This window comes from Saccostrea cucullata, unplaced genomic scaffold (genome assembly GCF_032062105.1).
Source record: "Saccostrea cucullata isolate Sc308-1 unplaced genomic scaffold, CSIRO_AGI_Scuc_v1 ctg5430, whole genome shotgun sequence".
Classification (NCBI taxonomy): domain Eukaryota; kingdom Metazoa; phylum Mollusca; class Bivalvia; order Ostreida; family Ostreidae; genus Saccostrea; species Saccostrea cuccullata.
In genome coordinates, this window is record NW_026933290.1 from 1 (window position 1) to 55685 (window position 55685).

General features: G+C 33.5%; 2 protein-coding genes, 1 long non-coding RNA gene and 2 pseudogenes across 3 annotated transcripts; 3 read left to right on the plus strand and 2 right to left on the minus strand.

Annotated features, from left to right (window-relative positions):
• Window positions 1–1151: 1151 nt before the first annotated feature.
• Window positions 1152–6354, minus strand: LOC134237926 (uncharacterized; annotated as a pseudogene).
• A 4705-nt stretch (window positions 6355–11059) lies between these two features.
• LOC134237928 (olfactomedin-like protein 2A) lies at window positions 11060–24396 on the plus strand. Its single transcript, XM_062720069.1, has 11 exons — window positions 11060–11371; window positions 14235–14292; window positions 14419–14454; window positions 14674–14734; window positions 20701–20717; window positions 21339–21365; window positions 21634–21651; window positions 22037–22354; window positions 23044–23106; window positions 23221–23355; window positions 23458–24396. Exons 1-11 carry the CDS (start codon window positions 11060–11062, stop codon window positions 24210–24212), a joined length of 1800 nt encoding a protein of 599 aa, XP_062576053.1. The 3' UTR covers window positions 24213–24396.
• Window positions 15942–16945, plus strand: LOC134237927 (uncharacterized). The gene is made up of 3 exons (XR_009985899.1): window positions 15942–16045; window positions 16253–16270; window positions 16917–16945. It is a non-coding gene; the product is annotated as an uncharacterized LOC134237927 (long non-coding RNA).
• A 3847-nt stretch (window positions 24397–28243) lies between the features above and the next one.
• On the plus strand, window positions 28244–32793 carry LOC134237924 (methionine synthase reductase-like). Its single transcript, XM_062720067.1, has 2 exons — window positions 28244–28247; window positions 30632–32793. The coding sequence occupies exons 1-2, from the start codon at window positions 28244–28246 to the stop codon at window positions 32791–32793; spliced, it is 2166 nt and encodes a 721-aa protein (XP_062576051.1).
• Window positions 32794–52830: 20037 nt separating this feature from the next.
• On the minus strand, window positions 52831–54759 carry LOC134237925 (histone H4 transcription factor-like; annotated as a pseudogene).
• Between the last annotated feature and the right edge of the window lie 926 nt (window positions 54760–55685).

A 55685-nucleotide genomic window follows, 5' to 3' on the forward strand; every position in this document is an offset into this window, starting at 1 on the left:
TGCTATTAAAGTGAACAACATAATAAATTGACAAAAACCTTGAAGTGAATTTAAATGGCTTTAAAATGTATGGTGAACTAAATGGATACATGTATAACTAATTAAGGTTATAACCAAGGTACATCATCCGTCCTTGACACTTTATTATATGCAAATTAATAAAATACATTTTTTTTTTCATTTGTTTGTTTATTTTTTACACAGGCTTATTCATATACAGTGAATCATTCAGCTTGAACTAGTCTTCTTTAAAAAAAAACTGCAAAGTTAATACACATATATAAAGATAAGAATAATGTCATACTTACAAAAAATATTATAAAAAGGTAAAGTATATATTAATATATAGGTACAAGAACATAAAAAATGTAGAAATAGTATCAAATAAAATATTAAAGTTCATGTGTTTATTTTAAATTACACAAATACATAAAAAAAATCAATCAAACACCTCTGTCCCATGTATTTTATTGTATGATTTTCTGTCTTATTACAAAATTTTACAGAAAATATCTCTGACAGTGAAGCCATGTTTCCGTTTTACCAGTTTTATGATCAGGCTAATTACAGCTACGAGTCTTTCATCCAAATCAGGTAAAAACTCTCAGCATTCAGTAACAAAATTACTTCAGTAACAAAATTACAACCCAAATACACGTTTCTATGGCTATACAGAGTATGTAGAAGTCAAGTAATATTTTTCTTTGAGTATCATGGAAGATATTGGTATAACATGTAAAGGAAAAGAATAATGAGGATAGGGCTTATAAAGGCAAAGCCTGCTGTCCAATCCTATTATGTTTATTCATAATAAAATATTGTTTTAAAAAATAAGATCAATGATATAATATTTCTGAAAAACAAGCACAAATTATTTTGAGAGGTTAGAAATAACGCTTTATGTTTTGGATCCCGAGGCTACATGTTCTGTATAAATTTCCATAAAACGTTTTATTTTGACAGACAAGATTGGGACAGGTTTATTGTACCGGAGAACACACCCGGGGGAACTCGGATCCCCACCCACTTTGTGACTCCTACAGATCCTTCATCAGAAAAATGGGCCAGTGTTGTAAAGGACACATGACATCCTGTATATGTCTTAATGTAAAGGCCAACTTCTTATAAGTCACTTGAAAATATTAAATTTATACATTGAAACTATCCCTGTTGTAAAGTATTTCATACTGAGTTAAAAACATTCACAAGGATGAGCAACAGAGTGCACAATAGACTTAATTCAGTTTTGTGGAAATGCAGTTTGACTGTTGATGAGGATGTAGAAGGAGAAAAGAAAGAAATCTGTCGGCTAAAATTATAAGTCTCCATTACTTTTGAGAATTTAATTTCCACTTCCATGTATTTACCTGAGGATTTCTCATGAAACACAACATCAATGGAGCCTAATTCATACCCAATGACCTGATAGGTCTCATCTCGCAATCTCAGTTTGAAATTAATTTTTTTCTTGACAAAATCGTAAAGCGTTCCTTTGATTATATTCCCCCATTGTAAACCCAAAGACCCATTTTTTTCTGTAACCTTAACCTCCCCAAATAAAGAATGACCAAAGGTGCCCAGAAATTCCTCTGAATCTCCTACATATTTCTCCTTTACGTTCTGTGTTGGTAGCTGGATTGGATAGGAGCGCCGCCAGGGTTCAGGGTAGGAGCAGATGGTGGATTTGTTTAGCCATGGAGTGTGACTTTGAAGGATGTCCTTGAGGTAGTAGGCGAGGGGATAGAGGTCCCTCTCTAGGGACACAGGATACAGTCCATTCTGTGTCACTGCTATCCCTATCTGTTTGTTTGGGTCTGTTACCACCACTGTGGAGTAGGAGAACATGGATCCACCATGGAAGAAATCCACGTTAGCTGAAACAATGGATTAAATGAAAAATTTTCATGAAAGATTTCACAATTCATTGTATAACAAGTTCAGCTGATATTGATGTTAGGAATTTTAAATGTTGCAGAATTACATGCCACTCTTCATTCTGAAAGAATTCTTTAAAAACTTTTGATATAGAAAATAAAACTTTAATGAGAGCAAAAACATCAAGTACTACAATAATAAACGCTAAATTTATATATATATATATATATATATATATTTCAGTTTTGATTTTGATGTGGAATTCTTAAAAAATGAATTCGGACCACCGCGAGCCATGTTCGATCCGGGTTCTTTTCAATTATTTAGTTTACAACAGTGATATCAAAATTTTAATTTAATAAAGAAGAAAACACTTGTAGACTTCAACTCGACATTCAGATATATCGACAATGTATTGACAATGGTAATTTCCATTCTTATTTCGACATATCCTGGGGAGCTTCAGATAATCACATAGTCTGACATATCTGTTTCATATTTGGATATTTTACTTGAAAAAGACGTTAATGCTAATGAAACATACGGAGATGACAAACAGTATTCAAGATCAAAAGTCCATAAAACAATACAAAAACAGGAGGAGTTAGCATCCTCTGCCGACCGGTTACACCCGCCGTGTGCTCTTTGTCATGACTGGGAAATTACGGGAAAATCCGTCGTCAATTCAGTGTATGAATAATGGACTTACAATTAGTATGAGAAACGTCAGTCGGCATTTGACTCAATGATAAATTGTATTTGCTGACAAGGTCATTGTATCGACCATAGAACTTACGAAATGATGACTTGAAACAAGACTGCTGATATTCTTGTTTCATCAGCTTGTTTGTAATTAATTAACGTCGTTTTACAAATTGTTCATACGTAGAGCATGCTCTTGCGTATCGAATCAACTGAGATATGTATTTTCCGTATGCAGGTGATGAATGTATATTGCTGCATAAGTAAGGGAAGTTGACGATTGAAAAGTTAAAGTCGTCACGTTTATTATATAGAGCTCGGTTGTTAGATTACAATTAACGTCTTTTTCAAGTAAAATACCCAAGTATGAAACAGATGTGTCTGACTCTGTGGTATCTAATGCTCACCAGGATATATCGTATCGAAACAAGAATGGAAATTACCATTGTTAATTGATAAAACGTCGTCGATATATCTAAATACCTTGTAATCAAAAACAACATAGATATTGTCAATCAGAAACTAAGCATATTTTTGTCTAACAACCATGCTTTATGATAAACGTGATGACTTGCTATTCAATCGTAAACTCCCCTCTACGTATGAACAATTTCTTAGACGCAAATTATTAACAGACAAATTGCTGAAACGAGAATATTGCCATTTTAAAGTCACTTTTTCGTAAGTTCTATGGTCAAAACGCTGACCTTGTCAGCAATTGAAATTTATCCTTAAGTCAAATGCTGACTTACGTTTTTCATGTTGTTAGGCAATTATTTTCACACTGATTTATCGACAGACTTTTCCGTTATTGCCAGATCATGACAACGAGCCAGGGTGTAACCGGTTGGCAGGGGATGCTCACTCCTCCATGGCGTCTGATCCCACCTCAAATTTTTGGAGATCCGTATTTCCTTTGCTTTAATTTTGCATTTTTCAGTTGGATTTTTTGAACTTGAATACTGCTCATTTTATGTTTCATTAATGAAAAAAAGAATGCCCTAATTATGGAGAAAAGTATCACATATACGGTACCGTGTATAAAAGAAAATGGTGAAGAAGCAATTTTTACCTCTGTAGAAGCGACCAAACCAACCCATTCCATACCAAGAGGTGTAGGACGGCTCAGGGAAGGTCTCATACAGACCAAAAGCATATTGAGTTAGAATGTCCAGTGCCTGTTTTGGTAAAACCATGTCGAGAAAAACCATGCTGTCCACGATTGTCTTCTTAGACATTGTTTTTCCTTTGCTATTTAGGAAAAACAGCCATTTGTTGAAATCTGTCGGTGACATACATATCCCTCCTGCCGGGGAAAAGGAACCTAACCTTAAAATGATAATAAAATGTTTCATTAACTTAGAAGTTCCTAAATTCCCCCTCAAAAAGTCTAATCTGTAATGACCCTTTTGAACTGAGACTGAGAGCCAAGTACATTGCACACGTAAACTTTCCCCAGCACGTGATTACCTGTAAAATTTTGTATCGCTCATCTGGACAGATCTGTTGATGATCTGATGTGGCTTACTGGTGGTGTTCAGGGTAAAATCTAGGTCGTCCACTAACACTGCTGAGTCCATTCCTAGAGGATCCAGTATCATCTCCTTCAGTAACTCAAAGTAAGGCTTCTTCCCTATCGCTTCGGCTGCCAGCCCCGCCAGACTGTACATTAAGTTATTGTAACTAAACTGACCACGAAATACTCCTTTCTTTGGGATAAGGTGCAGTTGTCTACAAGAATTTTTAGAATGACTTGGTATTGTACATAATGCTGGAAATATGAGATGACTTAATTACTGCATACTACAAATGTGAACTTTTCATCAAAACAATGACTCGTAGACTCGAAGTACTGAAGTTATATGTAAGACATTAAATCATTATTGAGAAGCTTTTATTGAGTACTAGCTGACATTGTATTCGTAAATGTTATAATGCTGGATAAAATTAAGAAATGGTTGCGAAAATCTTTTTAGATTTCAACAAAACCGACAATGGAATCCTTTTATCCGTCAATTAATCTGACATCCGTTTGCAAGCCACAAAAGCTTTACTAACATAAATATTTAGATTTCAGGAATTGCCTTCACCTGAGAAGTAGATTTCTGTTACTCTCCGAATAAATTTGCGCCATCAACAATGCGTCAGCTGAGGCAACACCGGATCGATGTGACAAAATGTCTGCTAGTGTGACCTGTGAACTTATCACGGGGTCAGAAGTCAAACCAAAGTAATCACCAAATATTTCCCGTAAAGTTGTCATCCAGGATAAACTGAAATTATGAAAGTATTTTTCATCAAAAAAACTTAATACTTTACAAACAATGTCCTAGTACATTTTATAATGAAATGAAATAACGTATTAATCAGTCACCAGAACATGTACTTTTTTAAAAAATGGATATAAATTAAAATAGTATCAGTTAATCTATTTTGAAGCAATTTTATACATCGAGGGTTGTCCCAGAAAAACGAGAACCTTTTAAATATCTTTTGTTTCAGTTGGACCATTTATTTAGAAATTGGCATACATAAAGTCTACTCACCTTCCTCCCCGACTCTTGTCACGTGTTATGAGGGCAGCTAGCAGAGCACTTGTGAACGCCTTAGTCGTAGAACCAATACACGTGACTGTGTCTTCGATCATAGGGGTGCCTTCCTCCGCGTCCGCCATCCCATAACCTTTGGCCAGGGACTTCTCCCCTTTGGTTATACTCAACCCCAGACCTGTAAACCGGTACGTAATTTAAACAGAGAGTCATTTTGTGTCCTCTTCATAAAGAGAGCTTTAATTCTAGATTTAACTTAGTTGAAGGATTGCAGCTTGCTGTTCCAAAAATGAGATGAACGAGCAGAGAGCAATACACCTTGGAACTCGCTGAATATATCATATATATTACACACAAAGAGAACTCTCTTTTACTGTCTTTATGTTATTACTAAATGTGTGTTCTTATGGTATTCATTTACCACTTTCACAAGAAATCATTCCAAGCCGTCTTAGAGTCCTTACCTTTTACATTTTGGGAAGATCAATGAACTTGTACATTATCAAACAAGTGACTAAAGATTTTGATTCATACAATCGCTAAACTAATGAAGATTTATCAAATTTTGCAAAGATTTTCAGCAAATCACATTTGATAACACATTGAGCTCAAACCGACACTTAATGAGTTTTGCTAGATGTCTATGTATATACAGCTGTAGTTCTTGTCTTGATTAGGTTTTTTATTCAAAAAGTAAAAAAAAAAAATTTCTTCCGAACCTGAAAGTATGCATTCTAATTGCACATTTGTTCCATGCCTTGATCCTAAATTCGTATTACTTTTTAATTACTTTTTTTTTTTTACATCGATCCTTTTCATGTTTTGATCATTACACTTAATAAATTAGAGAATGTGCTGATAAAAATGAATTGTTTTATTTTTGTGATCTTGTTTTATTTATATTATCATTGAATAAATACTCTTGTTCCAAATGTCGTTTATTCATATAAGATGTCAAAGTAAATACAGAATTGTTTTTTTTCCAGCCAGAATGTCTAACATCTTTTTGCCAAGAATCGTATGACCTACCTGGAATTCGCTTGCAGTTCATTAATTCCTTTATCATCTCATCTACGGCTGATTGCTCATATTCTGTGTAAAACTTCACACCTAACTAAATACCTAGTTCCAAGAGTTGCAAGGTAAATCATAATAAGCACATTAAACCTGTTATAATCCATTATTGTTCTTGATATTTTCCTCCCTCTTTGCTCTTACTCACTGAGTATTTTTGGAGCGGCCGCTTCCGAACGTCTATTACACTAAGTGTATAGCATCCTTCATCAGTTTCCTGAGATTGAATGCTTTAAATCTTAATGTCAGTTTGTGTTTCTGTTCTTCTTAACAGATTAAAGATTATATAAAACTGTACTTTATTGTTGACTAATTTTAATAATGTACTTTTAACCAGTTGCAATGAGGGACTATCCGCACATATTCTTTTATAGTCTCGTAAAATAACCAGACAGTAAACATAAAATGTTAAACGTTAATAAGGCAGGTGCATTCAATTTTTATGCTTTATTTAAATAGCTAGGTCAATTTGAACATTTTTATTTGTCTCTCTTTTGTTATTTCTTGACCATAAAGCATGTCTCTATTTGACATCCCAGTTCAGGTTTCCCTCTTTACATTTTTTTTTCATTTAAATTTCGTATTGAAAGTTAAGACTAGTGAAGGACTTTGTGACATCTATTTTTCGTATTTAAACGAACTGAACAGTTTCATTATGGTTTTTATCCTTTTTTACATTTATATCTAGGTGATGACACATTTTTTTCTGCCAATAAAAAGTAATTATTTGATCTGTAACATGTTATGGATGTATTTAATGTTATTAGGGTTCCACTCCTAAAAATACAAATCAGGAGTGGATCAAACACGGACCTCTAAAAGCTCAGAGGTGGGATCAGGTGCCATATAGGAGTGAGCATCCTCTGCCAAACTGGTCACACTTACCATGTGCTCCTTGTGTTGATCGGGAGAAACGGAATGGGAAAACAATGCAGTGTAAATAATAGACTAGCAATTAATAATTTTTAAAAATCCAGTCAGCATCTGACTCAATGGAGAGGCGTTTTTAGCTTCGTGGTCATAGTATCGACCACAAAGCTTGCGAAATGATGTCCTCAAACGAGACTGTTGATACAATATTTTTTTAAAGTTATTTACTGCATAGTGTATTAAAGAATTTAACACAAATAATACTTGAAGAATAAAAGATTCGCTTAGTTTTGTCTGATCGAATCCAGCAAATATCAAGAGGGTTTGACAATCCTCGTTTGCGAGGTTAATTATAATAAATTATGGTAATGACTACATTATAAAAACTACTTGCGAAATTAATTTTTATTTCTTATTTAAATATTGAACTTACTTCGTATAGTTGACGTGTAAAAATTTGAGTAAAATAAATTGATAACCCTGTTGCACAACTATGATAGGTTTTTGTTTAACAGTTTCATCTGTCGAAAATCGAAATACTTGTCATAAATAACTAAAATGAATAAAGAAACATGTATTTTTAAAATGATATTTACTCTCTTATTCATGTACAATACAAATCTTTAAATAATCTGCATTTCCTACATAAAACAATTGCAAAACAATTTTGAAAGAAATTGTAAAGAAACCAAAAATAATATATTCCACGCTTACAGGCGTCGTTTTAAATAGAATCAGAAAACGGTGTGCCTTTATCACCTGCTTTAATTAAATTTGTGCAGAACTAACATGGACGTCTTTAAAACAAAATTATGATGTTTACAAGTATGGAAAGAGAAAAATAAATAAAAACAACGAAGAGTACAGGGAGCATTTGTGATTGCGTAAGAAGAAGGCACTCAGGCAGCTGTTAAAAGCAGAGGATCTGTAAATTGCGTTGAACAATGCACCTGTAAAATTCTTCAATTCTTGATATCTTTGGCACCTTAGATCGCTATTTCGTAAAAAAAAATGTCATTCGTTTGTTCTTGCAGTCTAGCTACCTCAGACTTACTAGAACCTTAGAAAGCTCCTTATAGTCTGATGTTAACAAATGAACACATTTTATGCACTGTTTATTTTCAAACACAACTTATGGATCATGTAGAATTTGAAATGAAATTATGCCTCAATTAAGAAAGATTTATAAAATTTTCTTTTAAAAAACATATATTTTTTGGAATATTGCAGTTATTCTAATTCTCTATTATTAGAAATTGACATTATTTGTAGATACTTAAAGCATCTACTTTGTTTCAAGTGTGTGTAAATTTAAGTCATAGTTTACATTTTGTTTTTCCTTTTAATCCCAAATTACAAATAATTCACTATATTGGCTATACAGTGTCAAAATCCAGTACAATGCTTTCAGAGGGAATTTCATGCCTACTCTCCATTTTAAACTGATTCAGTCATTTCCAATTCCTTTCATCAATTTACTTTATAGCAAAGCCCCCGCACGATATATCCCGGGGAGCTTGAAATAAAATAAATGACAGAGTCTTTTTTACTAGAAAAGGACGTTCATGGTTATCGCACAACAACGCTTTATTATGATTTTAATTTGACTTTAACTTTTCAATCATCAACTTCCCTTACTTATGCAGCAATATATCTTTGTCATCTGCATACAGTGTTTATAATTCTCGATTGATTCGATACGGAAGAGCATGCTCTACATAAGAACAATTTCAAAAACGAGGTTTATTGTCAAACAAGTTGGCGAAGCAAAAGTATCAGCAGTTTGTTTAAAGTCGTCAATTCATAAGTACTATGGTCGATACAATGACCTTGCCAGCTAATACAATTAATCATTGAGCCAAATGATGACTGACATCTTTCATTCTCATAGTAAAGCCATTATTTACATAAAATAGAGATTTTTTTGGCATTGAAAATTGTGATTTACCTTTTTTTTTTTGTTGGTTAAGCCCCCCCCCCCACTTTCAATTTGCTTTCGACGCCCATGATTACTGTGTATACAATTTATTTCCATCACAATGATAGCTTACTCCTTGTTCATGTATTGTCTACTGCACGTGTTTTAAGTTGGATGCTTTGATGGGAAACGTACATGTAAATGACTGTTACGTCATAATGTGCATTGTAAATACTAAGTAATGGTATTGTTAATATGACTGTTATGTGATATCATAAATACTTCGTAATGATATTGTTATTTTTATAAAATAAATGCCAAGTCATACAATTTTTTTTATATATAATTTATACACACATATTTGGAACATGCCTATTTAAAAAAAATGTCATGAGAAATACATGTACGCGAGTATATGTTTACTTTTGGAGATAGAAAAGCTATTGAGATAGACATTTAAATTTATACAGTTGTAATTTTACGACAAAATTCCTTTACTATCTAAGTAAAGAGTCTATTCTTTATCGTGTACAAATCTGTAAAGTGTCAGAATATCAAAATTTTAGAAATCTAACATTTGGCAATTAATTCTCAAAGTACACTAAGTTAGAAAATGTTATTTATTTCATGTTTCAGAACTTCTATATAAAAAACCCTCATGATAGAATGAATTTTATTCCATTAATATACAATACATAATCACTTTCTTGTATAATAATATGTATATATATACAAAATGCTAAAAAGGCAAAAGGAGCACAGGCACTTGTTTCGTATACGGGGCACTCCTTGCAATTATTTTTACCTCTGTGGTAAAAATAAGTAGGGTACCCCGTATACGAAACAAGTGCCTGTGGAAATAACGTCATTACGACGTTAAAAAGCATATAGCTCTAACGTCATGATGTAGCATTCATTTAAAAAACAATACCAACTTTAAACGACTATAAAAAGAAAACTAAAATAGATATTGTCATAAAATGAATTGTTTTATAATCTGCTAATCTTTACACATTATTATGGAAAGTTTTATACATTTTGGTAACAGGGCGTACTTTGGTACTTCGTGGCTTTTGTTCTTTATCATTAAGTCAAATGCTAAATGACTTTTTTTCATATTGATTGCTAGCCCATTATTTACACACTGAGTTGTCCATGGATTTTCCCGTTATTTCCAGATATCATGATGGAGCACACAGCGGATGTGACCGGTCGGCAGGGGATGTTCACTCCTCCTTGGTACCTGATCCCACCTCTGATGTTTTAGAGGTCCGTGTTTGCTCTGCTCCTATTTTGTATTGTTTACTGGACTTTTAAGCTCGAATACTGTTCGTTATCTCCACATATTTCACAGTATACTAAAGATTTTTCATTTTGAGGTAATACATGTATTCTAATACATTGTACAAAATAATTATGCATCAAACAGTTAGAATTAAAAATTTTGTTTTTCATTAAAATTCAATAAATGTTTTTTTTAATAACTTTCAATAAGGAACAATTTCCGACATATGTACATTTTATAGTCTGCTGGCATGGATTTGAAAACATTTCGTATTTAAAGATATAAGTGGAATGAAACATATCAAAGATTTTCACACCTTTTGACCCCCCCCCCCCCCCTGAATTCTTGGCTGTTATAAATCATAATAATGCGGTAATTTTTCATAAATTTTACATTTATTCGTGGTTATACACATATGACGACAAGACTGAGCAACCTTCACTCGGGTTCTCTTCATTGCTAGTTGTGGAATGGTGTTTAAGTACATTGGATTATTAGGCTTTATCGGTAGATCTACCTCAATCGTATACAAAAACAGGGGGTGCTCATTATACAGAAAATCAAAGATTTTACGGCGTTAGAGGGGGAGTCGGAATGATTAAAATCGCTTGATCCACAAGATATACTTTGCCCTTTTAACGAGCACTTTTTGGAAATATCATGCAATTGCATCTAGACAGACAATAGTTTATCTAAACCTATTAGAGAAATCCTGTTGAATGATTACGACTAACCTATTGCAATATATTTTGTTCTTCGTTTATTCTTTATAATTGCACCGTCTGTATGAATGGAACATCTTTTGCCATGGTTCGTGAGATGGAGACACATAGGGCGCTCTTTCATCTAAGAATTATATACATTCTATTGTTTGTTTTGTCCGCCACCAGCATTGCAGCACTTTGGATTTCGTTGGAGGCTTATACCGAACTAAAACGGTTGAATGAGGCCAGATGGTCGAACTTTCCCTTCAGCCATGGCGGAAATAACAGCGAGGATGAGACCCAGAGATCCAAAAGGAACAACCTGGAGCCACCGGAAATGTACCAAGACGTCACCTTCTCCGGGCTGTCCTCATCCTACGACTTCTACTCCTCGGTGAGTACAATCATTTTTCTTGTTGCGTTTGTTAACTTGAGTAACATTTGTATATTTAAAATATCGTATAAGTAGAATTTTTAGCGAGGATTTAATTTTGGCATTATTAGCGAGGGTCATGAGATCGCTTAAATTGAATACCGCTTAAAATCAATTGCATTTTATTTGTAATAGCTGCTTAAGTAAGCATTTTAAAAGCGCTAGGTTTAACTGTCGCTAAAAATAAATTCCCAATTTTTAAGAAGAAATCGCTAAATAAGCTTCTCGCTAAAATTTCTACTTATACGGTACATGTATGATACTATAGCAATAGTTTGAATCCATTGCCTTTTAATGCATATTGAGACTGCGTAGTTTACAATTACTGATTTGCATTACCAGAATTAAGATGTAGGTGCTATTTTTTTTTTAATATAAAAAGGGTCGCTTTATAAAGAGCAAAAAATTAGATAAATGAAGGATATAGAGATAATGAACAGTATTCAATTTAAAGTCCATAAAACAATACAAATTAGGAGCAGAGCAAACACGGACCCTCGAAACATCAGAAGTGGGATCAGGTGCCATGAAGGAGTGATGAATTGGTCATAATAAAAGAATAAGCTCCTTGGCGTGTGTTGAGAATTACTTATTTTCACTTGATTTCGTTGTTTTCGTGTTCGTGAAAAAAACCCTGTATCAGTTAACCCTGTTTAGAATGTCACATGTATTGATGTCTGCATATTTTTTAATAAATCATATTTGACTATTCTTAACCTGATATAATATTAGTTTGCTTTATCATTTTTATATGATATAATACCGATCCAATTTGAAATGGACATTATAAAATATTGGAATAATATAATGATATGATAATTTAGTGCTATACCTTTATATCATTGTACGATAAAATATTTTTTTTCACATATTTCTCACAGTCTATTGGTAGCAGTGGTATCTTGTTCTGTCCTCCACAATTTTAATTTTCTTTGAGGGATCTTTATACAAATTCGCTATGATGTTAGATATCGACTATTTTTAAAATTTTATCACAGGGTTAATCATTCTGTAAGAATGGATATGGGGTGAACAAAGTGTGCAGAAAGACTATAATTTCATATTTATAAGAATCATATTCATTTTGTTAATTAAGCATTTACAGTAAAATTTTTATGGTAAATTTTATAAAATTATGATAAACAAAACTTCGAGAGAAAAAAATAAATCAGTTATTTAAAAAATAGAGTGGTATTCGTGGGGTTTGAACTATAATGATAACTCCTGTTGAATACATTCAAATTTGGGTCGTGATATAACCTTTGATTAAACAAATATTTTCGGATGAAATGTGAATGTTGTGTATTAAAAGTGTATTTAAAGATATATTTGGTCTTTGCTCCTTGATTTATTAATTAAAAAATGTGCATTTTTGTGAGAACTTTGAAGATAAATTTTGAATGGAAAGACGACCTACTCGAGTTATCGAAAAATCGTGTTATACCATGAGAAAATGATCTTTTTGCCTTTTTGTGTATATACTATTTCATATGCAAATAATTTTAATTTTGGTGAGATTTTTGCAAGTTGTGAAAATTTTACCTAAAGTAGGCTTTAATGTTAGTTGATAAAACAAATTTTTTATAAGTAAGATTTAATTTAGGTTTAAAACGTATTTCTCTTTTGGCAAACGCTACACATGCTTAATTTATACAAAACTAAGACACAACTGTTTTTAAATATTTAATCATGATAATATATAAACTCGAAATTATCAGCAGTCCTCTTTGTTCATGTGGAAAGTATGAAGAGAGATCAATGTTGATCATTATTATTTCTTTTGCTTGTAGAAATTATGCAAATGATAGAAACAATCTTTTCAAACACGAACAAGTTATTATGGGGTGATAAAGATTTGCGTGTATTAACTAATAAAAATATTTTTGATGCTGTCCATAAATTTATTGATGAAAAATGCAGATTTTAAATTGATTTCAATTGTTATTCACTTATATCACTTGAAAATATTATATTTTAATATTTTAATTGCATGACATATTGTTTTATATAGGGAGAGGACGAGGTACGAACCATGTTTCTAATCCTTTTGATTCATTTAATAAAATATGTTTAAAAAACAATATAATTTTTATCATAATTGTCGCACTATAGGCCTTCTGAACGCCCTGTAGCTGCTCACTTATATATGTTCTTTTTAATAATCAATTAAACATCCATTGTTCCGTGATCCAACATCGAATTGCACGAGATAAACAAAGGCATCTAAGATATTGGAACTAGAAAACCTGAATCAACAATACCTTGCTTAAACGTGTTGTATCAAAAAACTTCTCTTGATAAGATTTTTTACTGGAAAAATATTCCAAGTGTTATAATAACTGGAGAAAGCATCTATCAAGGGCAATGTCTGATAAGCAAGCGCTCACAGATCTCTTCCATAAACAAAATGGAGGCTCAAGGTGATCTGGCTTTGCACATCAAAATTATATACTTACTTATTGCTGGAAATACGTGCCTTACTGGTATTCTGTTTGTTACAAGCAGAAATAGTTGTTTTCACGATGACCAGACGATAAATATTTACTCAAGGTACGAAGATAAATTACGCGGGAAATCTAACCGTCTGCGGCGTAATAGTATGTTCATAGTCGATAATGTGGTGAGTAAAAAGAAATAATGTAAGAGTATGACTTTATCTTGTTTGGAATATGGTCTGATGAATTAAGCAAATTTAACGTGTTTAATGAGTTTAGCAATTTTGAAAAACTATTAATATCGGTTTTCCTGTCATCATAGAAGGCTATGATAATTATAAAACTGGTAAAATTTGTTGAATTCTAAAATGTTTTTCATTTTTTTTTAGACCATTGACTACAGATTTTGCAGGAAAGTAATCTCGGACTGTGATCTTAGAACTCCGGGTAAGAAAGTTCATTAAATACAGATACTTCTCTCGCTTTGTCGGTTTAATAGCACTCATAGAGTGTAATAAAGGGTCCTTTTAAACATCTAATTTTAGTATCTTAGTATCTTTTTCTTCATTTCAGTTATTCCTGGACCTCCTGGATCTAAAGGGGAAAAGGGTAATTTTCCCAAATAATTTGATAAACACCAATTACTGCTAGTATATATTCAAGCATGAAGTAATAAAAATACATGGAGAAAGTTAACTTTAAAATATCGAGATCGACATAAATAAAGAATAATATAATTTAAACACTTGAATAATATTATCCATCAAATATTATACATCTCTGAAAAATACGTAATATCACCATAAAAGCTTATTACTTCTTTGTCAGGAGAGCCAGGGATCGATGGTAAAGGAGTAAAAGGGTGTAAGGGAGAAAAAGGGGAGAAAGGGTGAGTATAATTTTATTGTGTGCAGTGTTTGGGATGCATTGGTGCATTCAAAAATACTAACATATATTCCCTACGATGTCATGTAGCGGATATTTGGAATGATTCAAGTAAGGTTTATATCTTCTGCGTGTATCTAAAAGGATATTTGATAATTTTGATTTCTTAATTAATATTATGACTTTAAAGAAATTAAAAATTTAAGACTATACATGTATATTTTTAACTATATTCAATTTTTACTCTCTCTCTCTCTCTCTCTCTCTCTCTCTCTCTCTCTCTCTCTCTCTCTCTCTCTCTCTCTCTCTCTCTCTCTGAAAAGATCACCTAAAACATGTAAAAACAAATTAAAAACATTGTCATGGGTAAAAATGTATCTACCATTATCGGGCAAACGCCATGATTGTGAAACCATAAAAATCTGTAGACAATTCAGTGTGTAATTTTAAACATGATCTATATATTTACCAACTGGCATATAAAACTAAGTCAGCTTCCCCGCTTATTGATAATGGACTCAATGATAAATTGTATTTGCTGACAGGATCATTGTATCGACCAAAGAATGTGCAAAATGATGACTTTAAGCGAGACAGTAGAGATCTTTGATTATTCAAATTGTTTGCATGTCAATAGCTTGCCTCGTTTGAGAAAATTGACGTACATTGTACGTTAGAGCAAACCCATGTGTATTGAATCAGTTGGGCTCATATGCAATTGATAAGGGTATAAATGTATTGCTACACAAGTATGGGAAGTTTACTATAGAAAAATTGAAAGTTGTCAAGTTTATCATTAAGTTTCGTTGTTATATTACCATTAAGGTCTTTATCTACTAAAATATCTGAACACTAAACAGATGTATCTTTACCTTGGATATAAACAGTCGACATACTCGACAGTCCTGAATGGATATGAAATAATTTTTATGGATAACGCGTCTTCAATATATCTAGATTGAGAATTCGAATTGAAAGCCACAGAAATTGTTTTATTCTTATGTGTGTTTGTTTGAATAGTTGTTATTTAAAAGTCCATTCCTTCACGTGATTATAATTAAAAGTTAACTTTTTAGGTATACCAGGATTGCCTGGTAAGTATATATCTTATTCGAATTTTATAACATGAATTATTCAACCTGTCTTAAAAGCAAGCATATCATTCGATATATATGTATCTCCACCATGTATAAAGTTGTAACACAACCGAAAAAAAATGTTTGAGGTTTAAAAGTATCTGAAATTCTAAACCAATACAGTAAGAAGTTACTCAGATGTGCCTTTGTCGTGTTTGTAGGTAAAAGAGGAGACAACGGTAAGAACACTGTATTCTTCAGTAAATATTTCCTTCATATCTCGATATTTCCACTAAAAAGATCTACATAAGTTATATATTGAAATGAGTTAGAAAGATTTATTAAGGTGTATAATGAACTTACCAAATATTCATTTTGTTCGAGAAAGTTTTTTTTTTAAAAAACTAGTATAATTTCTTTCATGTATGGAACGTGATTCTTTTCAGGTATACTAGGAGAAAAAGGTAAACCACCTCCACTTTTTATAATCTGTTATATATTCTGCTATAAATACATGTTTTAATGGACAGTGATCTACCTCAAAAAATCTTTAAACCATAGAAGCTTACTTCATTAACAACATATTTTACCAATTTTATATACATGTATTACCATATGTAGTTTAATTAAAAGTAACCACGAAGAAGTATTCAAACTAAACTTTTTTTTATTCAATCATAAGTTTTCTATTTCTATTCCTTGACGTCTTTTTATGGTGCATTTTCTAGCTATAATATCCCAGCACAAATATCGTTATGGTTAGCGTTTTTGTTATCGTTTTTTTCGTCAAATGGTGCTCTGCATCACAAGCCTCGTGCGATGGATATTTTCTAGGTATTTTTTTTTCACCATCAATGCTGTTATGATAATTTATTACAAATTTCATTCCATCACTTGATATTCTAAAACCATTTCTTCTTTTTTTATTTCATAAATGTTTTGCTTTGGCTATTTTCTTCCTATTTTATTCACTATTGTCATTTTTAACTATAACTGAATTTCTCAGTTATAAAGCCTTGCATCAACAAATTTATGCCATGACAAGGATTGTAAGAGTTGTTTTCCAAGTTATTGTATTTCGTCACAAATATTGCTATTTCTAATTTGCAGGTGAACCAGGGCTATCAGGTTTACCAGGTGAGCTTTATTTATTCGTTTTTAAGGTTAAACAAAAACAGTCGAATTATATTTGCTTGCTATTTAGCCTAACTACAAGTCAGTGTGTGTATTTTGCCAATGAAAAATGTATTTATTTAAACATACCTTACATAAGATCAAAATAATTTCAAAATAATAATAAAATGTATCACATACTCATTCCTTTTTGGTGAAGTAATATAAGATATATTTCAGGTCTAAAGGAGATAGAGGTAAGATTTTGCAGTCTTTTTCTATATGACGAAATAAACAATAAGTGAATAAATAGTACAAAAAATGGTATAGTAAATAAATTATTGTAGGCCTAAAAGAAAAGATGGCAAAAGTGTGTTTTGGGTATCGTTAAAAATTGAATATACATGTAGGTGTATAACACAAAATGAGTTTTACCGTAAGAGTGTATTTTCAAAGCATTTTTAAAGCGCATATTTTTCGTTTAATAGTATAGTTACCGGATGCTAACTTATAACTTGTGTCTAAATGTCTTTTTGCTTTGGATGTCAGTAGTACAAATACAGAAGTAACATTCTGTATCACTAACCACCAGTTTTGTAGACTTACCAATAACTGTCCAGATATATAGAGGATATCTATATTGTGTGATTTGATATTGGCTTTATCCAACGAGTTGAAATGGTGTACAGTATATGTTCGCGAGGCTTGCCGAGCGAATATACACCATTTCAACGAGTTGGATAAAGCCAATATCAAATCACACAATTATACATGTTCTATTTATCTCATACGACTTTCGTTTAACAAAACTTTGAGACTTCCCCTGCGGAAATACATGCTAATTCAAATTGATGACGTATAACTTGATGACGTAGCACCGTTGATGTTGACATGCCTCGAAAGAAAGTAGATCGTGTTCGAATTTAGAATTTTTGCTATCTGCGTCTTTGAAAACATGTGACAATTGCTGGAGCTTTACATCAAAGAACTTCTGACTGAAAGTTGTAAGGACCATGGGATCATGAAAATTAACTCTTCAATGTACGGTGGCAGTACAAAAAGTGCTAGGCAAGGCTATTGTTGGTCCATGGCAAGTTAAACCTACATTACTCATGTTACTAGGTAGGCATACGTAGTATAATATAAGAAAGCATTTATTGAAGATGTTAAAGGAATATTTATATAACAACAACTTAATTGTTAGGCTTTACTTTCTCCGAAAATGATTTAAAAGGGGGGGGGGGTAACATCCGTCTTGAAGTAGCCAATACAGCATGATTCAGGTACCTTGATAAAAGAAGACACTTCTTTTACATCTACGTGTTTTTTTCTTGCTTTTAGCGACATTATTGATCTTATCATTCATTTTATAAGGGCAACACTTTTTACAAATAAAAGAAGAAGGTACGGTTTGGGCAATAAAATTTAATCTTGAAGCGAGGTAAATCGGCTCAAAATAGTTAGTAGATGAATATGATAAATCATTAAAGAATAAGCATGATGGAGGACCATTCTGAAAATATGACGTCACAAATTCGGTAGATTTCTAAGTTTGGTGCAGAAAAAGAAGACTCATTTCTGTGCTTATTTTCCTTCATGGTACCGTCGCCCACTTCAATTTTTGGATATATTATGTAAACTGCTTTGAAAAATCACATATATCAAAATCTTTCTGGGCGACGGTGGCAGAGTATGTTTTCTGGAAGAAAATTTCACTGAAAATTAATGTCTTCTGCAACTTTTTAAGAAAATACGGGAAAATGTACCAGTTAATGACGTCACAATTGAGGCATACAGGAGGTCAAATGAGAAAAACAATTTGAGTATTCTTATTGCATGGAATTCCTATGATTCAGAAAGAATGAATTTTAATTTCTTAAATCACTTTCATATTTTTGGAAAAATACTGGGCTTAATTTGTATTGAAAGTGTACCTTCTTCTTTCAATAAAATAAAATCTCGAAGCGAGGGATCGTGTCAAAACCGGAAGTGTTATTGATAAAGCAACTACAAGTGGATAAAGCATATGTTTATCCAACATGGGCTTCTCACACGTATGAGATAAAAAGTTTTATCTCATACGTGTGGGTGATACAGGCCGTTGGATAAACTTATACTTTATCAACGGGTAGATGCTTTATCAATAGGACTTCCGGTTTTGACACGATCCCTCGCTTCAAGATTTTATTTAATTGAAACTTTTATTTGTGAAAAGTGTTGCCCTATAAAATGAATGATAAAGGGCAGTAATGTTGTTAAAAACAAGAAAAGACTCGTATATGTCAAAGAAGTGTCTTATTTTATCAAGAACCTGTATTGGCTACTTGAAGACAGATGTTACACACCCCCCCCCTTAAATCGTTTTCGGAAAAGGTAAATCCTACCATTTAGATTGTTGTTATAAGATTCCTGTAATATCTTCAATAATGCTTTCTTATATTATACAACGTATGCCTACCTAGTACATGTAATGTAAGTGTAGCTTACCATGGATCAGCAATGAGTCTACAAAGCCTTGACCAGCACTTTTTGTACTGCCACCGTACATTGAAGAGTTAATTTTCACGATCCCATGGTCCTTACAACTTTCAGTCAGACGTTGGTTTAATGTAAAGATCCAGCAATTGTCTCATAATGTTTTCAAAGACGCAGATAGCAAAAATTTTAACTTTTGAACACGGTCTACTTTCTTTCGAAGCATGTCAACGTCAACGGTGCTACGTCATCAAGTTATACGTCATCGATTTGAATTGGCAATCATTCATGTAGTTTTGCAGGGGAAGTCTCAAAGTTTTGTTAAAACGAAAGTTGTATGAGATAAATAGAACATCTATAATTGTGTGATTTGATATTGGCTTTATCCAACTCATTGAAATGGTGTATATTCGCTAGGCAAGCCTCGCGAATATATACACCATTTCAACTCGTTGGATAAAGCCAATATCAAATCACACAATATAGATATCCTCTATATATTAAGTGTATTTATGTATATAAAGGAATTTATGGGATCTAAATGTGCAAAGTTTTTGTATTCACAAACACTTGCTTTATCATGTTAATAGCTGCAGAACAGAGCTGCAAATGTGCTTCAGGTACATGCGAACTGAGTTATTCATTATTGCCCGCATTTGAGAGCACATAACCTTCGACAGTTTGTATAAAGATACACACACCTGGCTATCCATCAAATTATAGTTTTGTATGCCCATACATTTTTTTAAAATTTATTCTATTCTGTCAAGAATTATCATTTATTGTAAATGTTTAATTTTTTCGGATAGTTAAGATATTTGAATATGTCCAAAGCTGTTCAAGTTGTTTACTTGCTTAGTTTACACTTGCAGGCGTCCCAGGCCTTATGGGTATACCAGGTAATCATTGTTTCTTATTTATAAAAGAAATATTTATTTTATCGTGTACTAGTAGTTTGCATGTGACAACAAATTTATTAAAAATCAAATATTTTGAATTCGTAACCTTTCAAAAATCATCAATTTTACAAGATTCTTTCGTTATATTTTCTTATAAAGATGCTGAAGTTGAATAAATTTCTAAATGTAAAAACATATGCAAGAAGATATGTAAAAGTCGCCCTTTATTCTTTCAGGGTTACCCGGTATGAAAGGTAAATAAATATATTTATAAATAAACATATCAATACATTTCTTACTTAATTGTAGAGAATTCGGAATACTGAGTATTAAAATAATCTTATAATTCTATCCTTCTTCCAAAGTTTTCTAGTGAAGAAAAAATACTTTTTTTCTTAATTTTATAGGAGAAAGGGGGAAAATGGTAAGTTCTTATTTGTTCTTGCAATTTAAAATACAGTACTTATAAGCTAGATAATTGCCTTTTATTCCAAAAACTTCGGGCACTGAACGTTAATGTAAATATTGTACAGTTGTGCATATATAACAAAGTTGGACACTCGGCAAATAAAGGTTTAGGGTATTGTGGATGTATATTAAAGGCTCAAAAGAAAAAGAAAAGTTCTAAATAACCCTTGCTTCGTTCCACTGTAATGCATTTTTTTTTAAGAAATAAATTTCTTAACATCTCCACTTACCTAAGAATTTTGCTAAATTTTCTGAAGTTTCCGGTAACAACAAAGTGTATATGAAGCTAGTTTTTTTTTATTTTCCCAAACCATTAACTTCGTGTGGCCTTGTTAAGAATGATGCCCCTGTACAAAAGAAAAAAAAGTTTATCACTGAAGGAATTAGTGGTTGATTTAGTGTTTAGTGAGATCATTATGTATATATTGGAGATCTCCAATAGTAGATTTCTTTTGCATCTTTTATATTTGTCAACAAAGGTTATAAAGTAAGAATATTCTTACATTGATGAAAATTAGTAAATGACTGATTGAAATTAATAAAACATAAGTAAATTTATTTATTTATTTGTTTTCAGGGAGCCCTGGACCTGAGGGACCAAGAGGTTGAGCCAAGCTTCCTTCACTTAACATTTAATTTAAATCCTTACGTTGTAGTCTCTGTGAGATACTCTGAATGAAATTATAAATGTCTTAGATATTACAGTAGTATTTTCGATGGTATTATCTATGTACAACCACATAATTCATCAGCCTTTGATCATCGAATGAATAACAAACCTGCTGATAATATTTTCCTTTCTTTTCTTTTTGATAAAAATATAAGATTGCAAAAGTAACCCTGATATCAATGATTCTCTTAATCGATTTCAGGTTACCCCGGATATCCTGGTGAGAACTTAATTAGCGTACGGCTTTACACTACCTATAGAGCCACTAACAAGACCGATAAAAGTTCAACAAGAACAAAAGTTCAACAAGATACTTAATTATCTTAAATGCATTAAATTCATGTTTTCAAAAATAATAATGAACAATTTGAACACTTTTTTTTCAAATTATGAAACATGTAAGGAAAGAAAAAATTATATCATATAAAAAAAGTTAAAAAAAAAAACAAATTTCCAAGACATTGAAAAATAATACTTTATAATCGGTTATTTCTGTAATACTCTCAAAAAAAACGTAAATAAATTCAATAATAAAAACTTCTATAAGTTCTGTCAATCAGTCCCCAATCCACCGTTGATATGTTGATGATGTTTTCTTTGATCAGGTAAGCAAGGCGACGTAGGACAAAAAGGTGACCCGGGTGCTACCGGTCCAAAAGGAAAAAGAGGCATCCCTGGTCGAAAAGGAGACGTGGGTTCAAGAGGAAGTAGGGGTTTCCCTGGTAAGAAAGGAGAAATGGGAGGGACTGGATCCAAAGGAGACCAAGGGGATATAGGTCCTAGGGGTGAAAGGGGTGTTTCCGGTCCTAAGGGTGAGCGTGGAGATACCGGTGAAAAAGGCGAACGGGGAGAGAAGGGGTCACCTGGGAAAGCCTGGTCTCCAACATCAAATGACACGTGTCTCTGTTCCTGCACTTACATCGGTAAGCAGTATTACATTCAAAGCCAAACATCTTCTGTTAATAAACAATCTAAGAATGAAAGCTGTGAATTTACTGAATCAACAATGGGTTTCTCTTGGTCTTAATTAGTATATATCTGGTAATGCAAAATTTGTCAAGGTCACTTCCGTTAGACTGGTCAAAGTGTAATATAAATAGGAAAGAACCGTTATCCAAAATAAAGTGGTAAGGCAATCTGTGGGAATAAAACAAACCTCTAAATCATTCAGAGGTGGGATGTAGAGAGGAATAGAATAGAATTTATATCCAAATTAGGGCCTCATGTGGCATGACATAGAACATTTATGATTACATATAAATACACATAAATCACATAAGTACAATATACATGTATACCTAATTAGCTCGTTGTACAGTTTGAAAAGTAATATAATGGTATGATGGCTACAGTGTAACTTATTAAAACAACTCATTGTTCAGCTTATTTAATACATTATAATGACACAAATTGAAAAAAATATACATACATGTATATATGCTGCTGTAAAGGTTAGTAAACTGAACATTTATGCAATATAATGAATGCAACATAATGAGTGGAAAATAAAAGTTACATCAAAGGTGTGTGGATATATAAACTATTTAAAATGTATTTGTTATAGGATAGTATAATTACACATTGTAATGCAACCTTTCATATTTTACAACAGCATCCCCCACAGAGAATTCTCTTTCAGAGGAAGAAACGACTACTGATGTTGTGGCATGCTCACGTATGTTTTAATTAGTAATTTGCTCAATAAAATATTCTTTGCATTTACAATTGAAGTACATGTAGTCCAAAATTATGTTATTTAGTAAACTGTGTAAACTATTTTCATAACCAGCATCACCCACAACAACCAGCAGTTCGACAACAACGACAACAATTCCAACAACAACAACTAGCAGCACAACAACAACAACCGTGGCCACCACCTCAACAACTCTTGTCCCAACGACACCGAAGCCGAGGAAAAGTTGTCAGTATCAACTCATATCCTAGTATGCCACTGTAATTATAAATAATTTGCTGTACTAATGCATATAATCTTTGAATGTTGATCCGAATACTCTTGTTTCAGATTGTGTCATAAAGAAAATTGGAATTCCGTTCTTCAAAACGAAGTCTGGGTCGTTGAAGGGATGTTGGATGAGAGATCCTTTAATGACGTCACAGAAAATCTGGGTCACAGAGGGAGTGAGTGGACAGTATCTCACAGAGTATTCATCTACAGAGGAAAGCAAGGAAACATTCATGTATAACTTAACTCAGTTTATGTACCAAGGAACGGACCATGTAGTGTACAATGGTACATTTTGTTACCATTGGAAAGGTACCCTAAAAATAGTTTGTTATGATCTCCGTTTACGTGCTGTAGTAATGGCGTTTGACGTGATCAATTCAAATTACGAAGGGGATACGACTCTGTACAAAGATAGTAATTCCTATTTTGACTTGGAAGCAGATGACAATGGCCTGTGGCTTATATACACTGAGAAAAATGACGTGGATAATATATATGTTCTTCATTTTTACCCTGGGACCTTAAGAGAGTACAGACGCATAAAAGTTCCTGTGAAAGTTCAGGAGTATGGGAATGGATTTATATCCTGTGGAATTCTGTACCTGGTGTCGAGTTCTACAGTTCAGAGAACGACTATCCAATCTGCTTACGATTCATTCAAAATGGAGTCTATATCATTATCTTTAAATTTTATTAATCCTTATGCAGGAACTTCTATGATAAGTTTCTTTTATGATAGAAATCCAAGAAATTGTAGACTATTAGGATGGGACAGCGGGCGCCTGATTGATTATCAAATACTGTTTCGGTGACATGTGTAGCAAGAGATCACTTAACATAGTCTGTATGTCTGTCAGTATGAGACAACATATTATTTGGTATGAAAACATCTGCAAAACACCATAGTACATGTAACTGACGTTGACAATTTATTTGGCTTTTTGACTATCCTTGTGTATCCAATCCTTTGTGTGGGGTGGGAAAATGGTACTTAAGGTAGGATTCTTCTCATATTTCTTATATTTAAAAATTGAAGAAATTTTCACAGAATCAAAAGGACAATATCACTAAGTGATAGTATCAGTGAGATTAAATTTGACCGTTTAATATTAGAGGCAAGGTCAGGTAAAGGTCATTACCTTTTTCTTGGACATTAAGAATGAAAAATTACCGTTTCCAATCATGCGATCCCTACTTGTAATTCAAAAGATTGAATGTTTTTCTTTTTGCATAAAAAGATACTACCATATGGGGCCTATAAGATGATATTACCAAATTTTCATGGATAATTTAAATAAAATGGATATTTGCTAATCCGAATTTCCTCTACTTTTCTTAAATTTTTAGGATATATTAGTTATTTTTATATGCTTCCTATATTTAACTTTTTCCAATTTTCACATATAGTAAAGCTGTCACATAAAGGTACAAAATGATTTAAAAACTAAAAGTTTTAATCGTTAAATAAGAGAGAAATAACACTTTTTACGGATTTTTGGCTCAAATCTGTAATTAGATTTGAAGCATTTAAAAGCCAACATAGTTCTAGTATGTGGGAAAAATCTTATTTATTTGATATTTTTTGAAACTTTCGTCTCTTATTATTAATTTAACTTACATTTGAAAATTTCCTCTAGTCTTTGATTGCGTAAAAATTATAACTAAATTCAATGTACTATAATAAATTTGAGAGGCAGAAAAGAAGATATTTTCATACGCCACCATTCCGCCAAAAATATAGTCCCTGCTAGTTTTCAAACACAGTTCACTATTTCTATTTAAAGTTGTATAATTCTGATGAGGAAAAAAAATATGGTCTTTTAAATCTCTTACATCTAAATATGTAAGACATATCAACAAATTTACTTTGAATATTCCATCTAGTCAGAAACCAGAGAAGAATCCTACCTTAAAAAGTTAATTTATACATATCCGAATTGTTGCTTTTGCATCAAATACTTTTCCAGTGGGAACGCTTGTCAGTATCATAACTGGATTAACAACTCCTTCAGTGCCATGTTAAGGTAATTCCACCCTCCTATGATGTCATAGGTTTTTGCAAAAACTGTAATTAGTTTATATTCATACCTAATAGAACAATATCTCTTGGAAGAATTCTTTACAATAGGTGTAATGATAAATATTGTTAAGTTAAAGATCTTAAAAAATGCATATTTTCTATATTTAATAAAATATTCAATCTTTAAAAATGTTGACAAGGGCAAGAACTCCGTCTAAGGTATCTTCAATCAGGAATTTGCTTTATTGTAAAATAGTTTCCCTGATATTCACAATTCAAAAGGATCTTTTAAGTAGGAAGTATTTAGGAACATTCAGCATCAGAATTGTACATTTTTACCAGTTTTTACATTATTTTCATAATGCTGTTTACTAAAAAACTGCGATTTTTTATGTTTAAATACACTTCTGTTTAATTATATTTCGCATCTTAAATGATATGGTGACCTATACATTTTTTGCAATAATTGGGAAATTTAAAGTATATTTAATGAAAATAAATGCAGTGTTTGTACTTTGAACCTATAAAATTGTGAGGGTGGAAACACCTTAATTTGCCAAAACGTCACACACAACGCTTCAAGTCTTACTATGTATAGTAAAATATATGTTTTCACATAAATGTAATAGGCCTTCTTCTTTTTGTAATGGATTCCTCAGAAGAGTAACTGATCAGGTACATGTGTTGATTTTGAAATAAATCGTAATTATTCTAAGATAATTAGTATAAACAGTGCTCACAGCAAATGTTGAAAACTTTTTTGAATAAAATTAAGGTTTGTAGTAAGGGGATGGCACCTGATCCCGACCACTGATGTTTTGAAGGTCCGTGTTTGCTCTGCTCCTATATTGTTTGTTTGTTTTTTTTGGACTTTGGAGCTTGGATACTGTTCGATATCTCCATATATTTCAGTGATGAAGCATTAGAGTTATAAAATGTAATTAGTTAGAATTGACTTGCTAATCCTCCCTAAAGTTACGAAATATATCGCAATACTTATCTTGTTAGATATACTTATACGTCAGTGTAGGTATGATATCAAATTATAGAACTATGAATGTATGTTTTCAACTTTGAAGATAAACACCTGAATGTATAATACAATAAATTTATTTTATGAATGTTGAAATTTACTATTGTTTTGTTGAATCTCTGACAAAAAGAAATATGCCTTGAGCTGAATTATTTTAAACGAGATGCATTTAGTATACATACTGTTTTTAAAAGGTAGAGGGACAATAGCCATTTGCTAACAAAATGACCAGTCCAATATTATTTTGAGAACGGTCCTGTTTTTTTTTCTAGCTTTAAAGAAATTAAATACCTTATTTATAAATACTATTTCTTCGTACTCACTGTCAACAATACCAGCTGCAGAAAAAAACAGCAACATTTTGAATTAATAGCGAGCTGTGGGCTATTGTGACATCCCAGTCAAATACAATATTTTTTTTTTCGAAGCAAATCTCTGTACACTACCCACAATGCACCTCAAACAAATTATTATTATGACTGTGTTAATGTTCTTTGGCTCGCATCCTCGCGACAAGAAATATGCACTTAAATTTGCTAATGTTGGAAAAGGGTTACCCGTTGGAAAAATCCATCGACAATTCGGTGTGTAAATGATGGTCTAAAAATTGGCATGAAAAACTGTAGCATTTGGATCGTATTACTTTGATGACAAGGTCATTGTTTCGACCATAGAACTTAAGAAATGATGACTTATGTGAGAGTGTTGATATCCGTGTTTCATCAACTTGTTTGTCAATAATTTACCTCGTTTTAAAATATTCACACGTAGATAATAGAATACTGTGCATATAAATCAACTGAGATATAAACCCCATATGTAGGTGTGACGGGTATATTACTGCATAGCTGCAGAACTGTAGCTCTCCGAAAAATATATACTAGTATATTGACAGACCGGTCTGTCAATGTGTGTATATATTTGAGAGCTACGGTATGCAGCTATTTACTGCATAGGTAAGGGAGGTTGACGATAGAAATTAAAGTCATCGTGTTTTTCATAAAGCTTGGTTGTTAGATTACCATTAACGTTTTTTTAAGTAAATTATCCAAATATGAAACGGTCGTGTCAGACTCAGTGCTGTCTTTTATTTCAAACTCACTTGGGATATATCGTGTCGACATATGAATGGATTGATAATGCGTCGTCGGTATATCTAAATGACAAGGTGTTCAGGCTAAAGCTAGAGTTCTCTTCTTCTCAAACTGGTATATAAGATTTTGAATGAATTATGCCCCCCTAATCCTATCTATGAATACAAAAATAGGTCTGCTAATTACGGGGCAGGATTGGTACCTATATAGACTGATCTCCAAAACCACATACATGTAGATATTGTCATTCAGAAACTCAAGCATGTTTTCAAAATCATCTTCAAAGTACTTGTGGGTAATGTTTTTACAAAATATAATTTAGCAAATGACCAATGTCAAGTTAATTTAATTTACGAGTTCCAATTTTATTTAATGAGCAGCTGTCTATGATGTCAAGAAACCTAAATCTATAAATCTTATAGGGAGGAATAGTTGTATAAGAGTGTCGAAGTCTTAGCTTTTTATGTTTTTATTAAATGGTTATTTTTTCATTTCAATTTTCGAAAAGTTTCTTAGAGTTTTATAGTATCCAAAATATTTAATTACACCACTTAATTCTGCGACTATGTTTTTGCGACAGTACTCTGGAAGTTTACTGCACTGTATAATGTTGCAATCTGAGGAAAAACAGTCTTGATAAACATTACTGTGTTCTGTTTCTATGAAAATATGGAACAGTTGATAATTAGAGAAATAATGGGTATTATATTTATAGTCTGCATAGCATTGTATTCGGCGCACATGAAACCTGTGATAATTTAAAACCATAATATGTGTATAGTCCATACGATAAACTTGTGTGAGTTGATCTATACACATGCAATTTAAGCATTATCGATGAAAATCGGACGGATAAGCAAAATTTATTTTCCAACATATAATATATTCTAATAAATATTATAATTGAACTTGATAAGAACTTCCTGGTGCGATCTATACCTCCGTACTAAACGATTACATTCTATCAAGCATTATTTTTTCTTTACGGAGATAAAAATGTCAAGGTTGTTCACGGTAAATACAATAAACATGGGTTAATTACATAACAATATCATTTAATTATTTAGAACATCACATTCACAATTGATAAACTAGGTTTATCGACTGTAAACTATAGTTTACAAACCGTAAACTATAGTTAACGATTCGTTAAGTATAGTTAACGATTCGGTAAGTATAATTTTCATTTGTAAAACTATATTTAACGGTCGTTAAATATAGTTTACGAATGTTAATCTAAGTTTATCTGTCTGAATAAAGCGTTAACAATAGATTTTGTTGATAAACATAGATTCGCGTTTGTAAACTATAGTTTACAATCGTAAACTATAGTTAAGAGTTGTTAATCATAGTTTCACAAATCGTGAAACTGTATATTATCAGATCGTTAACTATAGTTAACGGTTTGTAAACTATAGTTTGCAAATCGTGAGACTGTATTTATCAGATAATCTATGTTTTGCAATCGCAATTGATCGTTTTCGGTTAGATTATCGCGTTAACTATGGTTTACAGATGTAAAATATAGATTAACGTTGTTAACTATAGTTTACAGTCCGTAAACTATAGTTTACAACCGATAAACCTAGTTTATCGACTGTGAAACTATGATTAGCTCATTTTTCTGAATTTGGCGTGCCATAGCTATACTTCATAGTGACAGATTTTTTATCACACTTAAAACGTATTCTAAGCTTTTAAGTCGTGTTTGTTCACGGTAGAATTGTCATAAATATTATATTATTCCTAAATGTGCTTAAAGTTTACAAAAAGTTTGATCCAAAAAAATCTTGCGAGCAAAAAACTTTAAAACCATGTGTTTTATTTATTTTCTTATGGGTTTGTCTGAATGCTGTTATCTGATTGGTCAGATTGACAAGCGCCTTGTTTATTCTGTGTATTAATAACAATTCACGGTTATCGTTCTTGTCTTCCTTATTTGGAAATCGTCCAGACCTGTATATGTTTGTTTTCTCTCTACAGAGAAACTCTAGAGGAATATGCTAAAATAAAATAATTTAGAGATAAAAAATGTTCTTTTAATGCTGAAACCATACTTTGATAACACTAATGTCGACCCTAACCCTAATGCTAACCCTTACCCTTGCAGCGTAACCCTATCTACATTTATCCTTCATTTCGTGTTTCCGGGATGTTTTGGGTCTTTCGTAGATGACTTTAATTTTAGTCGCTTAATTACCAGATCCTGTATTGTGTAAGCCCCAACTTGAACTTACCGTGGCAAAAACTCTGAAAAGAGGTATTTGATTCATTTCTTATTCCTTCATTTTTTATAACCATAAAATTTACTTTTCACAAGAGCTCAAAATATTTGTTAGCGATTTCTTTTAACCACATCCATTCATCAGTGATTAAAAGTGTTTACTCTTATCACGGTGTCGAAGTGTGGGGGGCAGTGTGAATGATGCATGATGAAACTAGGCGAAACGTCACTTTTAATCCATGACAATATTTCTAAATTGTGTAAGAAGTTACAAATTAATTTTAAATTGATCATAATCAATACAATAACGATTAAAATGCTTGAATCACGAATTTTTGATTTCATTCTTAATAGTACTTAAAAAAGTGGAAATTTTGTTGTGTACTAATAAAAAATAATAAAACTATAATCCAGAAACTTCAGAGTATGAATGTTTGAAAGCAAAATCAACTCACAGTATTAAAAGTCTGTGCTCAGTGGTGTTTGCAGAGTTTAACAATTGAACACACCCGGAGAATCGTAAAAATTAACAATAACAGAGTCCAATTTACAAAAAACAGTTTCATGGGTGTATTCAATTTGCTAAACCCTGTAACTAACACTGAGCATCGACACGATACTAGTGAGAGAGTTTTGCTTTTGAACATTCTTACTCAGTTACTCTGAATTTTCTGGATTTATAGCTATATATTTTTCATCTATACAAAACAAAATTGCTTCCTTTCTTAAACACTAAGGTATAAATCAACTTATAATTCATGAAATGCAAGGATGTGTTAATCAAAGACTAAGTTCTTTTATTTTTTAGGTAAAAAATGCCTGAGAAGAAAAACCGTTGCTTGCTTCTTTTTGGGTCCCAGACGGACAGGCTGATGCTATTACTGAGGAGATCCAACAGAACTCAGTCACACATGGACTGGAATTCGAAAGACATTGTCTTAGTCAGGTGGAGAAGAAATTCACCCTGGAAAAAGAGACCTGTGTTGTGATCGTCACTTCCACAACCGGGGATGGAGAACCGCCTGACACGGCTTTAAAATTTTTCAGAAGATTGAAAAAGAAAACTCTTCCAAGTGATTACTTATCACATCTCAATTATGCTCTTCTGGGGCTGGGTGATTCTAATTATACGAATTTTTGCAATGCTGGCAAGACCCTGGACAAGAGATTAGAGGAACTGGGGGCTCAGCGGTTCTATCCCTGTGGCTGGGCTGATGATGCAGTGGGGTTAGAACAAGCAGTAGAGCCATGGATTGAGGGACTCTTTCCAGCACTCAAACAGTTTTTATCCCTTGATTCACTGAACAAATCTGGTCCCTGCAGCTATGAAACAAGTTGTGATAGTATTCATTGTACAGTCAAGCTTGCAGAAAATACAGAGGGTGTAGTTCAAAGTGAGAAAACTGAAGTGACTAATGTTACAGCAAACGGTCATTCATCAACAAATGGAGATCCTCCAAATGATAGTGTTGATTCTAAAGAGAAACAAGAAGTTTCTAATGGACATAATGTATCTACATCAGAATTAGATGTAAAATCTGTAATTAATGGGACAGAATCATTGGAAAGAAAGCTTGAAGACGTGTTACTAGAAGATACCCCAGAAGCATCTCTCAGGAAATCAGTTCAACCACTATGTGATAGTGCTGTAACAGTTCCACTGCTTTCACCTGCATATCTCATCATTAAATATGATCCAACAGAAAGTGTTGTAGACCAGTCTCCTTCTCCACTAAATACTTCTACTGCATCAAACATTTCCAATGCCACAATTATCAGTGCAGATATTTTAACTTCACAGGATGCAATAAAGAAAACTTTGAAATTGGGACTAAAACTTGACAGTGATTTTTCGTACCAACCAGGGGATTCTGTGTCTGTTTATTGCCAGAATGAAGAAAAAGAGGTGGAAATGTTACTTAAGAGGCTGAATGTTCTAGACAAAGCTGATTGTGTTTGTCAGATTGAGCTGATGAAAGACACCAAAAAGGCAAAAGCAGTGATTCCACTCCATCTCCCCACAGTCTCAACACTCAAAAACTTATTCACTTTCCATATAGATATAAGGGAACCTCCAAAAAAGTCTGTGATAAGACAGCTTGTGGAAGAGACGACAAACCCCAAAGAGAAGCGAAGACTTCAAGAACTTTGTAGTAAACAGGGTATGGCTGATTACACCAAGTTTATCCGGAATCCTGAGATCAGTATACTTGATCTCCTCCACGCATTTCCTTCCTGTCAGCCTCCTGTGGAGAGGTTAATAGAGTCACTTCCAAAGCTACAACCACGACCATACTCTGCCTGCAGCTCCCCACTGAAAATACCGGGACAGCTAGATATTGTCTTCAATGTGGTCAATATTCCAGAAGGAGATGGTAGGAGCTTTTCAAGGCAGGGAATATGCACGGGTATGTTAGATAAGAGGACATTAGATATTCAAAATATAGGATATCAGGAATCAGAAGGGACTAATGGAAAAGGCCTACAGTTGCAAATTTCTGCAAGGTCTAATCAGTTTTTCCGCTTGCCTGTTGATGTATCTGTACCTATTATTTTGGTTGGGCCTGGTACAGGGGTAGCCCCCTTTGTGGGATTCCTACAACACAGAGAAATGCAGATGAGCCATCCTGAAACTGAGGACCAAGTGTTTGGAGAAACATTTCTGTTCTTTGGCTGCAGGAACCAATCTCAGGATTTCTTATTCAGGGAAGAACTTATGAGACTACAGGAGGCTCGTGTTTTGACCGAACTGTTTGTCTCATTTTCCCGCGTTAGTTCTACAGAAGAGCCTAAGTATGTGCAGGATAACATTCTTAAGCATGCTGATCAAATGCTTGATTTGATAGAGAACAGGAATGCAGTGATTTATGTTTGTGGTGATGCAAGGAATATGGCCAAAGATGTGAATCAAGCTTTTATGACAATTCTGCAAGAGAAGAGAGGCCTAAGTGACAGTGAAGCCAGAGGTCATGTGACCAAACTGAGGCTTGGAAAACGGTACCTGGAGGATGTGTGGACATAGACACAAATTATCAGATTTCATTGTTAGATACATCTTTACTTAACTTTGATCACTTTTTAAATGGTTCCTCAGGCTGAATTGTTAGTGTTTTTTTCAGTAGTTTGTATATTTGACAAGATGTTATGATACAAGTGATTATTATGTTTGAATTTGGATGATTTTACTCTTGTTTTGAATTGGATTTTGTATAGGTTATCTTCAGTTAATGCCAGATAGCAGTATTATTAACTACATTTTTAGCTCACCTGAGCCAAAGGCTCAAGTGAGCTTTTCTGATCACAATTTGTCCGTTGTCTGTCGTCGTCGTCGTTGTTGTCGTTGTCTTCGTCGTCGTTGTAAACTTTTCACATTTTCGACTTCTTCTCAAGAACCGCTGGGCCGATTTCAACCAAACTTGCCACAAAGCATCCTTGGGTGAAGGGGATTCAAGTTTGTTCAAATGAGGGGCCAGGCCCTCATTCAAGGGGAGATAATTGGGAATTAATGAAAATTTGATGGTATGTTTTAAAAATCTTCTTCTCAAGAACCACTGAGCCAGGAAAGATGAAACTTATGGGGAAACATCCTCAGGTAGTGTAGATTCAAGTTTGTTCAAATCATGACCCCCGGGGGTAGGGCGGGGCCACAATGGCCGACCAAAGTTTTACATAGAAATATATAGGAAAATTCTTTAAAAATCTTCTTCTCAAGAATCACACAGCCATTATTGATCATATTTATATGCAAGCATCCTCAGATAGTGTAGATTCAAGTTTGTTCAAATCATGACCCCCGGGGGTAGGGCGGGGCCACAATGGCTTACCAAAGTTTTACATAGAAATATATAGGAAATTTCTTTAAAAATCTTCTTCTCAAGAATAACAAAGCCATAATTGGTCATATTTATATGAAAGCATCCTCAGGTAGTGTAGATTCAAGTTTGTTCAAATCATGACCCCCGGGGGTAGGGCGGGGCCACAATGGCCGACCAAAGTTTTACATAGAAATATATAGGAAATTTCTTTAAAAATCTTCTTCTCAAGAATAACAAAGCCATAATTGGTCATATTTATATGAAAGCATCCTCAGGTAGTGTAGATTCAAGTTTGTTCAAATCATGACCCCCGGGGGTAGGGCGGGGCCACAATGGCCGACCAAAGTTATGTTTCTTTTTCACTTTTCTTATTATTATTATTATTCTTTTTTTCTGCACAAATTTTGTGCAGAAGATTTCTCAGAGATGGTTGGATGGATTTGCTTCAAATTTTCAGGGATGTTGCAGGATAATCTGAAGTTTTTTGTAAAAATCACTTCCGGTCTAGAGTTATCGCCCTTTTATCAAAATTCAGAGGACCTCCTTGTCCGTTCATTTTCTCGGAAACGGCTTGAGCTAGAGCGCTGAAATTTTCAGTGATGATAGAGAACATGTTGCCACGTTGCAACATGGTCAGGATATTTTCTGGAAGTGCCTAGTATGGAAGCTCGGTAGGGGTCAAAATTTAGGACGCATTTTATGAGTGATTTTTTGAGACATTTTGCATGATATCTTTTAAAATATAAATATTTTGTTAGAACATACTGAACAACATTTGTGCAAAACATAAAGATCTTTCATATGATATCAAGAAAAATGTGCTGACTCATCAAATTAAGGGCTGAAATGGGCCAACAGTTTCTATTCAATAACTCTTTAACAGTCAATATTTTGTTATACATTAATGAAGCAAAAATGTTTATCTCAACAATCTACAACTGTATATTATGATTTTAATATCGTATGGTACATAATTAGGGGCCACAGGGGGCCAGAATGCTAAATCTTTGACTCTTTATATCTCGAAAGTGAGAAATATTTTGATAAGTAATATTGAACAAAAGATGTTCAAAATCATGTTCTGAACAATATGCAACCTTTCATTTTTCGCTAAACGTCCCCATTAGGGAGTTGAAGGGTTGGCCCCTAAATATTTCTTTTGCGAATAACTCGAAAACGAAAAAGAATCTCTGAATAGTTGTTGAACAAGAAGTGCTCAAAATCCTAAGAGCTTCAACATGAAATCCAGAAAAAGGGGCTGGGTACTCAAATTAGGGGCCAAAAGGGGCTAAAAGTCTTTAATCAATAACTCTTTAATAGTCAATAATTTGTTATACATTACTGAAGCAAAAATGTTTATCTCAACAATCTACATCTGTATATTATGATTTTAAAGCCGTACATTACATAATTAGGGGCCACAAGGGGCCAGAAGGCTAAATCTTTGGTGCTTTGTATCTCGAAAGTGAGAAATATTTTGATAAGTAATATTGAACAAAAGATGTTCAAAATCATGTTCTGAACAATATGCAACCATTCATTTTTCGCTAAACGTCCCCATTAGGGAGTTGAAGGGTTGGCCCCTAAATATTTCTTTTGCAAATAACTCGAAAACGAAGAGGAATCTCTGAATAGTTTTTGAACAAGAAGTGCTCAAAATCCTAAGAGCTTCAAAATGAAATCCAGAAAAAGGGGCTGGGTACTCAAATTAGGGGCCAAAAGGGGCTAAAAGTCTTTAATCGATAACTCTTTAATAGTCAATAATTTGTTATACATTACTGAAGCAAAAATGTTTATCTCAACAATCTACAACTGTATATTATGATTTTAAAGTCGTACATTACATAATTAGGGGCCACAAGGGGCCAGAAGGCTAAATCTTTGACGCTTTGTATCTCAAAAGTGAGAAATATTTTGATAAGTAATATTGAACAAAAGATGTTCAAAATCATGTTCTGAACAAACAATATGCATTAGGGAGTTGAAGGGCTGGTCCCTTAATATTTCTTTTCCGAATAACTCGAAAACGAAAAAGAATCTCTGAATAGTTGTTGAACAAAAAGTGTTCATAATCCTGAGAGCGTTAAAATGTTATGAAGAAAAAAGGGCTGATCCCTAATATTAGGGGCCGTGAGGGGCCAAAAGTCGATTTTAGAAATCTTTATTGTTCAATGTCTTTTTACAGATAACAGAATGCTAAATCGTTGATGCTTTATATCTCGAAAGTGAGAAATATTTTGACAAGTAATATTGAACAAATATGTTCAAAATCATGTTCTGAACAATATGCAACCTTTCATTTTTCGCTAAACGTCCCCATTAGGGAGTTGAAGGGTTGGCCCCTAAATATTTCTTTTGCGAATAACTCGAAAACGAAAAAGAATCTCTGAATAGTTGTTGAACAAAAAGTGCTCAAAATCCTAAGAGCTTCAAAATGAAATCCAGAAAAAGGGGCTGGGTACTCAAATTAGGGGCCAAAAGGGGCTAAAAGTCTTTAATCGATAACTCTTTAATAGTCAATAATTTGTTATACATTACTGAAGCAAAAATGTTTATCTCAACAATCTACAACTGTATATTATGATTTTAAAGTCGTACATTACATAATTAGGGGCCACAAGGGGCCAGAAGGCTAAATCTTTGACGCTTTGTATCTCGAAAGTGAGAAATATTTTGATAAGTAATATTGAACAAAAGATGTTCAAAATCATGTTCTGAACAATATGCAACCTTTCATTTTTCGCTAAACGTCCCCATTAGGGAGTTGAAGAGCTGGTCCCTTAATATTTCTTTTGCAAATAACTCGAAAGTGAAAAAGAATCTCTGAATAGTTGTTGAACAAAAAGTGTTCATAATCCTGAGAGCTTTAAAATGTTATGAAGAAAAAAGGGCTGATCCCTAATATTAGGGGCCGTGAGGGGCCAAAAGTCGATTTTAGAAATCTTTATTGTTCAATGTCTTTTTACAGATTATGGAAAATCATTACTTTAGAATGAAAATCTAATTCAAAGTCTTATCTCATCTCATCAAGAATCGAACGGAAGACCCACTCGTTGTTCACAACGAGATCGTATCTAGTTATTATTATTATTATTCTTTTTTTCTGCACAAATTTTGTGCAGAAGATTTCTCAGAGATGGTTGGATGGATTTGCTTCAAATTTTCAGGGATGTTGCAATATCATCTGAAGTTTATACCGGCGGAAGGATTTTGCGAAAATCACTTCCGGTCTAGAGTTATCGCCCTTTTATCAAAATTCAGAGGACTTCCTTGTCCGTTCATTTTCTCGAAAACGGTTTGAGCTAGAGCGCTGAAATTTTCAGTGATGATAGAGGACATGTCCCCATGTTACTTGGAGTTTGGATAGTTTCTGGAAGTACCTAGTATGGAAGCTCGGTAGGGGTCAAAATTTAGGACACGAATCACGAGTGATTTTTGGAGACATTTTGCATCATATCTTTTAAAGTATAAATATTTTGTAAGAACATACTGAAAATCATTTGTGCAGAACAACGAGATCTTTCAAATGATATCAAGAAAAAAACGCTGACTCATCACATTAAGGGCAGAAAGGGGCCAAAAGACTTTAATCGATAACTCTTTATCAGTTAATATTTTGTAATATAATACTGAAGCAAAAATGTTTATCTCAACAATCTACAGCTATATATCATAATTTTTATGACGTATGGTACATAATTAGGGGCCACAAGGGGCCAGAATGCCAAATCTTTGACGCTTTATATCTCGAGAATGAGAAATATTTTGATAAGTAATATTGAACAAAAGATGTTCAAAATCATGTTCTGAACATTATGCAACCTTTCATTTTTTGCTAAACGTCCCTATTGGGGAGTTGAAGGGTTGGCCCCTAAATATTTCTTTTGCGAATAACTCAAAAACGAAAAAAAATCTCTGAATAGTTGAAAAAGGGGCTGGACACTCAAATTAGGGGCCAAGAGGGGCTAAAAGTCTTTTTTCGATAACTCTTTAACAGTCAATATTTTGCTATACATTACTGAAGCAAAAATGTTTATCTCAACAATCTACAACTGTATATTATGATTTTCATGTCGTATGGTGCATAATTAGGGGCTAAAAGGGGCCAGAATGCTAAATCTTTGATGCTTTATATCTCGAAAGTGAGAAATATTTTGACAAGTAATATTGAACAAAAGATGTTCAAAATCATGTTCTGAACAATATGCAACCTTTCATTTTTCGCTAAACGTCCCCATTAGGGAGTTGAAGGGTTGGCCCCTAAATATTTCTTTTGCAAATAACTCGAAAACGAAAAAGAATCTCTGAATAGTTGTTGAACAAAAAGTGTTCAAAATCCTAAGGGCTTTAAGATGAAATCTAGAAAAAGGGGCTGGGCACTCAAATTAGGGGCCAAGAGGGGCCAAAAGTCTTCAATCGAAAACTCTTTATCAGTTAATATTTTATAATACATTTCTGAAGCAAAGATGTTTATCTCAGCCATCTACAACTATATATAATGATTTTCATCTCGTATGGTACATAATTAGGGGCTACAAAGGGCCAGAATTCTAAATCTTTGACGCTTTATATCTCGAAAGTGAGAAATATTTTGATAAGTAATATTGAACAAAAGATGTTTAAAATCATGTTCTAAACAATATGCAACCTTTCATTTTTAGCTAAACGTCCCCATTAAGGAGTTGAGGGGTTGGCCCCTAAATATTTCTTTTGCGAATAATTCGAAAACGAAAAAGAATCTCTGAATAGTTTTTGAACAAAAAGTGTTCAAAATCATAAGAGCTTTAAGTCGAAATCAAGAAAAAGGGGCTGGGCAGTCAAATTAGGGGCCAAGAGGGGCCATAAGTCTTAAATCGATAACTCTTTATCTTTAAATGCTTTGTAAAACATAACTGAAGCAAAGATGTTTATCTCAACCATTTACAACTATATATTATGATTTTTATGTCGTATGGTACATAATTAGGGGCCACAAGGGGCCGGAATGCTAAATCTTTGACACATCATATCTCGAAAGTGAGAAATATTTTGATAAGTAATATTGAACAAAAGATGTTTAAAATCATATTCTGAACAATATGAAACCTTTCATTTTTCACTAAACGTCCCCATTAGGGAGTTGAAGGGTTGGCCCCTAAATATTTCTTATGCTAATAACTCGAAAATGAAAAACAATCTCTGAACACTTGTTGAACAAAAAGTGTTAAAAAGCATGAGATCTTCAAGATGATTTGAAAAAAAAGGCTGGTACCTTACATAAAGGGCCAAGAGGGGCCAGAATTCGAATTTATGCAATTCAAGGTTCAATATTTAAAAAATACCATTACGGCAGCACAATCGTTTTTCTTAAGAAAATTATCATTGTAAAAAAATCTCAATCAAAATCTTATCTTATCTCATCAAGAATCGAACGGAAGACCCACTCGTTGTTCACAACGAGATCTCATCTAGTTAAGGTCTTCCGTCTTCAGCGGAAGACCTTATTGTTTTTCTTAGGTTTCTTTTCCACTATTTTTATCATTATTGTTTTTTTTTTCTTTCCGATTTTGTACGCGCGATTTCTCGAGAACGGCTAGATCGATTTTCATGAAACTTTCAGGTCTGATAGAACATCAAAATATCTAGATATATATTTTTTATCTTGATGACGTCACTTCCGGTTTGGAGTTTTCTGCGATTTAGCGATTTTTAGAGGGTCACTTTGTCCGGCAGTTTTCTCAAAAAGCACTTAACACAAAAGCTTGAAATTTTCAGTGATGCTAGAGCAACTTTTGGAGAAGTGCACTAAGTATATCACATTTACCGGAAGTACGAAGCGCCGACGCTCGCTATGGCCCGAAAATAGTCCTATCAAGAATTTCAAATTTTTATGCACCTTTTCAACGATAACTTTTTACTTAGAAATATTTTGTTAAAGCATGTAGAATAAAAAAGGTTTAGAATTTCAAGATCTTTCAAATGACATTTCGAAAAAAGGGCTGGCCCCTTAAGTTAGGGGCCTGGAGGGGCCGAAAGTATTTTCTTTATATCTCAAAACGTATTGAGAATTTGTGATACATCAAAGAAGCAAAGTTGTTTAAAATGTCAAGCTTAATCTACTGAAGTCGTCAAAATACTTCCGGCGTCGTCACTTCCGGTCAAATCGGAAGTAGTCGGAAAACGTGTATTTTTGCCATTCTTGACAAGCTTTTTGGTAACATATGTTTCTGGGAGCATTAAAATTAATTTTCCGTCCGTCGTCGTCACTTCCGGTCAAACCGGAAGTAGCTAAAATAGCTTATTTTGAAGGCTTTTGATGAAAAATTGAAATAATAAAGTCACTAGAGACGACTTAGCTCATTGCTTTCTTTTTTGATGTCACTTTCCGCACTTCCGGTCAAAACCGGACGGAAGACCTACTCGTTGCTTTGCAACGAGCTTTGCTCTAGTTATTATTATTTTTCTTCCAACCGATTTTGTGCAAGCGATTTCTCAGAGATGGCTCGTCCGATTTAAACCAAACTTTTAGATCTGAAAGATATTCAATTGATCTTGATAGGTTTTTTTCGAAAATTTTGATTATCTCACTTCCGGTCGTGAGATTATGGACGATTTTTTGATTTTCATATATCGGCTTGTCCTGGGAAATCCTCCGAAACGACTTAAGATATGGACTTAAGATTTTCGGGGAAAATAGAGGAAGGTTTGGTGAGTTGTAATTGGGTCTTCAAATCTTTCTAGCGCAAAAGGCACCGAAGTTCGATAGGTCCGAAAAAATGTCTCAGAAATATCTCACAAAATTTGACGCATTTTGTCTCATTAAGGTCTTCCGTCTTCAGCGGAAGACCTTATTGTTTTTCTTAGGTTTCTTTTCCACTATTTTTTATTATTATTGCTTTTTTTTCTTACCGATTTTGTACGCGCGATTTCTCGAGAACGGCTCGAAATCGATTTTCATGAAACTTTCAGGTCTGACGGAACATCAAAAAGTCTAGACATATAATTTTTTATTTTGATGACGTCACTTCCGGTTCGGAGTTTTCTGCGATTTAGTGATTTTTAGAGGGTATTATAGTTTTGCACGGCAGTTTTCTCAAAAAGCACTCAACACAGAAGCATGAAATTTTCAGTGATGCTAGAGCAACCTTTGGAGAAGTGCCCTTTGTATATCACAACTACCGAAAGTACGAAGCGCCGGCGCTCGCTATGGCTCGAAAATAGTCCAATTATGAATTTCAAAATTTCTAACACCTTTCCTACGATAACTTTTTACCTAGAAATATTTTGATAAAACATAAAGAACAAAAGAAGTGTAGAATTGCATGATCTTTCAAATGATATCTATGAAAAAGGGCTGGCCCCTGAATTAAAGGATCCAGAGGGGCCAAAACGTTTAATCTGATATCTCAAAAAGTGTTGACAATTTGTTAAACATCATAGAAGGAAAGTTGTTCAAAATAATAAATAGCAGAGGCAGAGATCATTTAAAGTCGTTAAAATACCGATCACTCTTTCCGGTCAGGCCGGAAGTATTTGTAAATGGCTCGTTTTTTTGCACACATAACCGTAAATGTCTATCAATCTCGATATCATCGTCTTCAGAATTAGACGGAAGACTTATTTGTTGCTTTGCAACAAGCTCGTCTAGTTATTATTATTATTCTTCCAACCGATTTTGTGCAGGCGATTTCTCAGAAACGGCTCGGCCGATTTACATAAAATTTTCATATTTAATAGCTAATCAATCGATCTTGATAGGTTTTTAAGCGATTTTATGACGTCACTTCCGGTCGGAAGATATCGGGAATTTTCTGATTTTAAAATGCAATTTTGTCTTGATTTAGTAGTGAAAACTGCTTAAGATATGAACTGAAGATTGATTGGATATGATAGTTCATGATTTATATCGTTGCAGAATCGCCTTTTCGTGCGCCGTCAGTACTTCCGGCTTTATACCGGAAGCGAATTTAAAAAACGCAATTTCTCAACTTTTCTTTTTTAATATTTTTGATTTTGATTTGAATAGAGACCCTTTTGCAGAAGCGAAATATGTAATTTGTTTGAAAATCGAAAAAGCCAATCCCGAGATATTTGCATTTGAAAACGCGAAGCGGCGATCCCAATGGCTAAATGGTTAGCGCGTTGGATTGTCACGTGGGCGACCCGGGTTCGTCTTTAATCCCCCATATGACCAAAAAATTTTATCATTTTTTCTGGTCGAATTTTCGATATTATTTAATTTTAGACCATTTGGAACAATACATTATAAACTTTTAAGCATATTTTGCGTAATTAGGGGCTCTCAAAAACCAGAATTCTTTCATCTTTAACTCTTTAATGATCTGAAATATTTTGTGAAACATTACAGAAGCAAAGATGTTTATATTAACGATTTGCAACAATCTATTATAAAATTGTGATCATATGTTACGTAATTAGGGGTCACAAGGGGCCAGAATGCTCAATCTTTGACGCTTCATATCTCGAAAAGGGGACAAATTTTGATAAGCAATATTAAACAAAAGATGGTCAAATTAATGTTTTAAACAATATGCATACTTTGAATTTTTGTAAAATGGCCCCATTAAGGACTTGTCGGGATGGCCCCTAAATATTTCCGTTTAGCAAATCTCCACAACGAATAGAAATCTCTGAATAAGTGTTGAACAAAAAATCTTCAAAATTATAAGACCTTTCATTTGGTATCAAGAAAAAAAGATGTTTAAAATCAAATTAGGGAACAAAGGGGCCAAAAGTCTTTTTCTATAACTCTCTAATGATCAATATTTTGTTATACATTACTGAAGCAAAAGTATTTATCTTAACAATTTGCAACAATATATGATAAAATTTTGATCATATGTTACGTAATAAGGGGTCACAAGGGGCCAGAATGTCAAATCTTTGACGCTTTATATCTCGAAAATGGGGAATATTTTGATAAGCAATATTGAACAAAAGATAGCCAGAATAATGTTTTAAACAATATGCATACTTTGAATTTTTGTAAAACGGCCCCATTAAGGACTTGTAGGAGTGGCCCCTAAATATTTCCGTTTAGCATATTTCCACAACGAATAGAAATCTCTGAATAAGTGTTGAACAAAAAATCTTCAAAATCATAAAACCTTTCATTTGATATGAAGAAAAAGGGACTGACTCCTCAAATTAGGGGCTCAGAGGGGCCAAAAGTCTTTTATCTATAACTCTTTAATGATCAATATTTTGTTATACATTACTGGGGCAAAATTATTCATCATAACGATTTGCATCAATATATATTAACATTTTGATCATATGTTACGTAATTAGGGGTTGCAAGGGACAAAATGCTGCATTTTTTATGCTTTATATTTCAAAAGGGAGAAATATTTTGATAAGCCTTATTGAACAAAAGATGTTTAAATTCCGTGATAAAAATGAGAAATTTTAAATTCAATGAAGGAAAACTTAAAGTAATTCTCTTTTATAGCTCAAAAAAGTCAAAATCACATCTGAAGAAAAAGTGATCAAAATCCTTAGAAATATGAAGAAAAAGGGCTGACCTACTCGTTGCTCGCAACGAGATCTCATCTAGTTGTTATTCTTTTTTTTTCTTACAAAATTTGTGCAGGCGATTTCTCAAGATGGCTCGTTCGATTTTATTCAAATTTTCAGGGTTGGTGCGCAATTATCTGAAGTTAATTCCGGCTAAAGGATTTTTTAAAAATCACTTGCATTCTGAAGTTATCGCCCTTTTACTAAAATTCAGAGGACCTTCTTGTCCGTCACTGATCTCAAAAATGGCGCTGAAATTTTCAGTGATGATAGAGGACATGTTGCCAAGGAAATGACCTATATACTTAATATAGGATAATTTTACAGTGTTTTGTATGGAAGCTTGAAACTCATTATATAAAGATATATTAAAAGTTTAGGACACGAGTCATGAGTGATTTTTGGAGACATTTTGCATCATATCTTTTAAAGTAAAATTATTTTGTTAAAACATACTTTGAACAAAATTTGTGCAGAATGACAAGATCCTTAAAATGATATTAGAAAAAAGTGCTGAATCATCACATTAGAGTGGCAAAAGGGGCTAAACTTTCTTTTTATCGATTGTTCTTTAACAGTCAATATTTTGAAATTATACATTACTGAAGCAAAAATGTTTATCTCAACATTTTACAACTATATATTATAATTTTAATGCGTATAATACATGATTAGGGGCCAAAAGGGGCCAGAATGACTAAATCTTTGTTTTTTATATCTTGAAAGTGAAAAATATTTTGATATCCTAGTAACATTGAACAAAAGGTGTTCAAAATCATGTTCTGAACAATATGCAACCTTTCATTTTTCGCTAAAAGTCCCCACTAGGGAGTTGAAGGGTTGGCCCCTAAATATTTCTTTTGCAAATAACTCGAAAAAGAAAAAGAATCTCTTGAATAGTTGTTGAACAAAAAGTGTTCAAAATCCTAAGGGCTTCAAGATGAAATTAAGAAAAAGGGGCTGGGCACTCAAATTAGGGGCCAAAAGGGGCTGAAAGTCTTTTTTCGATAACTCTTTAACAGTCAATATTTTGTTATACATTACTGAAGCAAAAACGTTTATCTAAACAACCTACCACTGTTTATTATGATTTTAATGTCGTATAATACATGATTAGGGGTCAAAAACTGGACACCCAAATGCTAAATCTTTTACGCTTTATATGTGAAGGTGTAAGAAATATTTTGCGCGCAATGTATATTGAACAAAAGATGTTCAAAATGATGATATACTTTACAATATGCAATATTTCATTTTTTGATAATATTTTCCCCATAATAAGGATATATTCATAGTGTAGATTGGACCCAAATTAAATATTTTTTTTGCAAATAACTCGATTGGCTGAAACAGAAATCTCAATATCTTTTCTGTTTTTTGACAAAATGCTATGAAGTTTAAAATATAGGCATACTTTAGGATGTACTACAATATGATATATAACAATTGTCATGTAAACACGCGCATGCACGTGCGCTGCAATCTGATTGGCTTAAACTTAAAATGGCAATAACTTCCTCGTTTTTCAACCAAACAGGATGGGATTTAGAACATAGACAAACATAACAGACTCCTACAAGAAAATATGGTCGACATGCACATGCACGCACGTGCGTGCACGTGAAATGAGTAAAATTACAAATACACTAGATTAAAACTTATTTTTTAATACTTTTGGATAAAACGCTGTAATTTCTAGTATATAAATAGTGTAGACAAGATGATAAGGTCATTACGCACATGCATTCAAATGCGCATGCGTGCAATGCATAAATTTGAATATACTGAATATACTTTTGGGAAACATTGTTATAGTCTAAAAGGCATAGAGTTCGTCTTATTTAATGAAGCTTACAGGGAGTAAGGCACCAAAAGGGAGTTGGGGAGCGTTTGGGGAACATCTGTAACGGTTCCCGTTACAATTAGCCCTAGTTATTATTATTATTCTTTTTTTTCTTCTTTGTTCTCCGGTACTTTTTTGTCCGCGAGTGTTCTCAGAAACTGTTCACCCAACTGAGCTAAAATCTTTTTAGGGTTAATAGGTGTGTAGTGTAGGTGTGCAACACGAAGGTTATTTTGCGCGCATACGCATGCACGTGCGGGCGCGTGAAATGAGTGAAATGACGGATATACTTTATATAGCCATAACTTTAACATTTTTTGATGAAATATTTTAAAACTCATTTAATAAGGATATATTCATAGTGTAGATAATGTGACACTGTCAAATTAGCACGAACTCACGCGCATGCACGTGCGCTTCGCTCTGATTGGCTGAAACAGAAATCTCAATATCTTTTCTGTTTTTTTACAAAATGCTATGAAATTTAAAATATAGGCATACTTTAGGATGTACTACAATATGATATATAACAATTGTCATGTAAACATGCGCGTACACGTGCGCTGCAATCTGATTGGCTTAAACTTTAAATAGCTATAACTCCCTTGTTTTTCAACGAAACAGTATGGGATTTAGAACATAGACAAACATAATGGTCTCCCACAAGGAGGTATGGTCGTCATGCACAGGCATGCACGTGCATGCACGTGTGCTTTGCTGTGATTCGCTGAAACAAAAATCGCAATATCTTTTTTTAATTTTTGAGGAAATGCTTTAAAATTTTAAACATAATCATGCATTAGGATGTCCTACAATATGATATATAACAGTTGTCACGAAAACATGCGCATACACGTGCGCTGCAATCTGATTGGCTTAAACTTAAAATGGCTATAACTTCCTCGTTTTTCAACCAAACAGGATGGGATTTAGAACGTAGACAAACATAACAGACTCCTACAAGAAGATATGGTCGACATGCACATGCACGCACGTGCGTGCACGTGAAATGAGTAAAATTACAAATACACTAGATTAAAACGTATTTTTAATACTTTTGGATAAAACGCTGTAATTTCTAGTATATGAATAGTGTAGACAAGATGATAAGGTCATTACGCACATGCATTCAAATGCGCATGCGTGCAATGCATAAATTTGAATATACTGAATATACTTTTGGAAAAATATTGTTATAGTCTAAAAGGCATAGAGTTCGTCCTATGTAATGAAGCTTACAGGGAGTAAGGCATCAAAAGGGAGTTGGGGAGCGTTTGGGGAACATCTGTAACGGTTCCCGTTACAATTAGCCCTAGTTATTATTATTATTCTTTTTTCTTCTTATTTCTTCTCCGGTACTTTTTTGTCCGGAAGTGTTCTCAGAAACTGTTCACCAAACTAAGTTAAAACCTTTTTAGGGTTAGTAGGCATGTTGTGTAGATGTGCCGAACGAATGTCATTTTGCGCGCATTCGCATGCACGTGCGGGCGCGTGCAATGAGTAAAATGACTGATATATTTAATATGGTTGTAACTTTTATATTTTTTGATAAAATGTTTTGAAACTCATTATATAAAGATATATAAGTTGTGTAGATAAGATGACATGGTCAAATTTGCATGAACTCACGCGCATGCACGTGCGCTTTGCTCTGATTGGCTGAAACAGAAATCTTAATATCTTTTTTGTTTTATGACGAAATGCTTTGAAATTTATAACATAGACATGCATTAGGATGTACTACAATATGATATATAAAAATTTTCATGAAATCACGCGCATGCACGTGCGCTGCAATCTGATTGGCTGAAACTTTAAATGAGTATAACTCCCTTGGTTTTCAACCAAACAGCATGGGATTTAGAACATAGATAGACATAAAGGACTCCTACAGGATGGTATGGTCACCATTCACATGCATGCACGTGCGTGCACGTGCGCTTTGCTCTGACTGGCTGAAACAAAAATCTCAATATCTTTTCTGTTTTTTTACAAAATTCTTTGAAATTTAAAACATAGGCATACTTTAAGATGTCCTACAATATGATATATAATAATTGTCATGAAAATACGCGCATGCACGTGCGCTGCAATCTGATTGGCTTAAACTTTAAATGGCTATAACTCCCTTCTTTTTCAACCAAACAGGATGGGATTAAGAATATAGACGGACATAATGGACACCTACAAGAAGGTATGGTCATCATGCACGTGCGTGCACGTGCAAATGAGTAAAATAGTGTAGACAAGATGATATCGTCATTACGCTCATGCAATCACATGCGCACGCCTGCATTGCTTGGTATACTTTTGGGAAAACGTTGTTTACGTCTTAAATGCATAGATTTTGCCTTCTTTAATGAAACTTACAGGGAATATGGCACGAGAAGGGAGTTGGTATAGACAAAATGATATGGTCATTACGCAGATGCATTCAGAAGCGCGGGCGTGCAATGCTATATTTTAAATGAACTTGGTACACGTCTGGGTAAACGTTGTTAAAGTCTCAAATGCATAGAGTTTGTCTTATTTAATGAGGTTTACAGGGTATATGGCACCAAAAGGGAGTTGGGGAGCGTTTGGGGAACATCTGTAACGGTCCCCGTTACAATTAGCACTAGTTATTATTATTATTTTTTCTTTCTGGAATTTTTGTCTTGTAATGATCTTGTAAAATCTGTTCGTCTGATGTAGGTAAAACCTTTTTAGGGTTAGTAGACATGTTATGTAGATTTGCGGAATCAAGGTCATTTTGCGCGCACGTGCTTGCAAGAGCGTGCACGTGCAACACGTGAAATGACCAATATAATATATATAGCCACACCTTTTCTTTTTTTTAGATAAAATGCTTTGAAACTCATAATGTGAGGATATATAAGTAGTATAGACAAGACGTCATGGTTAAAATAGCAAGATCTCACGCGCATGCACGTGCACTTCGCTCTGATTGGCTGCAACTAAAGTCTCAATATCTTTCTTGTTTTTTGACGAAATCCGTTGAACTTTTGAACATAGCCATGCAGGCGGAGATCCTACATGAAATCAAGCAGTTATCATGAAAACACGTGCATGCACGTGCGCTGCAATCTGATTGGCTGAAACTTTAAACAGCTATAATTTCCCTTGGTTTTCAACCAAACAAGATGGGGTTTGGAACATAGATAGATATAATGGACTTCTACAAGTAGGTATGGTCACCATGCACATGCATACACGTGTGTGTACATGTGCTGCAATCTGATTGGCTGAAACTTTAAACAGCTATAACTCCCTTAGTTTTCACCCAAACGGGGTGGAATTTAGAACATAGATAGATGTAATGGACTTCTACAAGAAGGTATGGTCACCATGCTCATGTATGCACGTGCGTGCACGTGAAATGAGAAAAATCAAACATACACATGAATGAGCGAATTTTTTTTTTTTTAATAATTTTGGATTAAATACTTTAATATTATTTTTATCATTTATTCCCAGCTCTCTGATTGGCTCAAACTTGATCACATGATTTAGTATATAACAGCATAAAGACTTAGTTACTATTTATAGAATCTGAAATGCATATCGACTTGAGGTTTCTTAAAATGGAGATAATTTCTGTGAAACAAAATAGTACTGTATTCAATCAAAAATACAGTGTATGATTTGATGTTTCTAGAAAAAAAATATTTATTTCAACTTTTACTAACTTTGTTTCAATGTTCTGTATTTGATGAGACAAAAGAAGGCATTGGATTAGGATTACTTCATATTAATTAAAACATATTCGATATGTGTGTCAAATGTTGATACAAAACTAAATCAAATAAATGAAGTATTCTGAATAAGTAAATCGTCTAAATCACTCCATCAATAAAAAGGAAACGCATTTACATTAAACGGTGTAATTTATTTTGATCTCTAGTCTCTAATTGTTAAAGAGAGAAAACTTTTCCAATTATTTTCATAATTTGTTTTGTCAATCTATGTAAAAAATAATATAACAAATGTAGCCCTTTAATTCGGCATAGATATATCGACTTTAAACTTCGTGCTCGGTCGATATGCTTTTTTTGATATATCTATGGATTGACCTCATCAAAGGGCTATATTTATATAATATTCAGTATATTAAAAATATAGATTGTGTAGACAAGAAATGGTCATGACGCATATGCATTCACATGTGCACGCGTGCAATGCTAAAGTTTAAATGATTTTTGTACACTTCTTTGTTAATGTTGTTAAAATCTCAGATGCATAGAGGTTGTCTTAGTTAATGGAGCTTACAGGGAATATGGCACCAAAAGGGAGTTGGGGAGCGTTTGGGGAACATCTGTAACGGTCCCCGTTACAATTAGCACTAGTTTTTTTAATTTTAATTCATTTTTTCCAACGGTATTTTTCAGATATGAACTACTACAAACCAAATTAAACAAGTCATAGGTAGGTCAATATTATTTCTAATTTTCCCCAAAAGCTAAAAAAAACTTTAGGGGCGCAGTGCAAAAACATAGAGAAGGTCTTGTTGCAGGAAACAAGTCTAGACTACATTTTTTTTTGGCCAAATCTTGCAAAATTTGTGTCTCTCTCATTGAAAACACTATACCTGAAATTCCTACAGGAGACTCTTAAGATCTCCAAGCTTTGTAACTTTTTGGTTTTTGTCACAAAATGGATCAGTAACCTTTGACTAATTGGGGGAAGATGGCTTTTATAAAACCAAATGCAGTCCTTGCTGGGCCGTTTGGCTTTCTCTCTCTTTAGAATCTTACTTGAAAATCACAAATTCATTAATTATACTTAATAAAATTACCTGTTGTTACTTAAAATAATGAGCATGAATAGATACAGTGATTCTTGTATGTTTATAAATGTTTAATCTTATATTGTAAAATAACTGTATAATATTATTGTATCTTAATTTCAATCATGGCACATACTATTAATTATTTTCAAAAATAGAATAAAGAAATAAATCATGAGTCGATCATTGAAAATGAAAAGTACAATTTTTGTTCATGAAGATACTTGATGTCAAAATGCTTTTATTGATCTATTTCAAAATAAATATTTTAAAATGTGTTGAAAAGTTTATTATTAACGTTTTAGCTTATCTAGTATTTAGCTTTTCTGATCACATGTTGTGACGTACTGTCTGCCAGTCCATCCTCTGAAAGAAGCCTGCATTGCACAGGGGTACATGAGAGCATCTGCTGAGAGATGATCCTTATGTTGCGAATTCGAATCCCTCAGGAGGATGTGAATACCAACTCTTCAACAGAGTATAAACCAAGGTCCTGAGTTGCAGTAGATGTTGACACGAAAAAGATTCCTCACTGCTCAATGACCCTCAGTGCTGAGCATGGGCTGAAAATTTGCATCTCTCCTTTGGCAAATGGTGGGATCTCCAAATGAGTGGAAAATTCTAAAGAGAAATGGGCACATACTAATGGGAAAATCTCAAATTGAACACATTAGGCAGGATAAGACCTACTAATCTGCAAACATCATAACAAAGTGAAAATCCAATACAATTTAGGCCCCCAGGGATGGGTGGAGCCAGACCAATGGAATTTTTTTTTACCTGAATTTAATTAAGTTTATATTAAGACAAACTGTTTGAAGATGTCTGCAATCGAAGCATTCATGCAGACATGTCGAAGCGTTCATGCAGACATGAAAATTATACGATATTAATGTTATGTTATTCTACTTGTAAGCATTCTATCCAAAGGCTTAGGAACAGAAAACACTTGTATAAAAATCACATCCATTTACACTGCTAGTTCCTATCATCGACAGGTCATTTTTGGCTCACCTCAAGGACGTTGAGGGAGCACGTGATACCCTCAGCATTAGTGTCAACATCCCAGGTTAATTTAATTCAGCTGAACTGGTCAAATACCAGAAGAGCTTATTTGATAGTAAGGTGTCCGTTTCTGTCTGTAAAGAATTAATTTTTCAAAATGCTAGCGCCACTCCTCCTAAAGTTATGGTCTGATTTCAATCTAACTTGGCACACAAGTAAACTACTTTAAGATGCATAGTTTAGTGCATCAGTTTTTTATTTGGTATGATGAACGGTGTTGCCATGGTTACTAAAAATGGTCACTAAAAATGGAAGTTTCTTAAAATTCCTTTAAAATGCTACTCCTCCTAGTTTTGGTATGATTTCAATCTAACATGGCACACAAGTAGAATACACCAACTTGAAATACATAGTTTAGTGCATCAGTTTTTGGTTTGATGCAAACTTATGGACTTGCTTCTGATGCTGGTTCTGACATTATACACTTTCTAAGTAATGGACCATGTTTAAGTTCTATCTGATCCCAATTTGCATAGATGATGCATCAGCAAGGGATGAACAATCTCAACTTGCTTCTAATGCTGGATTTTAATTGCATTTTCTGGATGAGTGACTATAGTTTAAAGTTCTTGGATAAGTCTACTCCCAAGAAACTGTAAGCCCTATCTGATCAAAATTGCATAAATACTGCATCTAGAAATGTACACGACTAGATTATTATTTTGATGTGGGACTTGACCTTTATATATGACATTTGTTTTAGTGAGCTGTGTAATCACTGAATACCTATGTTCATTTACTAACTTTACAGGGGACTGAAGCAAAATATCTGGCACTGGAGATCACAGTACACAATCAGACAGATTTTAGGGTTTAATGGTTCAAAACTTGAGAGCAGAGGAATGAAACAGAATACCTGCACTAAAATGCCAAATTCATCCCCCAAGATCATAAAGTAAATATCAGATAATTTTTTAGTCATCTTTTCTTGACTTTATATCTGGTGTCCATATTAAAATATACACATACATGTACAAAACATGCAAATTCTTCAAGCAAAATTAAAAGTGAAATTAATAAGATTGTACATTTATTGAATGTAAGTTAACAAACCATATGTGAAAATACTGCATGTGAAATATGAGGAGAATACATGGTCTGTAAAGCATCAATATAAAACAGTATGTCAGGTTAGTTTGCCCTCTTCCAACACAGAATGAAAAAAAATTAAATTGGCTCTGTATGTAGTTCACTAGGTGAGATTTCTTTTTTTTTTTAAGAGAATTTTAATTTCAAAAGTGAATTTTGAATTTTTAAATCTATTTTCAAGAATACAATTAAATAAGTAACTCACTAAGTGCTTCCTGTAGGTTTTAAAAAGTTTTAAGTTGGGCCATTTTTGGGGGGGGGTCAATTAGGAGAGGTCAACCAAACAACTTTTTAGAGAAGGCTTCAAATGCTATTATTTAAATAAATTTGCACATCAGAGATAAAAAGAAATGTGTTCTGATTTTGCCTTGTTTACAGAATTCAATTCATATACAACATATAGACTACTTATACTGACAAAGTTGCATAATTGTGATTAGTGAAGTACATCTATTACAACATTTACAAATATTGTCAATTTATTACATTTACAAATATTGTCATTATAGAACTCACCCAGTTAGATCAGCAATGATCAAAAAGACTGAGAAAAAATGTCTTATATTCAATAAAAAAAAGATAGATTTGTGCAGATTTTGTATTTACTTTAAGGTACAACTTTTGAGTCAGAGTCTAAAAAAATCACTTTTATCAGGGTTGATTATATTAGGTAGCTGTAAATAAACATTTGTTTAAAGCTAAAAATCATTGCTTATCAAACTATAAAGATTAATTTAAGCATAAGAACTTATGCTTTGTACAATGTATTCTCAATTTTTTAAGTTTTAAAGATGATGAATATACCATGACATTAATACATTTAAGTTAAGGTATTTATACCGGTATATAAATAAAAAATTCAATCTCTCATAGCTTGATTTGGGTTCATGGCATAGACTTTTGAAGTCGGTGAATCTTGTCATTAAGCATTCCTGCATTTGTTTGTCAGTGTTTGTTTTCTTTTTCTGGTTTTTCCCGGACTTGATTTTTCCTTCTCTGGGGTGCTCTCAATGCAACATCTCCAAGCATTTCCAGATTATAGTTCTGTCCTCTGTCCTCACCTGATGTATCTGTAGGTTGTTGTGATGAATGTTCCTGCTCCGATGGAAGCTCTCGGTCTGAACTCTGATAAATATTGTCCCCGTCCATTTCTCTCGTTATATCCTTAAAATGATCCAAACCACTGCTTCCTATGGTAATAGGTTGTAATATTTCACTTTCAGGCACATGAGGGACTTGTTTCAAGTGAGGATTTAAAGAAAAATAGTCCGGAGGAAGCTCTACAAATGAAACATACTGATATCTTGTTTCAGGTTCAGGACCTTGTAATGTAGTTTGTTCTTTGACTTCATTCTTGCCACAGCGGATATTAGTTGAGACTAGATTTCCAGCAGTTTGCTCTGTCCTGCATAAACTGTAATCTTGATGTAAATCATTAGGTTTAGAAGCCGTGTTTTCTTTCTCCTTTTTAAAGGTCCTTCTTCTTTTCTTACTTCTGCTAATGACTTCTTCAGAGTCTGTGGAAGAAAGTGGGTTTACATCAACTTCTGAAGAAACTGCTTCATCACTCTCCATCTGCTCAGTCAGTTTAATGCTTTCATATCGCACGGTCTGCAGCTGTAAATATCCATCTTCCTGCATTTTGTATCTAAAAGCGCTGAATGTCCAGATGGCCATCTGAACTTGTGTTTTTTCTTTAAATGAGATGTAAGATTTGTACCACGGGTAAACAGAGTAGAGCAGACGTGGCATTTGTATTTCTGAACATCAAGGTCTTGATGAAGACGTTTGAAATGATTTTCTAAGCTTTGAAATGTTCTTGATGTATAGGAACAGTCTGGAATATGGCAATGATATGGAACATCTATATTGTGACTTTCTAAATGCTTTTTCAAGTCGGCAATTGACTTGGCTCCATGTCCACAATGGTCACATTTGTAGGGAGCCTGAGTGGTGTGTCTGTAGCGCAAATGCGTTTTCAAACTGGAGGGTGTGGGACAAGTCATATCACAGCACGGACACTTGTACTGGTTCACATGGTGGCGGACATGATCCCTCAGAAGTCTCTCTGTGGTGTAGCGTTTGTCACAGTGTGAACATTGGTAACACTGAACATCTGTTTCTTCTTGGCGTTTCATGTGATCTAGAAACTTTGTTCTGCTTGAAAATAGACCTCCACACACAGGGCAGGCTATGATTTTCTCCTGAGTGTGACTCCTAAGATGCTCACGCAGTTTATATCTACTTTTTGACACAGCATCACAACCCTCCCATGAGCACTTGCAGCCTCCGGGTACATTATTACCCTCGGGAAAAGATACAGCATGACTGTCCACATGGCGATAAAAGGCTTCTGGGATGTCCATGATTGTCTCGCACCCCTTCCAACCACACTGCAATCTCTCTGGTAATTCTGGAATCAAATGCGACTTTGTTCATCCAGCTGACATCCCTGTAACTTTAAGGTTTGTACCATCTGAGATCCTAGACATTTAATTTTGACATGGAAAGAGTGGAAGTATACATGTCTAACAAAGTCTGTTACATGGCCAGTAATCGTCATTTCACAGTCCCTCCACAAACATCTGTATTCTGTAGCTTCTTCCATTATACCATTGCTTGTAACGCCAGTGAGGTGAGCCTTAAGATGGTTTGTAAATTGCTCCATGTCTTGAAATGTTTCTTTACATGATGCCCATTCACACATCAAAGACAATGGCAATCTTCTCAATTCTGGACGTGATGCTCTTCGTTTCTTTGATGCCATTTTTAATCCTGATTCACTCAAGAATAGATGATGTATTGTTTTTTATCATAGGTTCACTCTTGATCCACTCTTTCGAGGATTTGTTGTCATTGATTGGGCGAGTCGGAGCGCTCGCGCATCAACCATCTGGGATTCCGTACAACATCGAGCCCGATCGTAAAGTATTATTCTTTGAATAAGAACTTTAAAAATTGTTCTGATCAAAATCTCGCTGTCAGAGTAATTTCTCCATTCTCCAATTCTCAAAATTTCAGAAAAAAACCTCAACTCATGATATATATTGACAGCAATGATTTTCTTTTAGGATGTGGTGTCAGGAAGATACTAAAGACCTGATATACTAAAGACCTGATATTGACCTGATGAAATAAAAATCAATATAATTTTTCTGTTTTCTGTGTTTAACATTATGTTTTGGTTTTGCTTATATTTCTGAGGTATAAGACAGATATTCTGGTATAATTATTTGTAAAAACATTGGTATAATTATGCGTAACGAGCCATAAATTAGGGAATTGGCTTGACCTGATATTTTTTATTGACCTGATATTGACCTGATGGAAATAAAAACTTATAAAAACTCCGTGTTTTCTGAGTTTATCATTATATTTTGGTTATTTTTATATTTCTAGTGTATAAGACAGATATTTAGGCATACTTATTTGTAAAAATATTGGTATAATTATGCGTAACGAGCCATAAATTAGGGAATTGGCTTGACCTGATATTTTTTTTTTGACCTGATATTGACCTGATGGAAATAAAAACTTATAAAATCTCCGTGTTTTTTGAGTTTATCATTATATTTTGGTTATTCTTATATTTCTACGGTATAGGACAGTACATTAGGTATGTTTGGGTTAAAAAATATCGGTATAATTATGAGTAACGAGCTGTAAAGTAAGAAAGTGTATTGACCTGATATTTTCCATTGACCTGATAGAAATAAATTCTCCGAGTTTTCTGTGTTTATCATTATGTTTTGGTTATTCTTATATTTTTGGGTATAGGCAGATATTTTAAGCATAGTTAT

Bases quoted from the DNA above. Each gene is read 5' to 3' on its own strand.
- LOC134237928 (XM_062720069.1), top strand. From the start codon at position 11,060: ATGAATGGAACATCTTTTGCCATGGTTCGTGAGATGGAGACACATAGG. The intron at 14,455-14,673 runs GTAATTTTCCCA...CTTCTTTGTCAG, and splicing joins TGGATCTAAAGGGGAAAAGG to GAGAGCCAGGGATCGATGGT. The intron at 23,356-23,457 runs GTCAGTATCAAC...CTCTTGTTTCAG, and splicing joins ACCGAAGCCGAGGAAAAGTT to ATTGTGTCATAAAGAAAATT.